The following is a 71,706-nucleotide window of genomic DNA, read 5'->3' as shown; positions in this document are numbered from 1 at the left end:
GCCCGGCTAGTTTTTTGTATTTTTTTAGTAGAGACGGGGTTTCACCGTGTTAGCCAGGATGGTCTCGATCTCCCGACCTCGTGATCCGCCCGTCTCGGCCTCCCAAAGTGCTGGGATTACAGGCTTGAGCCACCGCGCCGGGCCTAGAGTCTTTAATTTTTATATACAGTGTGTAGTAGAGACTCAAATTCATTCCTTTGCATGTAATATCCAATTAGCTCAGCACCATTTGTTGAGAAGATCATTTTTGCTCTAATGAATGGTGCTTACACCCTTGTGAGAAATTAGTTGACTACAGATGTATGGGATAACTTCTGGACTCTCAAGTTTATCCCATCATACTGATTTTTTATTTTAACTTAATATAAATCACTTTTATATTATTACACTTGGTATTTTATCTTCAAAACTTCCAAAATTATTTATCATTTATTTAATTGATAGAAAGTGAGCCAGAAGCAAATTTGCTGTCATAAAAGTTTACTAAAAATCAAGAGAAATGGCTTCATAGCACCATTACTTCAATGTTACAATTACATACATTGTTATTAGAATCATTCCTACAGTTATAAATTTATGAAGCTTTGGGAATCCATTTCAATATATCAGAAAAGGAAATCATGTTAATAAAAATATCATTAGACACAAAATAATATAAAATATAAATGAATACATGAAGTAACAATTTTTAATATTTAACTTTTTTACAAACTTATGTACAATAAGATTAAAATAAGACAGCTGTGTATACAAGTTTTCCTATGGATCTGTTCATCTTCACTGCAAGGGTTGCTAGGTAATAACTGCACACGGATATAGTTATTCTGAATATTTTTCTCACCATCAAAGACAGTTGTTAGGGACAAATAGACACCAAATTGAGATAAATAGGGAATCCCTTATTGGCTCCTTACATTTTGTTGGATAAAGCACAATTTCCTTGCAATGCTTTCCCATCCTTCTCTCCCAAATATTGTTCTCTTTCTCTCTCTCTCTCTTTTTTTTCCCCTTTCTTTCTTTTTTTTTTAATACAGAGTCTTGCTCTTAACACCCAGGCTGGAGTGCAATGGCACGATCTCGGCTCACTGTGACCTCCACCTCCTGGGTTCAAGCGATTCTCCTGCCTCAGCCTCCCAAGTAGCTGGGATTACAGGCACCTGCTACCATGCCTGGCTAATTTTTGTAGTTTTAGTAGAGACGGGGTTTTGCCATGTTGGCCAGGCTGGTCTCAAACTCCTGACCACAGGTGATCCGCCCAGCTCGGCCTCCCAAACTGCTGGGATTACAGGCATGAGCCACCACGCCCGGCCCTCTCTCTCTCTCTTTTTTTTTTTTTCTTTTTTGAAGAGACAGGGTCTTGCTATGTTGCCCAGGCTGGCCTTGAACACCTGTCTTCAAGTCATCCTCCCTCCTCAATCTCCCAAGCAGCTAGAACTATAAGCGTGTGTTTTATTGTTGGCAGCTTTATCATTCTGTTTTGTCACAACTCTCTTATATAGTTAATATACCTTTGGGAGAAGCATCACACACATACAAAAAGTAGCAGACCTTGACCTGATTGGCATTTCTGAGATTAAGAGACCCAGGAGAGCCAATAGATTTTCCTCTTCTCAACATTCAAGGGACTTCCTTCCAATTGTTTGCTAATAATGATATATGAAGTTTGTGGGTATTTCTAAATTAGGGACTTCCTTAAAAGAGTTTGTGTTTCCAGAAGATTTGCTACATCAGTCATCAACCCATTATTAGGGTGTCTTGTTCACAGTTCTCCTGCCTATTTTAAGATCCTTTATTAAAATAGCTTGAAGATGACCATGCATGGTCTATACCTCCATCCCCACCCATAACAATCTTCTTTTATACAAACATAAAAACATGCTTCTGCTGATTAAAACATACAGCACATGATTGGATATTAATGCTTTGGAGAGATGGTTTGGGATCACAATCACCCAGATACTCTCATTAGGAGGTTCTATAGATCATGGCCTGATGGAGGAGTTTGTGTTACTTGAAAGTAAACATCAAGGGAAAAGAATAGAAAAATCTATCACTAACACCATTGTTAACTCAAATGAGTCAAATAATAAAGGATGTTGATATAAAAACTTTTGATCCTCTCACCATGCTTTCTAGGATCTACCTTCTGCTCTCATCCCACCTAAAAGTCATAGAAAAGCGTTGACACTTTAGGATGCTCCCAGGTCCTGCCATTCTGTTATTCCCAGTAGGGGACAATGTTGCATTCAAAACTGCACCAATTGCAGCATGTCCCTGGTCAGGCCTGTGTTCCTTCTCTATTTTCAAGACATAGATCTTTTTAAAGAGTCGCATATAAATATTTTTTCTCTAAACTCTAAGAAAATGAGAGTTGAAGAAGAAAAACAGAGAAGACTTAAGGATTGTTTTTTATCCACTGTCTTCAGCAGAAATATTTCATCGTGTGTGACATTCCTGGAAGTTGCTATCAAAGTCCCAAGGTACGAAATGCGTCTCGTAAGTCATCAACCTCATACAGGGGCTGTAGAGAAAGAGAGGGGCAAATTGAGTGAATGGCTTCAAAACTCAGTTGGAGGCTAGTGGGGCCGGAGAGGCTTCTAAACTGAATGGATGGCTTTCTAACATTTTGGAAGAAAGTAAATTGGGAAAGAGTTTTTTGGGATTTTTTGTTTTGCTTTGTGTTTTTGTTTTTCTTTAAAAAAAAGGAGAAAAGAATTCTGACCAGGAAGGAAACACAACCCTGGGGATAGACGGAAATTTAAAAATGTGAAACAACAAAAGAAAGAAAAGGGAAGGAAAAGGAACCTTAGCAGAGGGCTCTGAATGGTGAAAGAGCAGAAGAAAAAGCTGATGTGGAGAAGCAATAAAGTTTTCATCAGATGAAAACTGAGAGTGATTAAACAATAAGAAAATATAAGAAATATACGAAGCTCCAAAAAAGACTACAGAGAAAGAAAGGAAATTTAAAAAGCAAGGAAGCCCCTTACCAAAAGGATGCGCCGAAGCTGTCTGGAGAGACGAACTGAATTTTCATGCAACCCTTCCCAGGCTTTGAAAGTTCTTTCACGATTTTCTACAAAAGTATTCCAGCAGTAAAAATAATCTTTAAAAAAAAAAGAAAGAAAGAAAGAAAAAAAGGCGGGGATGTGGTGGTAGAAGACAGTTTAGGTTCCAAATCGAGGGAAAAGAAAGCAACCTGGCCCCATTTTCTTATTTCCTCAGGGCCTTGGCTCTGAGCCATTTACTCTTTTCTCTACTTGTAACCTTTAATTTCGGCTCCAAAGGTGAACCAGAATCCCCGCCCACTTCTTCCCCTGGTGCTTCCCCACTGACTCATTCGTTCTGCATCGCAATCCCGAATGAGGGCTGCTGCACTGCGCCTGCGCGGAAGGCCCTTTCGCACCTTTGAAGGTCATGATGGCTATTTGCACCCCGGCGCGGTGCAACCGTCTCAGCCCCTCAGGCTCAGCCTTGCGGTCCTCGCAGAAGTAGAGGCGCGCGGTGAAGATCCTCAGACTGAGGTTGGGGTTCCCTCGCAGAAAGTCGGCCACATGTCGGGCACAGTCGTAGCAGGGGCTCCAGGAGGTGAACCAGGTGACGCGGTAGCACCTGCCAGGGTCTAGGTCCCAGTCCGAGATGTAGCGGAGGAAGAGCAATTCCACGTGGCAGCCGGACTGCGGAGACAGAGAAGACCCCGCTAACATTCACTGACTTTTCTTGCGGCTCTGGTAGCCTTCGTCATTGTCTCCTACAATGATCTTTGGGGATGCTAGGAGCTACCGTCCTTGTGTTACAGAGAGGCTAAGCAACTTGCTCGGAAGAGCACACCAGTAGGTAGAGCTGAACCCTTGGCTGCACTAGTCCTGCAGAGTGAAGGAAGGCTATGGGTTTTTGCGGAATGAGGAAGATGAAGTGCGCTGAGTTTGGAGGAAGCAGTGTCACACTGCCTCACCGAAGATTTAATTTGTGTTTATGAAGTTGCTTTTTGCACCTTTTGAGAAGGAAAATGGCTGCAAGTGCCTGTTGATGTAACATTGTGGAAATATACCTGGACCACTAGGTAGAGGTAGGACAGTTTATGAGGATCTGAAAAGCGGAAATAGATTTTGGTAAAGCAGACAGATGGGTGTTGTAAGAGAAGTACTAGGCACTGCCACGAAAGGTAAATGAAAGTGCTTGGTAAAACCAAAGCCTTCTGAAATAGAATGTGTCATGTCACCAGATAGGAAGGAGACTGGCATGTACCTAATACAAATGTAGGCAAAGAAAATTGCATGGTAATATAACCATCAAACAATGAACCATATGATGACCTTCCACCCCATGGATGCTTCCCTGAGATTCCGCCAAGTCCAGAGGTCACAGCATGTTAGGATAAAGGAGATACCCACGGGCAGAAGTTTATGTAAACCCGTCTGGATTTTGGTGAAGAAGTCTCTTGGAAATGTAATTCTCTCGGGTAGCTGAAAGATCAGTTTAATTCATCAATCAGCTGAGGCTTCTCTGAGTTTTCTGGGGATCACCATGTTGAATGTATTCACTGGTCTATGATCCATGTGAACAGGAGGGAAAAGAAATCATTTGGAAAACAGAATTGAGCCACTGTTAATTTTTTCCCAAATTCTTCTTCCTTAATCTTCAAAAATGCTTAAGACACAATTTGTTTTTCACATTTAAAATTTTTGCTTGAACAAGCTGATAATATTCTCCCAAATAAAAATGATTTTAGCTTAATTAATCTCAAAGGCAATTCAGAGGCTGAGGAAAGCGGGTAAAAATTTTGGGAGCAGTTGTTCTTGGCATTGAAGGAAAGTGTGGCATTAGGGTGCCCAGCATTACTGGGGAGGAATTAAATCACATATTTTGGGCCACGTCTAATATGGGTGCATGGACATGGAAAAAGAAAGAAAAAAAGGATTTGAGGAATGTAATAGAGACACGAGTGCCAAAAAAGGATGGAAGTAATACCATCAGCAGGTGGCTCTAAAAGCACTTACAGTTGACCATTAGACTGCTTGCAAAGCAGACTTTAATTGATACCTTATTGCGAAGATGACCAAAGTCCAGTGAAAAGGAAGTAGCACTGTCCCGCCTCTTCACTACATAGCACAGGTAGGTCTCATGCCGACCCTTAGCCCAGCGGACATTTTTGAAGTGATAAAGAAACTTCCTCCGGTTCATCAAGAGGCTGTGGGTGAGAGGAGGGAGAGAAAATGCAAGAGTACAGTTTATTATCTGATCACTCTAGATTTTCCTTCAGCTTTTTAAAGAAGTCGTTACTTGGGCTAAACCAAAGAAGATGCTCTGGCTTCCTCTGCTGGATGCCTGAGCCCTACTGAGCCCTGTTGAGCCTGGAATCCATCATAAACTCCTTTTCCTGCTTATATTTAAGGCCAATTGAGAGATACTCATCAAGGACCCCAAACCCTTACTCACAAGACGGTCACCTCCTGCCACTGTCTCCTAGATGCTGATGACTTGGAATTACAATTAAATTTGTTCTTCAACAAGAAAACAAAACAAAAAATAAAAAACTTGTTCCTCAGTCCCATAATTATATTTTCAGATTTCCCCTCCAGTCTTTACCTAAGTGTCCAACTTGTACCTCAAACTCAAAATGCTCAAAACGATATTCCTCAACTGCCCCCTGTCCTAAACTGCCTCTCCTTTGCCACCTCAGGTAAGCAGGTTAGCATCCTTGACTCATTTCTTCTTCCTCGGTCCTCATATTTAATTCATCATCTAAATGTGCTGATTCAAACCCCCCAATATATCTTGAATTGGTACCTTCTCTGTCTGCGGTTCTCTGCTTCGGTCCAAGCCCCCATTTTGTTCCTCCTTATCTGTTGTGCTGGCCTTTTAACTGGTCTCTCTGCCTCCAGTCCCTCCAAAATAACATTCTCACAGTGTCACCACCATGATCTCACAAAAACCCAGGTGCACCATGCCATTTCCATGCTGAAGAATCCCGATGGTTCTCTTCTGCCCGCAGAATAAACTCCAAACTCTTTAATGTGGTGTTTAGGCCACTTTTTACAGTTGGACCTCAATCTAAATTTCTTTTTTTAATTTTTTTTTTTTTTTTTTTGAGATAAGGTCTCACTTTGTTGCCCAGGCTGAAGTACACTGGCATGATGTTGGCTTATTGTAGCCTCAACCTCCCAGGCTCAGGCAAATCTCCCAGGGTCAGCAGATCCTCCCACCTCAGCCTCCTGTGTAGCTGGGATTACAGGCACCCACCCCTGTGCCCAGGTAATGTTTGTATTTTTGGTAGAGACGGTGTTTCACCATCTTGGCCAGACTGGCCTCGAACTCCTGACTTCAGGTGATCTGCTCACCTTGGCCTCCCAAAGTGCTGGGATTACAGGCATAAGCCACTCCACCGGCCTATTTTTTAATGTATAAGAGTAATACCTGGCTGGGCACCGTGGCTCACACCTGTTTTTTAATGTATAAGAGCAACACTTGGCTGGGCATGGTGGCTCACACCTGTAATCCCAGCACTTTGGGAGGCCGAGGCAGGTGGATCACCTGAAGTCAGGAGTTTGAGACCAGCCTGGCCAACATGGTGAAACCCCATTTCTACTAAAAATACAAGCATTAGCCAAGTGTGGTGGTAAGCGCCTGTAATCCCAGCTACCCAGGAGGCTGAGGCGACAGAATTGCTTGAACCCAGGAGGCGGAGGTTGCAGTTAGCTACGGTCACGCCATTCCACTCCAGCGTGGGCAACAAGACCAAAACTCCACCTCAAGAAAAAAAAAGAAAGAAAGAGTAATATTTGATCATTGTCAAACTTGAATACTATGGAAAAATAGAAGAACTCTAAATTTTAAAATATTAAAGATTTTTAAAATCTCGAATATCAGTGTCTAATAATGATAATTAGACATAGTGTCTAATGACAATGACTGTGAAGATTCTTGTGTTTATTCCTCTAGTCTTTCTACAGGCACATATTTACATAATTTGGATTATACTGATTGCATGGGTGATTTTGTACTCTGCTGCTTTTTTAACTAGGCAAAATAATCCAAATATCTTGCTATGCTATTCCCACATAATGACTGATTTCTCCTCCTCTTTGGTTTCTGGCTCCTAGCACAGTGTCTTGCATATCATAAGCACTAACTTGAATAGCATTTGTGGAAATACTCTGGTAACCCAAGTTTCTTTAAAGAAATCAAGAGTCCCCATTGCAGCTGCAAACAGCAACACAAGCTGTACAGCATGGCTGATATGAAAGCACAGTGGTGCCTGGATTTTGTCCCTAGTCTTTTCCAGAAATGCATTTATCCAATTTGTGGAGCTAGTGCTGTCACCTAATGGTACGGGGCAGAAGTGCAGAGAATTTGCGAAGTAAAGGGCTCAGGAATTTGAATAACGTTTGCTGGCAAGAGAATTGAAACTTTTCTTACTCATTATTTTTTCTTACATTGAGGTATAATTTACATACAGTAAACTTCAACCATTTAAGATGCATAATTCTACGAATATTTTTGGGTGTAAACACCCCAAACTGCTACCACAGTCAGGATACAGAAGCTGAATCACCACCCTCACCCCACCAGAGCTTCTTCCTCCCCCTTTGCAAACCTTCCCCTCCCCACAGGGCAACCACTGATTTGCTTTCTTTTTTTCCTCTTTTTATGGAGAATGGAGTTTCACTGTGTTGCCCAGGCTGGTCTTAAACTCCTGAGTTCTAGCAATCCTCCCATTTGGACTCTCAAAGTGCTGGGATTATAAGTGTGAGCCACTATGCCTGCCCTGATTTGCTTTCTGTAACTATAAGTTACTTTCATTTTCTAGAATTTCGTATAGCATACATTATCTCCTCCTTCGTGTCTGACTTCTTTCATTTAGCGTCATGACTTTGGGATTCATCCCAAAGTACCTTCTTCCTTTGTCCTGCAGGGTGGTATTCTATTGCATGGATATAGCACATGTTGTTTATTTGTTCGCTTGGTGGTGAATATTTGGATAGTCTCTACTTCAGGGTTTTGTGAATAAAGGTACTATGAACATTCATGTACCAGTCTTTGTGTGGATATACATTGAGAATTGATATTTTAGTAATGTAGTGCCAGTGATAGACCCTGACGTTAAAAGTTAAATACCAAAACATCAGCCTAACTAAGGAGATAATCTAGGACAACAGTTCTTTGTAGTTGCTTCCATTTATTTTTCATTTTTCTTATTATTTTTTTGAGGCAAGTTCTAGTCCTGTCACCCATGCTGGAGTGTAGTGGCGCAAGCATTGCTCAGTGCAGCCTTGACCTCCTGGGTTCCAGATTCTCCTGCCTCGGCCCCCTAGTAGCTGGGACCACACGCACATGCCACCATGTCCAGCTAATTTTTGTATTTTTTTATAGAAACAAGGTTTTGCCATGTTGCTCAGGCTGCCTGGGCTCAAGCGATCCACCCACCTCAGCCTCCCAAAGTGCTGGGATTATAGGGGTGAGCCACTACACCCGGCCATCTGTTTCAATTTAAATGTCTCCCCCCACATACATGAAGCTTATTGGAAAGCACTTTAAACCTTAGGCAGCAAACTGGCTTTATTACCAGTATACACATTATGTAAGGTAAAAATTAGCCATATTATTTTAAAATTAAAAATGCATATTTTGATCTAAATGGATACTAGGCCAGATGCAGTGGCTCATGACTGTATCCCAACACTTTGGGAGGCCAAGGCAGGAGGATTGCTTGAGCCCAGGAGTTCAAGACTGCAGATAAGCTATGATTGCACCACTGCACTCCAGCCTGGGTAATAGGGTGAGATTGTCTTTAAAAAAATAAAAAGCATAAGAAACATAAAATGAATACTAAAAAAGATACAATAATAATTAGCTTTATTTTAAAAGGATAATAATTATTATGGTAATTACCATAGTACCAACCACCATTACTATTACTATATTAGCATATAATAACCTTTTATATATATAAGCTCAACACATAATAGGTGCTTAATAAGTACAGAAGAAAAAGAAAAGCAATTCTCCCTTTGAGGCCCAGGGTTAATTAAGCATCATCTCTTACCAATAAATCTCTTTTCTATTTAACTTACCCTCCTGAGCTGTATAGATGAGAAAGGCAAAGGAAGCCACCTCTTTTTACATGCACCTTGGTTGGTGGGATGTGTGTGTGTGTAGAGAGATAGAGAGAGAGCCTTATCATAAGGAAGAAAAAGTGTCCTGGAAGTCTAGATAAGAAGGATGTGGCACAGATAAAGGACTTCGGGTGGATTTTTGGGTCCTACTCTACATGAAAATGCCATAGGCCTGCACTGTTTCTGTCACATGTTACCAGTCAGAGCGAAATGAATTGCATGATCCTAACCTGCTAGTTAACTTTGTTGATCCATTACTTCCCTTCTCTGGTTAGGGGCCTGTTTCCAGCTCCCTGTTCTGGTCATTTCTCTCCGGGGTAGGAAGCACTTTGCCGAAGGAGTGTTTCAAGCCTGCAGGCTGACAGCTGCCTGGACAGCTGTGCTCCCTGAAGCAGAACCCTAGCTGCATCCCCAGCCGTGCAAACCAGAAACAAGCGGGTTAAAAATAAGCCTGACCAAGTCATTTTGCCATCACCGATGAGCGCCACAGATACTCTCCTCTTTAATGATGATATTAATCGCTCTTTCGTCCTATTGAATTTCATCTTGTCTCCTTTTCTGTCTTTCTCTGAATTTCAACTGCTGAGTTTACCTTTGCTTTGCATTTTACTTCGAACAAGTATTTCCAATGGACCCTTCACAAGGACCTATACCTCAGACTTGTTTTCAAAATCTCAGTGTAAACTGAGGAGACATTTGATATTGTTTGCCCTCAAGAAAATTTTCTGAAGGATATTAAGTCCTCCATTAAAAATCTTTATTCTGTATATTGAATGTGATGGCTCATGTCTGTAATTCCAACACTTTAGGAGGCCCAGGCAGGAGGATTGCTTGAGGCCAGGACTTAGAGACCAGCCTGGGCTGGTCTAAGACCCCGTCTCTACAAAAAAATATATTTTTAAAAAATCTTAATTATGTAATGCATGTTCTTTATAAAGGAATTAAATTGAGGTAAAGTATAAGGATTAGGCATTATTCTCATACATTCATAGTAATCATAAAGGTAGGAATAGAGTAAGTTCTATGATATTAACTGCTCAAAAACTGCAAATAAAAACATTGTGAGGACCTTAACCAAATTCACACCTGAGAGGTAAGTTAAGCTATGTCTGAGCAAATGGAAAGATTAGTTAATAGTAAAAGTGCCATTAACTGCCTAACAATTAGTCCTTTAACATTAAATAACTTGCTTGAATGAATTTTTCTCCTTGTAATGGACATAATCAAAGTGACTTTCAAGCAATTAACTTAAAATGTTTGGCATTTCTAAAATTACAAATTGTCTTACTATAGCTAAATTATTTCAGTAACATCTCCCTAGGAAAGTGTGTCTTCAAGTTGTTTTATTGTTGAATATGTACAAAATTATTATGAAAATTGACACTACCATTTTTAGTACAGTACTGCTATTACCTTTTCATGATTTGAGTCTCTAAAGATTTGCTATGTTCATATTATTACCATAAATTAGTTTCAACCATGGTACAAATCTCAGGACGAATCAGTACATTGTACACACTACTTCTTCTGCCACATGAAAAAGAGAGAAATCGAGAGAAGTCTGAAACAGAAAGAATTGGCTGACAGCATATAAGATCTGAATAGAACAAAAGGAGACAGATCAAAAATATATATATGCATATTGATCAAGCTGATCTTATCAGTCAGACAGTTATATGAGAGAAAGGGATAGCTACCAGTCTCATTACTCAGATTTGCTCTGAGAGGAAGGCCAGTGCAATCACCCATGAGGAGACTGCCTCTTTACCTGTCCATAGCCGTGTCCAGAGTGTCTTTCTTGGCTCCCTGAAAGTCTCAGGCCAGAAAAATCTTGCTTCAATTAATGATGGTTCTCTGCCTCAGTCTGACAGTGCATTGGCCCTTCACATTCAAATTTGAGCTTGCCCTTTTGGGCTCCTCCCCTGACAGCATCACCCCCACCAGGTACCCCAACGGCCTTGCTCCTGATTTGGATCCAGTGAAGATGGGTGGGTGGGGCTGTCATAGGCAGAGTCACACAGGTTAAACGATTGAGGGCAGCTCTGCTTAATGTTTAGGTTCCTTTAGGGCTGCTGCTCTGAAAGTCCAGTCCATGCTCCATAGCTAGCAAAGATCAAGAGGCAGTAGCAGCAGACACTTAAATTGTAATCATGATAACACAAAATAAAAGCACAATGATAATAGTAATATTTATGTAAATACCTTAAAGAGCATTTAAATAGCTTCTTGTGTTGTCGTGTGAAAGAGCACTTAAAAAGCCTGTATTCCCCCATAGTCTCACACTATCTCTGAACTCAGTAGAGACAGCCACTAACAGTTCCTGCTTTGCAGTTAAGCAAATGAACTCAGTTATACAGAATTTAGAACACAAAAATTTTCCCTCCCAAACCATGGATTTTTTTCTTTCTGATTGCATTACAAGAATTGCTTGAAGACTAGATATTTACACCAAAGAATGATTTTTGCATGAGCCATCTTTTTTAGAAAAAAAAAAAAAATCCTTAATTTGGAGTCGGAAGCAGCAGCAGTCCCCCAAAATACAAAAATGCTTATTTCACCAGACAGAATCAGTGTCTAATTGACTACATTGAATTTGGAAAACAGGCTAAGATCTTCAAATAAAAGACTTTAATTTTGTGCTCGCATAGAACTTGGTCTATTAAAGATTTTCTTTCTCTCTCCTACTGTAGCCCATATGCATTCTATTTATTCACTGAGTAGATACTTAATGGCTACTGTGTGATGGAAACTATGCCAAGTGCTAGGGATGCAATGGTAAGCAATGCAGCTAGGATCTCTGCCTCAAGGCTTTGATACCATCTATACCTTGATGATTTTCAAATCAATAGCGCTAGCTTGGACCATGTATTTGTCTGTTCCCACACTGCTGATAAAGACATGCCTGAGACTGGGGAATGTATAAAGGAAAGAGGTTTAATTGACTCACAGTTCCACATGGCTGGGGAGGCCTCACAATCATGGCAGAAAAGCAGGGGACATCTTACATGGTGGCAAGCAAGAGAGAGCTCATGCAGGGGAACTCCCTTTATAAAACCATCAGCTCTTGTGAGCCGTGTTCACTATCACAAGAACAACATGGGAAAGACCCACCCCCGTGATTTGTCTGCCTCCTACTGGGTCCCTCCCATGACAAGTGGGAATTGTGGGAACTACAATTCAAGATGAGATTTTGGTGGTGACACAGCCAAATCTATCAGACCGCTTCCTTCAACTCAAGACAAGGGTGTCCAGCTTTCCTCTCAGAATCTCCATTTGGATGGCTGAGCACCTCCAGCCTGTCTAAAACAGAACCCCTCTTCTCTGCCTTACCTGCACTTCTTGCCATCTTTCCCATCTCAATAAACAGCAGTATTCTTCCAATTGCTTGGCAAAACCTGGGCAGAGTGTCTCTCAACTCCCCTCTTTCTTTTAAATCCCATGCACACTCCATTAGCAAATCCTGTTATCTCTGCTTCCAGAATATATTCACAAACTGATCACTTCTCACCACCACCTCCAGGTCCAAGCAAACTGGATTAGTACATTTTGCCTCCCAACTGGCCTTTCTGCCTTCCCCTTCTTCGATTATAGTCTGATCTCCACACAGCAACTAGAGTATTCATTCTGGAACATTTAAGGTCATGTCACTCCCCTGTCATAACCCTCCATGGCTTCCCATTCTCTCAATACAGGCCAGCAGCCTGAGATGGCCCACAAGCCCCGCTACCATCTGCTCTGCTTCATCCCTCTGGCTGCATGTGCCTCCACTTTCTCCCTTGCTCACACAAAGAGCACACACTCCTTCCTCTGCCCTTGAGGGTCTCTCTGCTGAAAAGTTATTTTTTTGTGTATGGTTGTGGCTTACACCGTCATGTATTTTACGTCCTTATTCAAATACTCTCTGGTATTTGAGATTTGTCCTAGTCACCATATCTAAAATATCAACCAAATCTCACCATTCTGACACTCCCTTGTCCCCATCCCCTAAATTATTTTTCTCTTTAGTACTTATCACTTAAAATACACTCCTCAGTAAACTAAAGACAAGTAAAATAATCTGTTTAAATTATTTTTTAATTAGCCATGAGATTCGAAATAATAATTAGTTATAATTATTTCTAATAATTATATAATTATAATCATTACTATTTTGAGGCAGAGTCTCTCTGTGTCACCCAGGCTGGAATACAGTGGCGTGAACATGGCTTACTGCAGGCCTTGACCTCCTGGGCTCAAGTGACACTTCTGCCTCAGCCTCCCGAGGAGCTGAGACTACAGGCATGTGCCACCACACTCAGCTCATTTTTGTATTTTTCTTTAGAGATAGGGCCTTTCCATGTTGATCGGGCTGGTCTTGAACTCCTGGGCTCAAGTGATCTGCCCACCTCAGTCTTCCAAAGTGCTGGGATTACAGGTGTAAGCCACTGCACCTGGCCTTGTCTAAATTACTATTGCTGAAAAAATTCCTCAGGGCACCAGCAAGATAGTAGACGGTAGTTGCCTTTGGCACTCTCAGTTCTATAGGACAGTTGATCAAGGAGCAGAATGGAGACTCCAAATTCATCTGCAGTGTCCACTGGAAGGTGCAGGCGTTTGAAATCTGATCCCTTTAAGTTGTATCCTCAGATGTCAGTTGGGCTTTTATCATATTTTCACCCATTTGTCAAGAGAATAACACACAGGTACACACAATTGGGTTGTTTTATTGTTTTAAATAAAAATGGCATAGATTTAAGGTGCATAACATGGTGTTTTGATATCCATAATGAAAGGATTACTACAGTCAAGCTAATTAACTTATCCCTCTCCTCACATAATAACCTTGTATGTGCAAGTGTGTGTGGTTACCGCACCTGAAATCTACTGTCTTAGAAAATTTCCAGTATACAATTTTTTCTTTTTGAGACAGAGCCTCACTCTGTTACCCAGGCTGGTGTGCAGTGGCATGATCTTGGTTCACTGCAGCCTTGACCTCCTGGGCTCAAACAGTCCTCCCACCTCAGCCTCTCGAGTAGCTGAGACCACAGGTGCACACCACCACCCTGGGCTATTTTTAAAAAAAATTTTTTTTTGTACAGAGAGGGTCTCACTATGTTGCTTATTTGGGTTTTCAACTCCTGGGCTCAAACAATCCTCCCATCTCAGCCAAAGTGCTGTGATTACAGGTGTGAACCACTGGCCTGGCCCAATATAGTATTTTTTAACTACAGTCATCATGTTGTGCAATAGATCGCTAGACTTATTAATCCTGTATAACTGCAACTTTGTACCATTTGAGCAATGTCTTCCCATTTTCCCTACCTCCCCATACCTAGTAACCACCATTTTACTTTCTTTCTTTTTTTTTTTTTTTTTGAGACAGAGTCTCTGTTGCCCAGCCTAGAGTGCAGTTGCGAGATCTTGGCTCACTGCAACCTCTGCCTCCCAGGTTCAAACGATTCTCCTGCCTCAGCCTCCCAATTAGCTGGAATTTCAAGCATGCACCACCACGCCCAGCTAAGTTTTGTATTTTTAGCAGAGACAGGGGTTTCACCATGTTGGCCAGGCTGGTCTCAAACTCCTGACCTCAAGTGATCCACCGACCTCTGCCTCCTAAAGTGCTGAGATTACAGGCGTGAGCCACTGTGGCTGGCTCACCATTTTACTTTCTGCTTCTATGTATTTAACTTTCTAGGATTACACATGTAAGCGAGATTATGCAGTATTTTTCTTTCTGTGTCTGACTTATTTCACCAAGCAGAATGTCCTCCAGATTTATCAATGTTGTTGCAAATGGCAAGATCTCCTTTTTTAAGGCGGAATAATATTCTTATTCTGATATATATATATCAGATTTTCTTGATCCATTCATCTGTCAACAGACACTTACGTTGTCTCCGTATCTTGGCTATTGTGAATAGTGCAGGAGTGGACATGGGAGATATCTCTTCAAGGCACTGATTTCATTTTCTTTGGGTGTTTACCCAGAAGCAGGATTACTCAATATGGTAGTTCTGTATTAAAAGTTTTGAGGATCGCATAGTAGTTCTATTTTTAGTTTTTTTTTTGAGAAACATCCATACTGTTCCCTGTAACGGCTGTGCCAACTTACATTCCCACCAACAGTGTACAAAGGCTCCTTTTGCTCCACATTCTCACCAACACGTGTTTTCTTTTGTCTTTCTGGTAGCAGCCATTCTAACAGGTGTGAGGTTATGAGACAGGAAAAAATAAAAATGTAAAATACGAAACCAAAAGTATATAATAGGGGCCAGGCACGGTGGCTCACCCCTGTAATCCCAGCACTTTGGGAGGCCGAGGCAGGCGGTTCACCTGAGGTCCGGAGTTTGACATCAGCCTGGACAACATAGTGAAACCCCATCTCTACTAAAAAAAAAAAAAAAAAAAAATAGCCAGGTATGATGGCAGGCGACTGTAATCCCAGCTACTCTGGAGGCTGAGGCAGGAGAATTGCTTGAACCCGGGAGGTGGAGGTTGCAGTGAGCAGAGATTGCACCACTGTACTCCAGCCTGGGTGACAGAGTGAGATTCTGTCTCAAAAAAAAAAAAAAAAGATACATATGAACAGCCAGATGAAAGTACAGAGGGTAAGAACGGGAGGGGTCTGAGCACAGAAGCTTCCTTCCCCTAGACTTGGGGTGTGCCACCCTCCCGCTACACAGATATATTTACCAGCTCAGAAGCTCTTTGAACTCCATAGTTCAGGGATTTTCATGGAGCCTTGGTCATGTAGGCACGATTAATTATGAACTCTATTCCCAGCCCCTCTCTTCTCTCAGGAGAACGGGGAGTGGGGCTGAAAATTCTAAGCTTCTAGTCATTACTTGGTCTTTCTGGGGACTGGCACCTCTTCTAGAGCTTATCGGGAGTCATCTCATTAGAACAAAATATACTCCTCTCATCCAGAAATCCAAAGCTGTTCAAAAGCTCTGTGTCAGACGCTCTTATCACTCAAGAGATTCTCAGGGCTTTAGGAACTCCGGGCCACGAACCAGGGGCAGAGACCAAATATATATTATTCTTATTCTTTCACAGAGATGATATCTCATTGTGATTTTGATTTGTATTTCCCTCATGATTACATTTTCACAGACTCGGACAATTGTATGTCTTCTTTTGACAAATGTCTATTCAGGTCCTTTGTCCATTTTTAATTGGGTTATTTATGTGAGAATAAATATGATTTAAAAGCTGTTTGTGGACCAGGCGCGGTGGCTCACGCCTGTAATCTCAGCACTTTGGGAGGCTGAGGTGGGCGGATCACTTGAGGTCAGGAGTTCGAGACCAGCCTGGCCAACATGGTGAAACGTCGTCTCTACTAAACATACAAAAATTAGCTGGGCATAGTGACGCGTACCTGTAATCCCAGCTACTCAAGAGGCTGAGGCAGAATTGCTTGAACCCAGGAGGCGGAGATTGCAGTAAGCCGAGATCACGCCATTATACTCCAGCCTGGGTGACAAGAGTGAAATCCATCTCAAAACAATTTTAAAAAGCTGTTGGACCCCCAGAAATACTGTAAGTCTTGAGAGAGATGTAACTGTGTTCTGAGTCACATATGGTTGCAACATCTGCTTCTCAAGTTATAGATTAACCCACTTCCTTATTTTTCTTGTACTGTATAGTAACTAGAGAAAATTAAATGACGTCAAGGACAAAAACCTCTTGCCTTGTTAATTAATGATGCTTATTATAGATTAACTTCTCCTTTGTCATCTTGCTTTGCTTAGATCAGATGACAGAAAACATATGACTATTACACCCTCTGCAAAAGATGCTATATGTACCCTTCCCAAAAAGAAACACTGCCTATAATCAATCAAATTGCTATAACTCTGCACCAACCTTGTATGAAAAATGTTGTAATTATGCATAAACTCCTGTGTCTCTACCTGTATAAATGATACTTTAACTTCCCTAGTTCGGAACACTGACTCCATTTCCTTGGAGCTGGTGTTCTTAATGGACTATCTTCAAACTTTGTCCTTGAATAAACTTTATTTAAATTAGATTCTGACCCTTTTGATTATTTTAGGTTGACATTTTTGTTTTGGTACTAAGTTGTATGAATTCCTTATATATTTTGTATATTAAATCTCTGTTCACCTTTTTTTTTTTCCTTTTTGAAACAGTGTCTCTCTCTGTCACCCAGGCTAGAGTCCAGTGATGCAATCACAGCTCACTGCAGCCTTGACCTCCCAGGCTCAAGCAATCCTCCTGCCTCAGCCTCCTGAGTAGCTGTGACTACAGACATAAGCCACCATGCCCAGATGATTTTTATACTTTTTTTGTAGAGATAGAGGCCTCACTTTGTTGCCCAGGCTGGCCTTAAACTCCTTAGCTCAAGTGATCCTCCTGCCTCAGCTTCCCAAAGTGCTGGAATTATATGCATTAGCCACTGCACCTGGCCAGACATTAACCCTTTCATCAAATATATGATTAGCAACCATTTTCTTCTAACCTATAGGTTGGCTTTTCATTTTGATGACTGTTTTCTTTGCTGTGCAGAAGCTTTTCAGTTTGATTTAGTCCTGCTTTTTATTTTTGCTTTTGTTGCCTGTTCTTTCGGTGTCATAGCCAGAAACATCATTGCCAAGGCCAATGTCAAGAAGCTGCCCATTCCCACCCCCATTTTCTTCCAGGAGTTTTTTGGTTTCAGGCCTTATTTAAGTCCTTAATTCATTTTAGTTGATTTTGGTGTATGGTGTAAGATAAGGGACCAATTTCATTCTTTTGCACGTGGATATCAGTTTTCTAACACAATTTATTGAAGAGACTATCCTTTCCCTACTGTGTATTCTTGGTGCCCCTGTTGAAAATTAGTTGACCTGCTGGGTGTGGTGACTTACGCCTGTATTTCCAACACTTTGGGAGGCCAAGGTGGGTGGATCACTTGAGGTCAGGAGTTCAAGACCAGCTTGGCCAACATGGTGAAACCCCATCTGTACTAAAAGCACAAAAATTAATCAGGCATGGTGGCTCACACCTGTAATCCCAGCTACTTGTGAGGCTGAGGCAGGAGAATCGCTTGAACCTGGGAGGTACTGGTTACAGTGAGCTGAGATCATGCCACTGCACTCCAGGACAGGCAACAGAGACTCTGTCTCAAACACGCACACACGCACACACACATGCACACACACAAAGAAAATTAGTTGACTTTGTATGCTGGAGTTTATTAGGGGTCTTTCTATTATCTTACATTAGTCTACGTGTCTGTTTTTATGCCAGTACCATACAGTTTGACTACCATAGTTTTGTGATATAATTTGAAATCAGAAAGTATGCTACCTGCAACTTTGTTCTTCTTTCTCAAGATTGATTTGTGTATTCAGGGTCTTTTGTTCCATACAAATTTTAGAATTGTTTATTTCTTTGAAAAATGGAATTTTGATAGGAATTGTGTTTAATCATTTAATCTCTATGTCCCTTTAGTATAAACTTTTTTTTTTTGAAGGAGTGGAGTGCAGGCTGGAGTGCAGTGGCATGATCATGGCTCACTACAGCCTCGATTTCCTGGGCTCAGGTAATCCTCCCACCTCAGCCTCCTGAGTAGCTGGGACTACAGGTATGTGCCACCATGCCTAGCTAATTTTTGTACTTTTTGTGGAGATGGGGTTTTGCCATGCTGCTCAGGCTGGTCTCGAACTCCTGGGTTCATGTGATCCGTCTGCCTCGGCCTCCCAAAGTGTTGGAATTATAGGTGTGAGCCACTGTGCCAGGCCAGTATAGACATCTTAACAATATTAACGCTTCTAATCCATGAACACAGGATATCTTTCCACTTATTTGTCGTTATCTTCAATTTCTTTCATCAATGTTTTATAAGTTTCAGTGTATGTATCTGTCACCTCCTTGGTTAAGTTTATTCCTAACTATTGTATTATTTTTGATGCTGTCATAAATGAAATTATTTTCTTGATTTCCTTTTTGGGTAGATCTTTGTTCTCGTAAATAAATGCAACTAATTTTTGTATGCTGGTTTTTTAATCCTGCAAGTTTACTGAATTTATTAGTTCTAATCTTTTTGTGTGTGTGGACTCTTTAGTTTTCTACATACAGAATTATGTCATTTACAAAGAGAAATAATTTTACTTCATCCTCTCAAATTTGGATGCCTCTTATTTTTCTTGTGTGATTGTTCTTGCTAGAACTTCCAGCATTATGTTGAAAAGAAGTGGCAACAGTGGGCATCCTTGCCTTGTCCCAGATCTTAGAGGAAAAGTTTTCAGCTTTTCCATTAATTTTGATGTTAGCTGTGTGCTTTTCATAAATGGCGTTATTGTGCTGAGGAATTTCCTTCTATACCTATTTTGATGAATTTTTTTCTACCATGAATGAGTGTTGAAGTTTGTCAAATGTTTCTACATCTCTTGACATGATCATGTGGTTTTTAATATGACATAGCACATTGATTGATTTGTATGTGTTAAATCACTCCAAAGGATAAATCCCACTTGGTCATGGTGTAGAATCTTTTTGATGTGTTGTTGAATTTGGTTTGCTACTATTTTATTGAGGATTTTTGTATCTATCACATATTTCTTCCTTCCTTCCTTCCTTCCTTCCTTCCTTCCTTCCTTCCTTCCTTCCTTCCTTCCTTCCTTCCTTCCTTCTTTCCTTCCTTTCTTCCTTTCTCTTTCTTTCCTTCTTTCCTTCTTTCTTTCTTTCTTTCTTTCTGAAACTGAGTCTTGCTCTGTCACCCAGGCTGGAGTGCAGTGGTGCAATCTCAGCTCACTGCAACCTCTGCCTCCTAGGTTCAAGTCATTCTCCTGCCTCAGTCTCCCAAGTAGCTGGGATTACATGTGTCCACCACCACACTTGGTTAATCTTTTTTTTTTTTTTTTTTGAGACGGAGCCTCAGTCTGTCGCCCAAGCTGGAGTGCGATGGTGGGATCTCAGCTCACTGCAAACTCCGCCTCCTGGGTTCAAGCGATTCTCCTGCCTCAGCCTCCTGAGTAGCTGGGATTACAGGCGCCTGCCACTATGCCGGGTTAATTTTTGTATTTTTAGTAGAGATGGGGTTTCACCATGTTAGTCAGACTGGTCTCCAACTTCTGACCTCAAGTGATCCGCCCGCCTCAGCCTCCCAAAGTGCCGGGATTACAGGCACGAGCCACCACGCCCGGCCAATTTTTTTGTATTTTCAGTAGAGATGGGGTTTCACCATGTTGGCCAGCCTGGTATCAAACTCCTGACCTCAGGTGATCTGCCCACCTCGACCTCTCAAAGTGCTGGGATGACAAGGCGTGAGCCACCGCACCCGGCCTTTCACATATTTCTTAATGGCAGCTCTTTTAAACACACACACACACACACACACACACACACACACACACTCACATCCTTACTGAAACTGAAATTGTTTTTTAAAGCCCAATAGTTTCCCTGACAAGGGCCCTCTTTCTTCCTGCTCAGCCTCTGACTAGGGAATGATCCCATTCTCTATACAAAAAATCATCTAAAAAGTTCAGCCAACAGCTAGAAAGCAGAAAAGCTGGGACTGAGATTTGAATGCGTCAGCCTTATTCCAAAGCCCATGCAATACTCTCAAGCTGGTAAAATCAACCCCACAGACCTTAATCTATCTGACCATATCAATTTAGAAATCTTCATCAGAGCTACAGAGAAAGATCCCCCCGCCACCTCCACATAACTGTATCATTTAGAATTGGTATATATCAGGCAAACTCAATAAATGGCTTATGCAAGAAAGACTTTGTCTTCCACCCAAAAATGTAGACAGTTGACCTAGCAAGTATCAAATCTAAATCTAGTTGAAACATGGACCTGTACTTCTTTGGAGCTCCCTGTTTTATCAAAAGAGGCTCTGTTGGCAGAATTATCTGTAGATATTTGTTTACTCTATTTTATAAAGTGTATTTGCTATGGTGCTGGCAAAACCTAATAAACACAACACAAAATACAGTCTACATTCCTGTATAATGTCTCTTTCTGTTTTGAAAATCTTGTCAGTATATAGACTGTAAAAAAAGATTCTCTCTAACATATATCAATCCGTTTTAGATATTCAGCATTTGAAAATGAAGTTCCTGAAGAGAAACAAATATTCTGTTTGTTTTGATGTTCTACCCCTTTGGGGTCAAGTTAAAAAAGTGATTTTATGAGAAATGTATAAAGATTACCTTTGAAAGTGAAATTCATTCATCTGATTAATATTTATTAAACGCCTATTATGAGAGAGCATAAGGGGAACATCGAAGGTGAATACTGGTGTGCATTATAGGTCTTCAAGCAGTTTATAATGTTGTTAAAAGCTTTAAAAGTAGACATGATACTTAAAGGCAGTCGCAATGGCTCACGCCTATAATTCCAGCACTTTGGGAGACTGAGGCAGGCAGATTACCTGAGGTCAGGAGTTTGAGACCAGCCTGACCAACATGGTGAAACCTTGTCTCTACTGAAAACACAAAACTTAGCCGGGCGCAGTGGTGCATGCCTGTAGTCACAACTACTCGGGAGGATGAGGCAGCAGAATTCTTTGAACCCGGGAGGCAGAGGTTGCAGAAAGCCGAGATTGTGCCACAGCACTCCACCCTGGGTGACAGAGTGAGATTCCGCCTCAAAAAAAAAAAAGAAAAGAAAAGACAAAATACTTAAATGACTGACAATATTAAAATAAATAGCTATAAAAGACAAATCTAAAAATTACTGAATCATGGCATCTCAAAGTTGAAGGAACTTTAGTGTTTCTTTAGCCGTATGCTTTTCAAAATGGGACATGCACATCTGGAGATATGCTTATTTTTTGAGGGTGCAGCAATTGATCAAGGATAAGTTGAAGCGACAGGATGGACATGCCATGCTTTCCTGGAACATAAAGGTTTCCCAAAAATTAGAGGAAAACATTATTTTTATTTAATAAATTATTTAGAGAAGAATGTAATATGCACATTAATGTCCTTATACTTATGTCTTTTCCCCACTTTTTAATTTTATTTTATTTTATTTGAGGAAAATTAGAGGAAAACATTATTTTTATTTAAAAAATTATTTAGAGACGAATGTAATATGCACATTAATTTCCTTATACTTATGTCTTTTCCCCACTTTTTTTTTTTTTTTTTTTTTTTTTTGAGACAGAATCTCACTGTGCCACCCTGGCTGGAGTGCAGTGGTACAATCTTGGCTTACTGCAACCTCCATCTCCCAGGCTCTCCCACCCCAGCCTTTCCAGTAGCTGGGACCACAGGCACCCACCACCACACCTGGCTAATTTTTGTATTTTTTATAGAGATGGGGTTATGCCACGTTGTCCAGGCTGGTCTCGAACTCCTGGACTCAAGACATCCACCTGACTGGGCCTCTCAAAGTGCTTGGATTACAAATGTGAGCTACCACACCGGGCCTTTCTTTTCCCCATTATTATCTTCTACTCTCATGAGCAAAGGAAAAGGCCTCAAGACATGGAAGACTTCAACAATTTTTATTTTCCCCTGTCTGCATAGTAAACCCACATGTAGCAGGCCTACCAGTGTGGTTGCTAATATAGCATCATGAAACTTTTAAAGATCAAACATAGATTCCAAGTAAGTTGATTGATTTGCAATTATACCCTCAGATGCTCAGCATTTCTTAGTTTGCTCTTCTTTATATAGACAGTTTAATGGGGAAAAACTGAGAAAAAATGATTCTCTAATTCTCTGTAAAAAGCATGAATTCTTGCTAAAATTTTCCAAATGTGGTCTCCTACTTTTTTTTTTTTTTTTTTTTTTTTGAGACAAGTTCTTGCTTTGTTGCTTTGTTGCCCAGGCTGGAGCACAGTGGCGCAATCTCAGCTCACTGCAGCTTCAACTTCCTGGGCTCAAATGATCCTCCCACCTCAGCCTCCTGAGTAGCTAGGACTACAAGCATGTGCCACCACTCTCAGCTAATATTTTAATTTTTTATAGTGACAGGATTTCACTGTGTTGCCCAGGCTAGTCCTGCACTGCTGGGCTCAGGCGATCCTCTCGCCTCAGCCACCCAGAGTGCTGGGATTACAGGCATGAGCCACTGCACCTGGCCTCTCTTACTCTCTTGTACAAACCCAGTATGGTTGGCCCTCTATATGCATGAGTTCCACAGCCTTGGATTGAAAATAATTGAAAAACAAACAAAATAACAATTAAAAATAATACAAATTTTAAAAACAATATGGTATAGCAACTATTTACATAGCATTTACATTGTATTAGGTATTATAAGTAGTCTAGAGATGACTGAAAGTATACAGGAGTATGTGTATAGGTTATATGTAAATACTATGCCATTTTATATAAAGGACTTGAGCATCCTCGGATTTTGGTATCTGAGGAGGGTCCTGGAACCAATCAATCCCTCGTGGTTCCCAAGGGACAGCTGTACCAGGATATGCATCATCCACTTTGTGGCATGAGTTCAGAGGAAGAAGAAAACCATGGTAGATAAAAGCTACAATAATAAAAATAATTGAAATAATCACAAGTTTAATGATATACAGGCAGTGCTTGATTGAGACTTTGATGAATAGATAGGATTTGAATGTTCATCATTTGAATAATAAAATGAATAGAAAATATTTGACTATTCATTTATCTTCATTGAGGATGGGGCAGAGAATTCTGGGAAGAGAGTATAGTGTAATGAAACCAGCATGGTCTTCGAAGACAGAGAGACTTGGGCCCAAGATCTGTCCCCTTTTATTTTTTCTTTGAGACAGGGTCTCACCCTGTCACCTAGGCTGGAGTGCACTGGTGCAATCATAGGTCACTGCAGCCTCCAACTGCTCAGCTCAAGCGATCCTCCTACCTCAACCTCCTGAGTAGCTGCGACTACCGACATGTGCCACCACACCCAGCTAATTTTTGTATTTTTTGGAGAGACAAGGTTTCCCCATGTTTGCCCAAGCTAGTCTCAAACTCCTGGGCTTAATCGATCTGCCTGCCTTGGCCTCCCAAAGTGCTGGGATTACAGGAGTGAGCCACCGTGTCCAGCAGATCTGGCGCTTTCCCTTAGGAAATGTATGGCATTGGGAAAGAATTCCTTCCTCACAAAGTCATCCTGATGGTTTTCCTAGCTGCTGTGTGTGAATCTGAAAGCATGGCATCTGGGATATGTAAAATATGCTTGATAAAATTTCTCATCTCTCCAGGTGACAGGAACAGCATGAGCTTGCTGTCCTCCCAACCTTGCTGTTCCTGTCATCTTCTCTCCAGGTGACAGGAACAGCAGGGTTGTGAGGACTTGCTTCTGATATTTTAGCAACAGTTTGAGCTCAGTCTGGTTTGAGTGAAGGCTCACAGTAAAGCTATGATGACATAAAATTAAGATGCTATTCATATTTTATATAATCTTCTTAAGAAAAACTCTAATAAAATCCAGAGTTAACTAACTTACATGTAGCTATAAAATTCTTTATGTTAAGGAAATCTGATTTGTCCAGCATAAGAAAATACTTTATTTCTTAGAAAGCAATATTCCCTGTTCACCTTGCTTCTTCTAAAGGAATAAAAGTTATATCTCTTATAATTACAGAAGCATTTTCTCTTTTGGGGGATTTGGAGTTAGTGAGACTGAAAAACAATTTTGTGGGGTTTCATTCAGCTATTAGTTATTTTCCTTACTAACTACTCTCTCCCCTCACCAACTTCTATTGAAAAACCACAGCACAACCTGGCTAGTTCATTTTTAACAAAAATAACATGACTTGGAAATTGTGCTGCTGGTGCACATCTGGACTTCACCACTTAATCCTCACCATGAGAAGCACAAGGTGAGGTTTCATTATGGCCACTATGTGAAGCCAAATTGGGGACTTCCCCTGGGAGTCTCCAGGGTGTACATTCCTGTGTCTGAGGCCAGCATGCTCCGGCAGTGACTCCCCAGGCCACTATTTTTGGACACCAGCTAGATTGTTCAATATGATACTTTGTTGTTTTTTAAAAGAGCTCAAAAAGGAGTCTGTGTGGGTGAAAGTGTGATTTTTGGAGTGCTTCTACTTCTGCATTCCCCGATTTTTGTTTTTCTCAGTTTGCTGCCAGCCATATTACAGAACTTCTCTGGGGTATGAAGAAGTTGAGTGACAGGCCTTTATGCATATACAGGAATTACTCATTCAACTTCTGCTGTGCAGCTGCCCAGGACTCTTCAAGGATGAGAGAACAGTAAACAAGAATGTATCAAAAATCTAGGACTGGGCAAAGGGCTAAAACAAAAGAATTATTTTTAATGGGAAAATGAACTAAGGAACCTTCTCTGATCATGCACATATAAGATGTAGAGTAGCAGGAAAAGTTAGGTTTTGTAATCTAGCACGTAGAGATTTGAATTCTGTCTCCACCATTTCCTAATCATCCTCCTCCTCCACATTTCTTTGAATGTGTTACCTAATGTCACATGTTTCAGTTCCTCCATGTATAAAATGTGATCAAATAATAGTGATAATAGCTAATGTTTATTGTTTACTTACTTTATGGAAGCACATTGCATATAGTATCTCCTTTAAATCCAAGAGGTAGGAAATATTATTATTCCTATGTTCAGGCATAAATATCTGAGGTGGCTCAGAGGTGAAACAGCTATTTTGCAGGATAGCCAAAGATAACATAGGCCAGGCATGGAGGCTCATGACTGTAATCCCAACACTTTAGGAGGCTGAGGCTCGTGGACCACTTGAGGTCAGGAGTTTGAGACCAGCCTGGGCTACATAGTGAGACCCTGTCTTGAAAATGATAATAACATAAACAAGTGTCTCACAGAAGTTACTCTATAAATAACAACTATTTTTATAAAATATTATCTTACAATAACTGGTATATTTAATAACTGGTATATTAGAAGATGAGATATTTCAATGCCACACCTCTACAACCATTTGATCTTTGACAAACCTGACAAAAACAAGCAATGGGGAAAGGATTCCCTATTTAATAAATGGTGCTGGGAAAACTGGCTAGTCATATGCAGAAAACAGAAAACTGGACCCCTTCCTTACATCTTATACAAAAATTAACTCAAGATGGATTAAAGACTTACATGTAAAACCCAAAACCATAAAAACCCTAGAAGAAAACCTAGGCAATACCATTCAGGACATAGGCATGGGCAAAGACTTCATGACTAAAACACCAAAAGCAATCGCAACAAAAGCCAAAATTGACAGATGGGATCCAGTTAAACTAAAGAGCTTCTGCACAGCAAAAGAAGCTGTCATCAGAGTGAACAGGTAACCTACAGAATGGGAGAAAAAATTTGCAGTCTACCCATCTGACAAAGATGTAATATCTCAGCATCTACAAGGAACTTAAGCTAATTTACAAAAAAAAAAAAAATAACCTCATCAAAAAGTGGGCAAAGGATATGAACAGACACTTCTCAAAAGAAGACATTCATGTGGCCAACAAACACATGAAAAAAGGCTCATCGTTACTGGTCATTAGAGAAATGCAAATTAAAATCACAATGAGATACCATCTCACGCCAGTTACAATGGTGATTATTAAGTCAGGAAACAACAGATACTGGTGAGGCTGTGGAGAAATAGGAATGCTTTTACACTGTTGGTGGGAGTATAAATTAGTTCAACCATTGTGGAAGACGGTGTGGCGATTCCTCAAGGATCTAAAACCAGAAATACCATTTGACCTAGCAATCTCATTACTGGGTATACACCCAAAGGATTATAAATCATTCTACTATAAAGACACATGCACATGTATGTTTATTGCAGCACTATTGACAATAGCAAAGACTTGGAACCAACCCAAATGCCCATCAATGATAGACTGGATAAAGAAAATATGGCACATATACACCAGGGAATACTATGCAGCCATAAAAAAAAAATGAGTTATTGTCCTTTGCAGGAACATGGATGAAGCTGGAAGCCATCATTCTCACCAAACTAACACAAGAACAGAAAACCAGACACTGCATGTTCTCACTCATAAGTGGGAGTTGCACAATGAGAACACATGGACACAGGGAGGGAAACATCAAACACCGGGGCCATGTTGGGGGGTGGGGGGCAAGGGGATAGAGAGCATTAGGACAAATACCTAATGCATGCAGGGCTTAAAACCTAGATGATGGGTTGATAGGTGCAGCAAACCACCATGGCACATGTATACGTATGCAACAAACCTGCAAGTTCTGCACATGTATCCCAGAACTTAAAGTAAAATTTAAAAAAAAAAAAAAAGAATAACAAAAATTTCATCCTTCTACTTCAAAGCTTCTCTTTAAAAAAAAAAAAAAAAAAAAAAGAAGATGTGATATTTCAAAAATATAAGTTGTGACCATCCACAAGTTATCTGCACCCATGGTTCAAAGTTTTCTGATTAGTTATGAAATATGAGTAGATTTATGGTTCTCACATTTTGGTGTGAGTGAGTGAGTGCATAAAATTGCAGATTCCACAAATTTTGACTTCGTGCATCCCAGGGCTCTGCGTTTTTGAAAAACATGCCAATAATTCATTCCAAAGCTGGTGGTCAGTTTGGAGGCAAACTTTGATAAATATTGGCCTAGAAGATTTCCAAAGTCTCATCCAGCTCTAAAATGACAAAATAAATTTTTTTAAGCTGTCATGGGGTTACAGGGGAAGGAGGGCAGTTTTCAACGAATTGAAATGCCAGGGAAAATTAGAGGTGTTCCAAATTACATGGAACTCTTCACAGGGTTTTTTTCTCTTTGTGGGTAGATACATTCCAAAGACCAAATTCCATATTAGTTGTTTGCTCAGAGATGCAATGTAAGGTCTGATATGATTCCAAAGATTAGTAGAGTAAATATTGACCCAGTTAGCTCTAAAATGGATGAGGGACAGTTCCTAAGGAAATTATAGCATATTAGAAACACCATGCCATCTGTAGAATTGCCATTCTCATCTCTAAAGATACTTCTTTCCAGAGATTCTTGAAGTCCTGGAACCATGTTGGCAAATTCTTCCTCCTCGGCTCTTTTTTTCTTTTCTTTTTTTTTTTTTTTTTTTTTTGAGACGGAGTCTCGCTCTGTCGTCCAGGCTGGAGTGCAGTGGTGCAATCTCAGCTCACTGCAAACTTGGCCTCCCGGGTTCACGCCATTCTCCTGCTTCGGCCTCCTGAGTAGCTGGGAATACAGGTGCCTGCCACCGCACCCGGCTAATTTTTTGTATTTTTAGTAGAGACGAGGTTTCACCATGGTAGCCAGGATGGTCTCCATCTCCCGACCTCATGATCCACCTGCCTCGGCCTCCCAAAGTGCTAGGATAGGAGTGAGCCACTGCACCGGGCTGCGTTTTTTCTTTTAGGGTCTGCACTGGTGATTGCCTTTCTTTTATGATAATCTATTCAGTCACTACTAATCAAATCACAACCCCTCTCGTTTTCATTAAAATCAGTGTCCTTAATGAGATTTGAGAAGCAAACGACATGAACAGCTCCAAATTCTTTAGTTCACACTGCAGCCAGTTTACCCCTCCCCACAACCCCTCACCCCTTTTGCCCACCGATCCACACACTCCCCACCCGCATCCACACATTGGCTAAAAGTAGCAATCAATGAGGGCCTTTTCACTTTGTTACCAGAGGAGGAAAGGAAGAGTCAACCATCTCAGCACAGTTAGAAAACAACACTAGTAACTCACTCAGTACATGCCAGCACTGTGGGTAATTTATTCAGCCTGCCCCTACCTCCATGCATTCAGGTTACTTTAGACCTCCATCCACAGGTTCCCTAAAGGAGGCATGGCTACAGCAAAAATTAAATAAAATCAAAATTCTCCATTGAGACAATTTTCCTGGATGTGCTCTGTAATTAGTTATTTATGCTCCATGCAAATAATCCTAAAATCTTAAGACAGACTAGAAAGGTCACATTGTGCATGATTTCATTTATATGGAAGTATTCAATTTCTATGAAAATATATCCAGGATAGGTAAATCCCTAGAGGCAGAAAGCAGACCGGTAGTTGCCCAGGAGCTAGAGAGGAGACTAGGGAGTGGCTGCTTAAGGAATGTGGGCTTTTCTTTTGGGGATAGGAAAAAATTTTGAAAATAGAGGTGGTAGTTACACAAGTCTGTATATGCTGAATGCCACTGAATTGTATACTTTAAAATGCTTAATACTATGTTATGTCAATTTCACCTCAATTTTTTAAAATCTTGATTAAGAGGAAAACTCCTCCGCTCGGCCGGCCCCGCTAAAAGCGCTCTCCACTGCTGTCCTCTTCAACTCAACATGGTGGCCCACTGGGCAATTGGCATCCTCAGCCACTTCTCTGCCTTCAGGATCCTCTGCTCCCAAAGTTATATATGCTGCAGTTTTATAGTCTTCCGCTTTGCTGACCAGAACCCATATGAACCACGGAGTCAAAGGGGATGTGGCAATTATTCGAATTAACTCTCCCAATTCAAAAGTAAATACACTGAATGAAGAGCTGCATTCAGAGTTCACAGAAGTTATGAATGAAATCTGGGTTACTAATCACATCAGAAGTGCCGCCCTTATCTCATCAAAGCCAGGCTGCTTTATTGCAGGTGCTGATATCAACATGTTAGCCACTTGCAAGACCCCTCAAGAAGTAACACAGATGTCACAAGAAGCATAGAGAACATTTGAGAAACTTGAGAAGGTCACAAAGCCTGTTTGATCCATCAATGGATCCTGCCTGGGAGGAGGACTTGAGCTTGCCATTTCATGCCAATACAGAATAGCAACAAAAGACGGAAAAACATATTAGGTGCCCCTGAAGTCTTGCTGGGGCTCTTACCAGGAGCAGGAGGCACACAAAGGTTGCCCAAAATGGTGGGTGTGCCTGCTGCTTTTGACATGATGCTGCCTAGTAGAAACATTCATGCAGACAGGGCAAAGAAAATGGGACTGGTTGACCGATTGGTGGAACCCCTGGGAACAGGACTAAAACCTCCAGAGTAACGGGCAATAGAATACCAAGAAGAAGTTGCCATTACTTTTGCCAAAGGTCTAGCTGATAAGATCTCTCCAAAGAGAGACAAGGGATTGGTGGAAAAATTGACAGGGTACGCCATGACCATTCCATTTGTCAGGCAACAGGTTTCCAAAAAAGTAGAAGAAAAAGTGCGAAAGGAGACTAAAGGTCTTTATCCTGCGCCTCTGAAAATAATTGATGTGGTAAAGACTGGAATTGAGCAAGGGAGTGATGCTGGTTATCTCTCTGAATCTCAGAAATTTGGAGAGCTTGCAATGACCAGTGAATCAAAGGCCTTGATGGGATTCTGCCATGGTCAGGTCTTGTGCAAGAAGAATAAATTTGGAGCTCCACAGAAGGATGTGAAGCATCTGGCTATTCTTGGTGAAGGGCTGAAGGGAGCAGACATTGCCCAAGTCTCTGTGGATAAGAGGCTAAAGACTATACTTAAAGATGCCACACTCACTAGGCTAGGCCAAGGACAGCAACAAGTGTTCAAAGGATTGAATGATAAAGTGAAGAAGAAAGCTCTAACATCATTTGAAACCTCCAGAGGAATCATTTGAAAGGGATTCCATCTTCAGCAACTTGACTGGGCAGCTTGATTAGCAATGTTTTAAAGGTCGACATGGTGATTGAAGCTGTGTTTGAAGGCCTTAGTCTTAAGCACAGAGTGCTAAAGGAAGTAGAAGCGGTGGTTCCAGATCACTGTGTCTTTGCCAGTAACACATCTGCTTTCCCAATCAGTGAAATCGCTGCTGTCAGCAAAAGACCTGAGAAGGTGATTGGCATGCACTACTTCTCTCCCATTGACAAGATGCAGCTGCTGGAGATGATTACAACCAAGAAAACTTCCAAAGACACCAGTGCTTCAGCTGTAGCAGTCGGTCTCAAGCAGGCGAAGGTCATCATTGTGGTTAAGGATGGACCTGGCTTCTATACCACCAGATGTCTTTCGCCCATGATGTCTGAAGTCATCTGAATCCTCCAGGAAGGAGTTGACCTCAAGAAGCTGGATTCCCTGACCACAAGCTTTGGCTTTCCTGTGGGTGCCGCCACACTGGTGGATGAAGTTGGGGTGGATGTAGCGAGACACGTAGCAGAAGATCTGTGCAAAGCCTTTGGGGAGCGGTGTGGAGGTGGAAACCCAGAACTGCTGACACAGATGGTGTTCAAGGGCTTCCTAGGTTGCAAGTCTGGGAAGGGCGTTTACATCTATCAGGAGGATGTGAAGAGTAAGAATTTGAATTCTGACGTGGATAGTATCTTAGTGAGTCTAAAGATGCCTCCTAAGTCTAAAGTCTCCTTGGGCGAAGACATCCAGTTCCGCCTGGCGACAAGATTTGTGGATGAGGCAGTCACGTGCCTGCGAGAGGGGATCTTGGCCACACCTGCAGAGGGAGACATCACAGCCATCTTTGGGCTCGGCTTCCCGCCTTGTCTTGGAGGGCCTTTCTGCTTTGTGGATCTGCATGGCACCCAGAAGATAGTGGGCCGGCTCAAGAAGTATGAGGCTGCCTGTGGAAAACAGTTCACTCCATGCTAGCTGCTGGCTGACCACGCTAACAGCCCTAATGAGAAGTTCTCAGTGAGCGGGTCTCATGCCTCACTCGGTCAGTGCACTAACCCCAGGTGCAGGCAGTGCTGGTTTTCCAACAGAGTGGCGTCTAGATTTATCAGAGTAACGAGAAGGAAGACAAACCCTGGCATTGGGTTTGCTCCCTGATTAAAGTGCCTTCAGCCAAAGACCATCTCTCCCTCCTGGTGAAGTCTGACTGTGAATTCGAGTTTGCACTTCCTATCGGAAGGTGGAACCCGCTGTGCTCATTGTGTAAGCCCTGAGGCCTAGAGTGGCAGCCAAGAGCCATCTGGAGCCATCTCTGCCTGTTCCTCCCAGGAGGCCAAGGTGGCCAGGGGTGGGGAGGGCAATTCTGCACCCAGCCAAACACGTAACAGTAAACTCTGTATCAGTGTCTCTGCCTGGTTTTTCCTTTTTCTTCTGTCTTCGCCCTTCTGGTTGAGATGCCTCCTTCGAAAAGCAAGCTGGAAGAAAGCCCTGTGCTTTGGGAGTAAGAATGCTTGTGCAGAATTCTAGGCAGCACCTTAGGGAGGGACTGTGATGAGAGAAAGTGGGACCTGGTGGGCTTAAAACCACACACACCTGCCTGTGTAGATGTTTTGCCTGGGCTTCTGCTCACCATGGTGTACCAGGATATTAAAGCTCTTTCCCCAGGAAAAAAAAAAAAAAAAAAAAAAAAACCTGATTAAACTCAGAGACTTCTAGGGACTGAATAGCCAGAAAAAAGAAACAAGCAATGACTGGGCTGTTCTCTCTTCAGGTATGTTATTAGTTTGTACAATCAGAGGAGAAAATCCATAAATAAGGGGTAAAAAGATGACAAGGGCTCTGGGACCGAGAAGAAAGAACAGATATGGGAATGGGAGGAAAGAGCCCAGGATATCAATGGAAAGTTCACTTGGCCAAAACTAGGCAGCAGATGTGAAGAGGGGAACTAAAGGCGGTGAGCAGATGTATGTTTTCCCTGAACAGGAGGACACGTGATACATTTATAGTATAATTTAAAGCATTACTTAATTTTTTATTATCAAAAATGATAAAAACTTGAAAAGAAAACAAGAAAATGAATGTCATTGTAGGAGGCAAAAGGTGTTATTAAAAGCAGAAAGAAACAACTTGAGCAATACTAAGAAGTGACTCTAGGCCGGGCCTGGTGGCTCACGCCTGTAATCCCAGCACTTTGGGAGGCTGAGGCAGGCGGATCACGAGATCAGGATTTAAGACCAGCCTGACCAATGGATGAAAGCCCCTCTCTACTAAAAATACGAAAATTAGCCGGGTGTGGTGGTGCGCGCCTGTACTCCCAGCTACTCAGGAGGCTGAGGCAGGAGAATTGGTTGAACCTGGGAGGCGGAGGTTGCAGTGAGTGTGATTGTGCCATTGCGCTCCAGCCTGGGTGACAGAGCGTCTCAAAAAAAAAAAAAAAAAAAAATGAAGTGACTCTAATAAATGCGGAGGCCATGTCTTAGTTAACTCTGCATCCCAGCACTGACCTGGGCACTTGGTGTTCTAAAGTTGTTTGTTGACTGAAGGATAACGACTCACACTTACATAGGGCCTATGTGCCGCGTGCTACTCTAAACCACTTAATTTATTTAATCTTGCAGTAGCCTTAAGGGTTTTGTTTGTTTGTTTGTTTGTTTTTGAGGCAGAGTCTCACTCTGTCGCCCAGGCTGGAGTGCAGTGGCGCGATCTCGGCTCACTGCAAGCTCCGCCTCCCGGGTTCACGCCGTTCTCCTGCCTCAGCCTCCTGAGTAGCTGGGACTACAGGCACCCGCCACCATGCCCGGCTAATTTGCTGTATTTTTAGTAGAGACGGGTTTTCACCATGTTAGACAGGATGATCTCGATCTCCTGACCTTGTGATCCGCCCGCCTCAGTCTCCCAAAGTGCTGCGATTACAGGCGTGAGCTACCGCGCCCAGCCGCCTTAAGGGTTTTATATCACTAATCTCTTTTACAGATGAGAAAAGTGAGGCATAGAATGGTTTGAATCATAATGGTGGCGTGGAGGCTAAAGTAACTCCATCTTGGCTACTCAAACACCATGTTGACTTCTGATTAACTCCCAGTTCCAGTAATACCTCTAATATTTCTACTTTATCTACTGTTAAGAACACATATTTACCAAAAGTCTAGCCCCTAGATTTAAAAAACCTTGATGTTATCATAAACAGGCACTTACTATGAATCCTGCCCTTAAGCAAATTATAGGTGTGGGGAAAAGAAAGAGATCAGCCTGTTACTGTGTCTATATAGAAAGAAGTAGACATAAGAGACTCACATTTTGTTCTGTATTTGAGATGCTGTTAATCTGTGACCCTACCCCCAACCTTGTCCTTGCAAGAGACATGCTGTGGTAACTCAAGGTTTAATGGATTTTGGGCGTGCAGGGTGTGTCTTTGTTCCTAGAAAAGCTAGGTATTGTCCAAGGTTTATCCCCATGTGATAGGATGAAACAATGCCGCTAAAAGGTTTATCTCAAGGCACAGGATTTTCCTTTAAACTTATTCATGTCACAGAGATCCTTGTTCTTATGTCTTACTGTTGATTTCCTCCCTAAAAACGATCCTATTGTCCTGCCACTCCCTTATCTTTAAGATGGTAAAGATAATTATCTATAAATACTAAGGGAACTCAGAGACCGGTGCCGGCGTGGGTCCTCCGTAAGCTGAGCGCCGGTCCCCTGGGCCCCCGCTTTTCTTTCTCTATACTTTGTCTCTGTGTCTTATTTCTTTTCTCAAGTCTCCCGTTCCACCTAACGAGAAACACCCACAGGTGTGGAGGGGCAGGCCACCCCTTCAATAGGCTATGATGCAGGTAGCATTCTTGCCTTTCCCTGAGGAGTCAGCTTCAATTGTCTTACACATCCCTTCTGAAGCACGGATGCCCTTTCCCTACGGTATATAAGCCCTGGGTCTGGGTTGGGGTAACAGCAAGGGGATCCACCATCTTGCAGATGCCTGGGACATGGCTTCTGCTTTTAAGTTCTTATTAAATGCTTTTTTGCTGAGAAACTGGGCATGTCTGCCTCTTTATCTGGCCTTTCAGCTCCCTCAGCTGTTGGGGGTAGGTTTGCACAGGCCTGCTCACCGTAGAACAGGTGGAGTCAGGAATTGCACCCGTATAGTCTAGCTCCGACACATAGGTTATCCTTCCTGAAGGAGTCAGTCAAAGAAATCAGGATAAAGAGAAAGACTGATGAGCCAGTAAACACACTGATTCTCTACCCTTCTGAGAAGGGGAAAAATCGGAACCTCTTTGGCCTTTTCCAGGTTCTTGTTTCTGGTCAGATTCATAGCTAACAGCCACTGGCTGAGTCTCCATAGAATTCCTGGTAGTGTGTGTGATGTGTGAAAACAACAGACACCTGTACTCTGCCTCAACTTTGTTTGTTTTTTTGTTTTGTTTGTTTGTTTGTGAGACAAGGGTCTCACACCTTTTGTTGCCCAGGGTGGCCTTGAACTCCAGGGCTCAAGGAGTCTTCCTGCTTCAGCCTGGGGAGTAGCTGGGATTATAGGCAGGAGCCACCACACTAAGTTTCTCTGCCTCAACTCTGAATGAGAGAGCACTTCACATCCAGTGGACATAAAAGCATTCTGCACCTTGAGGTAAGCAAGAAAACAAATAAGCAGGGCCATAACCTCTAATTCTAATTTCCAAAATAAATGAAACCTTCAAGTCTCCTCCATAAGTTACTGACTCATGAAAAAAACTGCATCTCTGACTTTGCCAATGGCAATCTCTGAAGGTGGGTAATAATCTTTGAGGATATGAGAACCATATGCAAAAAAAAAAAAAAAAAATCTGACAGGTTGTGGTGGCTTATGCCTATAATCCCAGCACTTTGGGAGGCCGAGGCAGGAGGATCACTTGAGGCCAGGAGTTTGAGACCAGCCTGGCCAAAATAACAAAACCCCAAAATACAAAAACAATTAGGTGGGCATGGTGGTGCATGCCTATAATCCCAGCTACTCAGGAGGCTGACGCATGAGAATCCCTTGAACCTGGCATGCGGAGGTTGCAGTGAGCCCAGATGACACCACTGCACCCCAGCCTGGGCAACAGAGTAAGACTCTGTCTCAAAGAATTAAAATTTTTTTAAAAAAAATCCCACCATGAACAGATAAACAGTAAGTCTAGTGACTTTGGGAATCTAATTTGTTTCTCTTTCAGTAGGTTGTATTTTTTATTCCAGGTTTTCTAAGGCGTAGCCTCCCAAACAAACCTTTGGCAAACAAGTAAACTAACTCCTTTGTCTTAGAGTCTTCCTTTTGTGACTGAATGAACTTTTAGACCTTTTAGACCTTTTAGAAGTTTTAGAGTTTTAGAGTTCAGGCATGGTTCTGCTGCACCAAAACCGTGTGAACTTGATTAGGTCTTATTAAACCTTTTTCTCTGTCTGAAAAATAGGAATAATAATACTTCTGCTTCTCGCCACACAAGGAATATGATGTTTGTTTTTAAAAAAGCACAGAACACTTTATGAAAAAGTTGTTGTTGTTATTGTTGTTGTTGTTGTTTTAGTCTATTTTCTGTTATTGAATCTGTCACCCACTGAGTAATTTATAAAGAAAACAAATTTATTTCTCACAGTTCTGGAGGCTGAGAAGCCCAAGAACATGGTGCCATCATCTGATGAGAGTCTTCCCATGGTGGAAGGACAGAAAGTGCAAGCAAACTGGTGAGGCAGAGAAAAGAAATCGGGCAAAACTCACTTTTATTATAAACCCAGTCTCATAATAACTAACTTACCCCTGCAATAACAGCAGCAGTAATCCATTCATGATGGATTTGCCATCACCCAATCACCTCTTTTCTTCTTTTCTTTTCTTTTCTTTGACATGGAGTCTCGCTCTGTCACCCAGGCTGGAGTGCAGTGGTGCGATCTTGGCTCACTGCAACCTCCGCCTCCCAGATTCAAGCAATTCTCATGGCTCAGCCTCCTGAGTAGCTGGGATTACAGGCACCTGCCACCACACCTAGTTAATTTTTGTATTTTCAGTAGAAATAGGGTTTCACCATATTGGCTGGAGTTGGCTGGTCTTGAACTACTTACCTCAAGTCATCTTCCTGCCTCAGTCTCCCAAAGTGCTGGGATTACAGATGTGAGCCACTGCTCCTGGCCCTAATCACTTCTTCTTCTTCTTTTTTTTTTTTTAAGATGGAGTTTTGCTCTTGTTGCCCAGTCTAGAGTGCAATGGCACAATCTTGGCTCACTGCAGCCTCCACCTCCTGGGTTCAAGCGATTCTCCTGCCTCAGCCTCCCAAGTAGCTGGAATTATAAGGTGCCCGCCCCTACACCTGGCTAATTTTTTGTATTTTTAGTAGAGACAGGGTTTCGCCATGTTGACCAGATTGGTCTCGAACTCCTGACCTCAGGTTATCCACCAGCCTCAGCCTCCCAAAGTGCTGGGATTACAGCATGCCCGACCCCTAATCACCTCTTAAAGACCCCACATCAATTAAAACTCAACATGAGTTTGGGAGGGGACAAACATTCAAACCATAACAATGGTTTGAGTTCCAAATACCAAACTTCTAAAAGTTCTAAAAGTTCATTCAGTCACAAAAGGAAGACTCCAAGACAAAGGAGTAGTTTACTTGCTTGCCAAAGGTTTGTTTGGGATGCTACACCTTAGAAAACCTGGAATAAAAAATACAATCTACTGAAAAAGAAACAAATTAGATTCCCAAAGTCACTAGACTTACTGTTTATCTGTTCATGGTGGGAGTTCCAAATACCAAATCCCAGAGTTCCAAATACCAAATTTGGATTAATTCCACTTTAAAAAAAGTTTTACTTTTAAAAAATTGTTTTACAGACAGGATCTCAATCTGTCACCCAGGCTGTTGTACAGTGGTACCATCATAGCTCACTGTAACCTCGGCCTTGTGGGCTCAAGCAATCCTCCTGCCTCAGCATCCACAGTAGCTAGGACTACAGGGGCAGCTACCATGCCTGGCTAGTATTTTAATTTTTTGTAGAGACAGTCTTGCTGTGTTTCTCAGGCTAGTCTTGAACTCCTGCCTTGGTCTCCCACAAAGCGTTGGGATTATAGATGTGAGCTACCTAATCTGGCCAAAAAATAATTTGTAATTAAATTTAAATTAGGACCAGGAACAATGGCTCATGCTTGTGATCTCAACACTTTGGGAGGCCAAGGTGGGAGAATCACTTGAGACTGGGAGTTCAAGACCAGTCTGGGCAACATAACCAGACCCCCATCTGTATGAGAAAAAAAAAAAAAGGTAAATTTAAACACACTTTAAACAGTAGAGAAACTAGTATTTGTGGTATTGCACATTTTTTGCAAGTTTCCTACTCATTGACTATCCAACAAGGTTCATGTCATTTTGTTACAAGGGAAAGAATGGAAAAGCCAACCTACTCAAGAACAGTTTAAGAGAAGCCAATCAGCTTTAAGTAGAAAAAAGGCCGGGCGCGGTGGCTCACGCCTGTAATCCCAGCAGGCGGATCACGAGGTCAGGAGATGGAGACCATCCTGGCTAACACAGTGCAACCCCATCTCTACTAAAAATACAAAACAATTAGCTGGGCGAGGTGGCGGGGCGCCTGTAGTTCCAGCTACTTGGGAGGCTGAGGCAGGAAAATGGCGTGAACCCGGGAGGCGGAGCTTGCAGTGAGCCGAGATTGCACCACTGCACTCCAGCCTGGGGGACAGAGCAAGACTCAGTCTCAAAAAAAAAAAAAAAAAAGTAGAAAAAAACCCTATAGTCTTATTATATATTTAACAGTCTTACTAAACCTTTGAACACATAATCTTGTTAATTCACAGAACCACCCCTAAGGCAGGTATATTGCCACCAGTTTACAGTTGAGAAGTTACTTGCTTAACATCACACCACTAGTGAGTACCAAGTCTGGACTGGCACTGAAACAAATACCTAGTATTTGAAATTAAAATGAACAGGATGATGTAAGTGTTGCTTTTATTGTACCTAGAACCATGTTGATTTGGGGATCTAGATGTCCCATATATCAATGATGTAATAATTGTTTTTAGTTTCTACATGACAAGAGATAAATTATTCCTACCCTATCTCATTAGAATATATTGGCATTCTTGTGAGTACTTGTACTTTAATTATGAATTATTACATTATGTCAGATCTTTCTATCTCAGTCTTTGTCAGATAGTGGCAACATAAATGACCACAATTGTTTGACTTTCTCAAGTTATAAATTAACTTCCGGCAAACCAGTTTCTCTTAATAACCAATTAAGGAGCTATCATTTATTATTTTATATAAGTATTTGAAGTCATTTTTGTTTTCAACATGTATTGATTTTGATGTTAATGTTACACATTTTCATAAGCTTATCTGTTTTTTTTTTGTTTTGTTTTGTTTTTTGAGACAGAGTCTCACTCTGTTGCCCAGACTGGAGTGCAGTGGCCTGAGATCTTGGCTTATTACATACAACCTCTGCCTCCCAGGTTCAAGTGATTCTCCTGCCTTAGCTTCCCTAGTAACTGGGACTACAGGTGCAGGCCACTACATCCAGCTAATTTTTGTGTTTTTAGTAGAGATGGGGTTTCCCCATGTTGGCCAGGCTGGTCTCCAACTTCTGACCTCAGGTGATCTTCCTGCCTCGGCCTCCCAAACAAAGTGCTGGGATTATAGGTGTGAGCCACCGTGCCTGACCTGCTTATTTGTGTTACAACCACTTCATTCTCCTTTCCCCTAAAATCTCATCCATTTTCAAGAATAGATGGATTTATAGAGGTAATTTTATACAAATGGAAGAAATGTTTTTGTGTACAATTCTCATTACCATTCATTATAACTCCTTGTGTTTGATCATTTGGGACAGAAGCACATATTAGGAAATGGTATACGATGATGCAGTTGATACCTTAACATCCATCAATCTCTTCAGTATAATACAGATTATTTTCCAGAAAATGAATTTCCTTATACTTGCTCAAAACTTAACTATTCTGGTTTGGTTCGGGGTTTCTGTTTGTTTGTTTGTTTGGTGGAGGAGGGAAGACAAGGTGAATCTCCCACAAATTTATGAGATCATCTTGAATCCCTATGGATTGTTACATAAATTTAACCAAACACTCCATAAAGCTACACAGCACAGATATACAGCCAGGTAAGCACACAGGAGAAAGGAAAAGGGAGAGGAAAGGGAAAAATACCAGAGGTAGAGAAAAGCACTGCAAGGCCCAAGGGTTAGGAATAAACTAGAACCTTACTCTAAGTGATTGGACAAGTTGAAAAATAACACAAAATCATTATCAGCTATTAAAAAAAAATGAGGGTTTGAGGTAGAGTGAAGGTCGATTTGTCAACAGGAAGCTGTGGGCTCTGCACCTCTATTTATATAAACATCTGCTTTTTCCATCTTGGGTTCTGCCCAGAATTTGTCGTCTGACTGCTGCTTCTGGGTCTGCTTGACTGGTTTTTAGAGAAAAAAAGAAAGAAAGAAAGAAAGAAAACAAAACTGTGGCCACCTGTTCCTCTCCTTACCACAGTCTTAACAAGTCACTTTCCCTGATGTCTGGTTGGTGAAAATGCTCAAAGATACAAGGGCTTCCGTTTTTATCAGAGTATTGCTTTTTTAATCAAGGCCTCCCTGCGCTGACAAAGCTACAAGGACAGCCCTGCCTGTCCTCCACTGTGCTCCTGATGTCTTCCTGTTTTACCCTAAGTTTCCAGATCCCCCAGGACCCCTTCCCCACTTCTCAAATTCGCTTTGAATTTGGAATTTTGCAATTTCCATCTTTTAGCTTCCTGCTCCCCCACCCTGGTGTCAGCCTGTTGTCACTCTCTCATCTGGCTATCCCGTGGTCTGGTGCTCTTCCATCTTTGTTCCCACTTCTTTTAGGATTCCTTTCCTTCTTCACTGTGTTGTAGCTGCTTCAGTACAAAAGGAAGAGGGATCTGAGAGGTTGCTTGTGCCTTCTCACCAGGTGGAAAGTGGTTGGTTAAACATCTAACTTTGGCCACAAGTACCCTGAAGCGGAGAAGGAAGGAGCTTGTGTCAAGCAACACATGCTGCTGTATATGTCATCAAAGTAAGACTCCGAAGTTGGGAAGCCAGCTGCGGTTCGCACTCTCTGCCATCAGTCAAAACAATACTGAGAAAAAGTGTGCATAGAACTGTATTTACTGAGTAGAAGACACACTCGAATTTCCATAATGCGTTCATTTGAGGAGAAAGGAGAATTTTCTTGAATGATAAGCACGGAATATGGAAAAAGCCTCAGAATAGAATCAACTCAATTAGAGAAGGGAAAATAAAAGTGAATCTTTATGAATGGGTAGATGAGGCTGCTATCTGTTCAGGATACCAGGAGGGCATTCAATATCTAATTATATTTTTACCAAATTCCTTAATTCTAACATTAAAGATCCATTATTTTGGTTTAAAAAATGGCTTTTCATTGAAAGCCATTGCTTAGCAAGGTTGTCGTTTGGGCTCACCACGAAAAAAACATATTAACACCTTAATGAGGAAAAACTTTCTTCTGAATCTTCTTTTATTCTTTGAGACGGAGTTTCACTGTTGTTGCCCAGGCTGGAGTGCAGTACCACGATTTTGGCTCACTGCAACCTCCAACTCCCTGGTTCAAGCGATTCTCTTGCCTCAGGCCCCCGAGTAGCTGGGATTACAGGCACCTGCCACCATGCCTGGGTAATTTTTTTGTATCTTTCTTAGAGACAGGGTTTTATCATGTTGGCCAGGCTAGTCTTGAACTCCTGACCTCAGGTGATCCACTTTTGTTACAAGGAAAAGAATGGAAAAGCCAACCTACTCAAGAACAGTTTAAGAGAAACCAATCAGCTTAAGTAGAAAAAAAAAAAAAAAACATATAGTCTTATTATATACTTAATAGTCTTACTAAACCTTTGAACACATAATCTTGTTAATTCACAGAACCACCTCTAAGGCAGGTACTCCCTAATGCCTCGGCCTCCCAAAGTGCTGGGATTACAGGCGTGAGCTACCGCACCTGACCCTGAATCTTCTTTAAAAAAAGAAAAGACAGCGAGTAAAAGGTTTCCTAATTCTTGGAAACAAGATTATCAGGGACCTGAGATGGGATAGGGGTAAACAACAACCACAACTAAGGGGGGTAATGGAATTTCCGCCAGAGGGGAGGGGAGGGAGGGAAGTAGCTGGGACTGAAAACAACCACCTGAAATTTGATCTGGGACCTTTCTCAGGGGAAAGTCAGAGGGGGAAATATGACTTTGTAAGGATGTGGAAAGAAAGCATGGAAAGCAGATTACAAATTTGTTTTACATAGTAAGAAGAGTTTAAAAGTGTAGAGAACATAAGAACAATGAGAAATGGCAACATACAGAAATTTGATCATGTAGAAGAGAAGTGAGTACAGCATGAAACTTCACTGAGCAAGATTGTCAGACTTGCAGGGGACAGAAAAGAAAAAGGGGACCACATGGGGAGGAGTATAAATACATTTGGAGTGTTGGGGAACTGATGGTAAAGTTATGGAGTGAAGGAAAGAATAGAGGATAGCAGAAAAGAGACATGTGAGCAATATTGTGCTCTCTCTCTCTCTCTCTCTCTATATATATATATATATATATATATATATTTTTTTTTTTTTTGAGACAGTCTTGCTCTGTCACCCAGGCTGGAGTACAGTGACATAATCTCAGCTCACTGCAACCTCCGCTCCCAGGTTCAAGCAATTCTCCTGCCTCAGTGTCCCAAGTAACTGGGATTACAGGCACCCGCCACCATGCCTGGCTAATTTTTGTATTTTTAGTAGAGACGGGGTTTCACCATGTTAGGCAGGCTGGTCTCGAACTCCTGACCTCAGGTGATCCACCCACCTCAGCCTCCCAAAGTGCTGGGATTACAGGCATGAGCCACCACGCCCGGCTGATACACATTTTTAAAAGTGGAATAAAAGTTCATAAATTCAGGCCTTTTTTGTAAACATAAAAGTGAAAAAGAACCAGAACAAAAGACATCTTATTTTGAGAAACAAATTGGAAACAAATATTTTAAAATGTTTAATTTGCAATATACATAATACTGGAATTGAAATGCTGTCTGATGCAAATGTTGCAATGTGGAGTAGGAGGGTCAAGTTCACGAAGATATTCTTAAAATGAATCTTGGAAACTCTGTGCCTATGAGGCTTCTCTGAAGTGGCTAAAACATGCATTTAATATGTCTGTCTAAATGAGTACATTTAATCCTAGAGACTATAAGGAATAGAGATTATATGCTTTGGGGCTTTTCGTAGCATTTCTTTTTAATCAGTTGTACAGATCCCATTAAACTAAATATTTCTTAACAGCAAGAATCTGATCATTTAACTAGTTTTCTCAGCAATATAAAAGGAATACAACCTCCACTGTCTTATGTAACTTGTCTCCTAGCTCCTATTTGAATTCCATTGGCTTTTATAGAAAGTTATTGAGTTATTCAGACAGAAGGATTCATGATATATAATTTTTCAATTGTTATAATGGGATTTTGTTCTATTCCATTAGGGACTGCTATCCTCACCAGGATAAAACAGATATGGTTGCTGTAAATTAGACTTTGTCTAAGCTTCAAGAAATATGAATAAAGCATTTAAATCCAGAGAATCACAGAATTAAAGGAAATCTTAGAACTAAGAATATATATAATATATATATATTTCTTAAGATGGACTTTTACTCTTGTCAGCCAGGCTAGAGTGCAATGGCGCCATCTTGGCTCACTGCAACCTCCACCTCCTAGGTTCAATTGATTCTCCTGCCTCAGCCTCCCGAGTAGCTGGGATTACAGGCACGTGCCACCATGCTTAGCTAATTTTTGTATTTTTAGTAGAGATGGGGTTTCACCATATTGGTCAGGCTGGTCTCAAATTCCTGACCTCAAGTGATCCACCCGCCTCAGCTTCCCAAAATGCTGGGATTACAGGCATGAGCCACTGTGCCCGGCAGAACTAAGATAAATGTAACCTTCTCATTTTAAAGATGAGGAAATTAAACCAGGACCTAATGAAGGAAAATGACTTATCCAAGGCTACACGGTTACTGCTAGAGCCAGGATAAGAATGTGGGTTGTCTGAATATTGTGTTTCTTTCACTCTTTCATATTAACTATTAGGCAAACTTTCTGTCTGCCTATTAAAATTCAAGTCTGAATGCTCTTCTTAGGCCCCAGTCAGGATATTCCAAAAGCTATGTGCACAATACTTCTACCGTGCACTGGTAAGTTGGGAGGATGAATGAAGTAGCAACTCAAGGAAATGCCAACCAATGGTATGGTTTCACATTAAGCTCTCTAATTTGCTTTGTGGTGGTGGGTTAACCCCAGTCTACCCATAAACGAATCAGTAAATGAGACTTACTTTCCAACCTTACTTCCCGACTGGACAACTGCATGAAAAATTGGATAGGGAATTATGAGTCCAAGTTCTATACCTGGCATAGTCTTCATGCTTTAGTCCCAGCCTCTGAGCTTAGCAGAAGACTTTTTGGGTCCTTATGTATTGCTAGTAGAATTGTATAATTCTTGACTGTGTTGCAGAATCTTACAGGACAACAAAAGTTACCATGATGTATCTTATAAGGAAGACTTGGCAGGCAAATTTTCGGGCAAGCCAGCAAAATAGTTAAAGAGTAAAGAGGAACATGTGAATGATGGGGAGTTGGTCTAGGAAACTCTTGTGAGGAAAATAAATGAAGTTCTATGGTTAGCCCAAATAGACAAGGGTAGCTTCTTCAACAACCCTAAGATCTATATCAGACAGATTCAATAGTAAAGATTACTAGCCTAAAGTTTAGTCTCCCTTGAAATTGTACATAGAATGTTTGTATATAAGCCATATAGTCATCATCTATTCACTGTGTCTATGATATTGAGAAGCAGCAAAATTATGCAATCATATAGACTTTGTATTTTAAGTGCTAAAAAATGAGATAAATGTTATCAGTTTGGGTGAAAAATTAGACAGTGGGGGTAAAAGCTGGACATTGCAAAAGGATTGGTTTAAGAAATACTGTCTAAGGGTTAGCTGTCAATGGTTGGAGAAGAAGGAGATCCTCCTTCCTCTCACCCACATATTTTTTCTTCTTTCCTCTTTTTCGATGATCACAGACCATTAGGTCTCTGCAAATCCACATTTTCACAGGGAGGAAGTCGGAAGTAATTGGAGCGACGGAGTCTCCTAGGGGGCAGACCAGCCATCTGACGGCAAAGTTCATCTGGAAGAGAAGCAGAACATCATGAGAAGAGAATGCAGGAAGATAACAAAGACTCTCGTTTTAACGGATAGAGAAGACTTTGCAGTGTGGTGTAGCGAAAAGGTTGGAGAGAAAAAGATCTGGGTTTTAACTAGCTCTGCCACTTACTCTAGTTATTTGCCACTTCCTAGAAAGTTTCTTAAATTTTATAAACCTCACTATCCCTTTCTGTAAAATGAGTATTAAAATACCTACCTCAACAGTATATTTCTGAGTATTAAAATGAAATCATGTATGCAAAGTACCTAGCACAGGTGACCAGTAAATGTTAGTTTCCTTTATATATCCAGCTGCCAATTCTTCTAATCATGGATCTATTAAATAGAAAAATGAGGTCTAATCATTCAGTATACATTTATGTGCTTACTATGGGCAAACAGCTAACTTTAGTAAGTCCCCTGAGATACTTGAAAGTGCCTAGAGTCCCAAATACTCATCCTCAATCTCAAGGTGCTTCCCTTGCAGGTGGCCTGCACAGAGCCAATGGGGGCACAGAGCAAGTTTCCTTCTGCGAAGTTAACTACAGCTCTTACTCAGGAACTCAGCACAAAGCGCGCTGCTGAGTCAGAAATGGCTTTGTCTGTGGTGTTGTCACCAACCACAGCCATCACTCGGGGCTGGCCATGGGGAAGGTGAGAGTATCTTTGTTCCCACCATGTATGGTCTATAACCACACATTTTGGGCCCTTGTAATTGGTCCTATAACTTCTTTCTACCTCCTTCTACCTGAAGTGTTACAGTAGGAAATTTACATTGTTCCTGGAATTGGTGAACTATTTATAACGTAGCTGATTTCTAAATGTCCCATCTATTTTTTAATGTATAGGTCCTATCCAAACCTTACTGTCTCCAAATTAGTGCATGTGTGTGTGTATGTTTTATTTTTAGTTATGATCATGGCTGCAGACTAGCAGAGTATATTATCTGTAATGGCTGACTTGAAATTTTCCCTAGAACCCCAGTGAATAATCTTTAAAATAGCCAGAGTGTCAGAAAGCTCTCCAAATAGGAGACACTGTGGGGTCACAATCTAGTAGAAAAGGGATCTAGGGGTACTTTTCTTAGGGTTGTGTTTGTATATCAAGCATACTGCTTTACATAGATTGTTTATTTGAGATCACTTCCAGCAGGAACTGATGGAATCTAAGGGGGTAGCCTAAAGCCCTCCCCCAATACCAGACTTTGGATATAGTAATATCATGTCCCTATTTATCCCTCTCATAACTGCTTCTCTCCATTAAACATCCAGACATCATCTTACCTTTCATAGCTTCGTGTTCCTTACAGACAAGACGAGAGCAGATCTCCTTGTTGACGATGTACATACGTCGTAAACTGCAGATGTCCCAATGTCATAGGCAAGGAAGGAGATGGAAGAAAGCCTTGAGAGGAGAACTAACCTGGGTCTGGGACGCCTCTTCGACTCTCGTATTCCCCACTTTCCCTATCTGCTCTTCCCCAACTGGATTTCCTTAAGTATTTCAGACTTTTGCCCCCCACTGGAAAATAGGGGAGGGAATGGTATTAATTACTCTTCTATTTTTTAAATTTTATTTCAATAGTTTTTGGTGTACAGGTGGTTTTTGGTTACATGGATAAGTTCTTTAGTGGTGATTTCTGAGATTTTGGTGCACCCATCACCCAAGCAGTGTACACTCTGCCCAATATGTAGCCTTTATCCCTCATTCCTCTCCCATGCTTTCCCCTGAGTCCCCAAAGTCCATTATATCATTCTTATGCTTTTGCCTCCTCATAGCTTAGCTCCCACTTATAAGTGAGAACATACAACATTTGGTTTTTCATTGTTTAGTTACTTCATTTAGAATAATGGCCTCCAGTTCCATCCAAGTTGTTGCAAAGGCCATTGTTTTAATTATTCTTCTTCGTGATACTTTGCACAGTCTACCTAGGGTCAGGCTTAATATTCCTCCCCACTACTTTCTACCTTAGAGCTGGGCCATTTTCTTCAGCCTCCTTCTATCAGGTAATAAATTGAGTATGCCAGTGTTTCCCTCATGACCCTCCTTCCTCCAGCCCTCACCTTCATTTCCCTTCTAAGTTCTATTACTCTGCCTGTTCTTTGTATACCTCAGCCCAGACTTCAGGTTCTAGTTGGTACATTCAGAAATAGCTAGGAGGGTTGTGCTAAAAACGTGGACCCCCATCAAAGGTTGCAGTTCCATAGTGGGTACTCATTAGTTACCAACACAAAAACACTACCATAGAAGATGCTTTTTGGGCATTCTGGGATCCCTTACCTGGTGAAGCATAACTGATGAATGCATTGTTTAACCGGCCGATGCACAGAGTAGAGCCTTGTGCAAGTAAATTTCTCATCCCAGCACTCTGAAGAAGCCCAACACAAAAAATAAAGAGGTCCAAATAAAAGTAGCATAAACAAAGTATTAAAGGAATTGGGAAGAATAGATAAAGTAGGAAAAAAATACAGAGTAATCTCTGCAGAGAATCATTATAAATTGGGCTACATCCTTCCTGCTCACCAAAAACACAGCAAGAGGGAATTGACTAAATGAAGTTTTGGTGCTTCCCTACTTGGAACTAGAAGTGGATAAAATAGGCCAGGCGCGTTGGCTCACGCCTGTAATCCCAGCACTTTGGGAGGTCAAGGCGGGTGGATCACGAGGTCAGGAGATCGAGACCATCCTGGCTAACACAGTGAAACCCCATCTCTACTAAAAATACAAAAAATTAGCCAGGCGTGGTGGCGGGTGCCTGTAGTCCCAGCTACTCGGGAGGCTGAGGCAGGAGAATGGCGTGAACCCAGGAGGCAGAGCTTGCAGTGAGCCAAGATCGTGCCACTGCACTCCAGCCTGGGTGACAGAGCAAGACTCCGTTAAAAAAAAAAAAAAAAAAAAAAAAAGATAAAATAATCTCTGAAAGTACTTCTAGGAAAAAAAAGTCTTTCTAGGATTATCCATTATAAAATATAAAATAGGCTGGGCGTGGTGGCTCATGCCTGTAATTCCAGCACTTTGGGGGGACTAGACGAGGCAGGCAGATCACCTGAGGTCAGGAGTTCGAGACCAGCCTGGCCAACATGGTAAAACCCCGTCTCTACTAAAAATACAAAAATTAGCCAGGAGTCGTGGCGGGCGCCTGTAATCTCAGCTACTTGGGAGGCTGAGGTGGGAGAGTCGCTTGAACCTGGGAGGCGGAGGTTGCAGTGAACCAAGATCATGCCACTGCACTCCAGCCTGGAGTGACAGAGTAAGACTCCATCTCAGAAGAAATAGAATAAAACAAAACAAAACAAAATAAAGTAAAATAAAATAAAATAAAATAGAAATGCTGATAATCCCATTCTGAAAAAAATAAGATTACTTAGGCAGGTTGCTATTTCTCTGTTCCAGTAGTTTTCAACCCTAGCTATATATCAGAATTATCAGTACATTAGGAAACACAATTTTAACCATGACCTCTATGGTAATATGGAGTCCTCGAAGTTAAATTGATGTCACTTCCTAATCCACTAACCACCATGTAAAGTACAAGGTACTTTAGGGAGAGGGCCATTTGGGGACCATGTAATATTTGTTCCATTCTTTCCCCATGACTTTTATGACGGGCGCTCATTTTTTTAAAAAAAGGAGTAAGGGAGTGAAGAACACTAATACTCTGAGAAATAATTGGAAGTAAACTAGAAGATGTGCCAAGTAACCTCCAAAGAACAAGGAGGTAAAGAATCCACAGGAAGAAAGAAGACATGCAAGCAACAATCATACCTGCAGTGGTATTTTTTTCACCAAGGGAGGCTGAAAGGCAGAAATTTTATTCCATTATTACCAATTCTAGAAGTTACTACCTCTGTAACTGCCACGCTGCCTCACTTAGGACCTGCTTGGAATGCCCATAAATAGGTAGCAAATGAATTAATAACTCTTAGCAACTTCTAAAAGAAAACTTTCATTGAGCTGATTTGCTCCACGAAATTGAAGAGATTAGGAGGTAGGATGGGGTTTTTTTTCCTTTCTCCTTTCCTTCCTGAAGAGTTGAGAAATTCATTGTGTTGTGAATATCTCTGTATTGTTGACAAGAAGCAAATTTAGTAGGAACACAAGGCAAAGAGTTATATGCTTAGAGGAGCTTCTTCCTAGAGCTAAGTAGAGAAAAGATTATTATCCTGTATAAGCTCTTCCTTAAAGGGAAAATTTATTTTCTGTAGATTAGACACATCATCATAAATTATTTTGATAAAAGTTGTTGCCAAAGAATAATGAGGGTCAGCTGGGCACAATGGCTCATACCTGTAATCCCAGCACTTTGGGAGGCTGAGGCAGATAGATCATTTGAGGTCAGGAGTTCGAGACCAGCCTGGCCAACATGGTGAAACCCCTTCTCTACTAAAAATACAAAAATTAGTTGGGTGTGGTGATGTGCACCTATAATCCCAGCTACTCAGGAGGCTGAGGCAGGAGAATCGCTTGAACCTGGGAGGCAGAGGCTGCAGTGAGCCAAGTTTGTACCATTGCACTCCAGCCTAGGTGGCAGAGGGAGACTACATTTCAAAAAAACAATAATATAATAAAAATTAAAAAAGAATAATGAGGGTCATCCTAAACTAGGGGCAAATTTAATGTGGGCCTTATTCACAGAATAAAGAATAAGTCAAGGGGTTAGATGAATAGACTAGTCAGGGGAGTTACCAGGGAAAATGTCACTGGAAGTGTTGCAAATAGAATACTAGGACCTGTGTTATGAGATCTCATCTATCCCATGGTTTCAATGCAGGTCTATATGCTGATAATTTCCAAGCCTATATTTCCAATCTCATCTCTGCCCTAAGCTCCAGACCTATAAATCCAACTGCCTTTTTATGGAAGAGTTCTTGAATATTTCAAAGATCTTTCACATTCAGTGTATCTCAAACTGACTTAATTATCTTTCCCTTCACTAATTCTAGTTGTTCTTCAGTGACTGAGACCACTATCCACCCAACAGCCACATCTAGAAAACAGGATGTCATGGCTGAGCGTGGTGGCTCATGCCTGTAATCCCAGCACTTTGGGAGGCGAAGGTGGGTGGACCATCTGAGGTCAGGAGTTCAAGACCAGCCTGGCCAACATGGTGAAACCCCGTCTCCACTAAAAATACAAAAAAATTAGCCAGGCGTGATTGTGGGCGCCTGTAATCCCAGCTACTAGGGAGGCTGAGGCAGGAGAATCGCTTGAACCCGGGAGGTGGAGGTTGTAATAAACCGAGATCGCACTACCACGCTCTAGCCTGGGTGACAGAGCGAGAAAAAAAGAAAAAGAAAACTGGATGTCATCTCAACAATCCCCTCTCCCTTATAGCTCACATCATTTAATTCTCACTATCTCTACCTTGATTCAGGCCAGCATCTTTTATTGGGAACACTGCAACAGTGGCCCCACTGGTTTTCCCAGTTCCAGGCGATAGATCACGGTCAAATCAGTTTTCCACACTGCCCTGGGAATACAGTAGGGGGTTTGGAGGTGGGGTGTGATCCTTCCAATGCACAAATCTAATTATAATCTTCCCTTAAATGAACGTCTCTCTGGTTGGTTTTCCTGTCCACCCTACACCTTTTGATTTGTATTATTTTCCTTATCTAAAAGCTCTTCCCTCTTCTATTAACTTAGTTCATTTCTACTTGTCTTTCAGGAAGCAGCTTAGTCAAATGTGCCCTCCAGAAAAAGCCTTTTCTCACCCCCAGCACTGAACCTAGTCAAGAACTCCTGTGTCTTGTTAAAAAATAATCTAGCCGTCTGTAATCCCAGCACTTTGGGAGGCTGAGGCAGGAGGATCACCTGAGGTCAGAAATTCAAGACCTGCTGGCCAACATGGCGAAACCCCATCTCTACTAAAACTACAAAAAATTAGCCAGGCATGGTGGTGGGTGCCTATAATTCCAGCTACTAGGGTGTGAGGCAGGAGAATCACTTGAACCCAGGAGGCGGAGGTTGCAGTGAGCCGAGATCATGCCGTTGCACTGCAGCCTGGGCGACAAGTGCAAGACTGCGTCTCAAAAAAAAAAAAAATTCAGTCGAAGCATTGCTTCTTCTACCCTTTATCCTCCAAAACGTGTTTATACTTTTGTCTTGCCTTTACCCATCAAGTCTTGAAATTTTGAGAGAAAGATTAGCACAGTTCCTGTTCACTGGGTGTTCAACAATGTTATTAATTTGAATTGAACTACTGGAAATATGTGCTCCATAAACTGTCATCCTGTCTATTTAGGATCCTTCAGCAATTGCACACCATCCAGAATGGGCTCTGGGGAAAACCTAGAATGGCTCTGATGGCCCAGGGATCCCAGATCTGAACTCACCCAAGTCATCTGTGGAAGGTGCAATATCAGCCAAAACTGAAAAGGCACAAAACAGCAGGTATGAGGAGGGCTTCAAATTGCAAACGCAAGGCAGAGTAAGAAAAGGGAGAATGGAGATACTGTGGCAAGAGGAAGACTATGTCTGGCTTTGTGTTTTATGTATAAGGGAATAGAATTAATGGAAATAATTATAGTTTGTTTAAAGAATATTAGTCCTGGGTGGCTTGCAGTGGCTCACACCTGTAATCTCAGAATTTTGGGAGGCTGAGGCAGGTGGATGACTTGAGGTCAGGAGTTCAAGACGAGCCTGGTGAATATAGCGAAACCCCTTCTCTACTAAAAATACAAAAATCAGCGTGATGGCAGGCGCCTGTAATCCCAGCTATTCAGGAGGCTGAGGCAGGAGAATCACTTGAACACAGGAGATAGAGCTTGCTGTGAGCTGAGGTTGTGCTGCTGCATTCCAGCCTGGGCTACAGAGCTAGACTCTGTCTCAAAAAAAAAAAAAATCAGCACTGTCACTGAACAACACTCTCACAACCTCAGTATCCAAAGATAAAAGCAGGCCGGACGCGGCAGCTCCCGCCTGTAATCCCAGCGCTTTGGGAGGCCGAGGCCAGGAGTTCAAGACCAGCTGGGCCAACATGGTGAAATCCCTTCTCTACTAAAAATACAAAAATTAGTCAGGCGTGATGGCAGGTGCCTGGAATCCCAGCTACTCAGGAGGCCACGGCAGGAGAATCACTTGAACCCTTGAACCCAGGAAGTGGTGGTGGCCATGAGCCGAAATTGTGCCACTACATTCCAACCTGGGCAACAGAGTGAGACTCCCTCTCAAAAACAAACAACAAAAAACAAAAGCAAAGACAAAAGCACAGAATGAATTCAAGGCTGGAATAAATATTAATATTATTTTATTAATATTATTAATAATTAATTTTATATTTTATATATTATATAAAAATATATAATATATTTTTATATTATTATATATAATAATTCTTATTAATAAAATTAATATTAATAAGAACTATGCCGTTTTTTTAACTACAGTAAAACTTACCTGTTTCATCTGTAGCAGGATCATTGACCAGATCTGCAAAGACACATAACAAGGAATGAAAAAATGCAGTCAGGAAAAGTAGCTAAGGAAAGCAGGATAAAGGGATGATGATCTCAAAGGAGGAAAGAAAGGCCGAAGAGAAAGTATGTGGACTCGGGCAGTTGAGGGACTATCACAGAAAGAAATGGAAGAGAGAATAAGATTGGGCGTGTGTAAAGAGATGCTGGCATCTAAGGTGGCAACAGAGCTCTGCATGAGCTCAGAGCACCCACCAACCCTTTTGAAGTCTTTCTTTTTCTATATATAGACATGGCCTTCAATCTATCTATCCCTAATAAAACAGCACATAAACAAACAAAAAAGGCATAGCTTACTAGGATCTTCTGTGAATGTTTCTGGAGTCGTTTGAGTCACATCGTCTGAAAAGAAAATTAGAAAACAATTTCTGAGATTGTCTCCCTGCCACCCTTCCACTTCCAATAACTTAAATTGTGAAGCATAGTGCCCAGCGGAGTTGAGTATCCCACAAATGTTTTTCCTTGATTGCTTACAATGACAAACGATTGATGACCTCTTTTCAATACTTATTTAAAATGAAATCGGCTATACCAAAGGCATTGTGATTTTGACATTCATGATTCTGATATAATTGGGTATAAATTTGCTGATATGCTTATGAGTGTTTATAAAAGGTAGTACTGATTTTTTTATTTTTTTTAAGAATCTCGGCCGGGCGCGGTGGCTCAAGCCTGTAATCCCAGCACTTTGGGAGGCCGAGGCGGGTGGATCACGAGGTCAGGAGATCGAGACTATCCTGGCTAACATGGTGAAACCCCGTCTCTACTAAAAATACAAAAAACTAGCCGGGCGTGGTGGCGGGCGCCTGTAGTCTCAGCTACTTGGGAGGCTGAGGTGGGAGAATGGCGCGTGAACCCGGGAGGCGGAGCTTGCAGTGAGCCGAGATCATGCCACTGCACTCCAGCCTGGGAGACACAGCGAGAATCCGTCTCAAAAAAAAAAAAAAAAAGAATCTCGCTCTGTCACCCAGGCTGAAGTGCAGTGGCCAGTCTCGGCTCACTGCAACCTCCGCCTCCCAGGTTCAAGCAATTTTCGTACCTCAACTTCCCAAGTAGCTGGGATTACAGGCACACACCACCATGCCTGGCTAATATATACATATATATATATATATATATATATATATATATTTTTTTTTTTTTTTTTTTTTTTTTTTTTTTTTTGAGACAGAGTCTCACTCTGTCGCCCAGGCTGGAGTGCAGTGGCGCGTGATCTCGGCTCACTGCAACCTCCGCCTCCCAGGTTCAAGCAATTCTCTGCCTCAGTCTCCTGAGTAGCTGGGATTACAGGCGCCTGCCACCACGCCCAGCTAATTTTTGTATTTTTAGTAGAGACGGGGTTTCACCATGTTGGCCAGGCTGGTCTCAAACTCCTGACCTTGCGATCCACCTGCCTTGGCCTCCCAAAGTGCTGGAATTACAGGCGTGAGCCACCAGGCCCGGCCATGTTGATGGTTTTCTGATGCTCATTGAGAAGTGAGGTGAAAATGGGGAGGGAAAATGTCAATATAAGTACAGAATGGTTTGCATTTGATTATCGGAAAGTAAAGTCAGAGGAAAAGAAATAAAAATGGTCCAGGTCTGAAGGTGGAATCTATTATATTAGGATAAACTGAGAAAACTGTTTCTGAAACTGTAAATAATAGCACTTCCTAAAACCAGTGTTCTCTACTTTATAAAGCAAAATAACAAAGCAGCATTAACATTTACTTTTATTTTTAAATTTACATATAAATTTTATTGTATGTGTTTATAGTATCCACCGTGACATTTTGATAGACATGTATAAAGTGAAATGGTTACTACAGTCAAGCAAATTAACATATCCATATCCTCATTAGTTTCCTTTTTTGTATGTGTATAATAAGAGCACCTGAAATTTACTCTCTTAGCAAACAACATTTAAATATTTAGCAAACAGGCCTGGTGCAGCGGCTCACACCTGTAATCCTAGCATACTGGGAGGCCCAGGCAGGCAGATCACCTGAGGTCAGGAATTCAAAACTAACCTGGCCAACATGGTGATCTACTAAAAATACAAAAATTAGCCTGGCGTGGTGGTGCACGCCTGTAATCCTAGCTACTCTGGAGGCTGAGGCAGGAGAATCGCTTGAACCCTGGAGGCAGAGGTTGCAGTGAGCCGAGATCGTGCCATTGCACTCCAGCCTGGGCGATAAGAGAGAAACCCCATCTCAAAAAAATAATTAAAAAATAAATAAATATTAAGCAAACATTGCATCAGCAATTACCCTTCAATGTAAATAGTTTATATTCATAATCCATTCTACCCACTAGGGGTCAGCAAATTCACATAGTTTACTTTGACTTTTTTTTTTTTTTTTTTTTTTTTTTTGAGACACAGTCTCTCGCCCTATCACCCAGGCTGGAGGGCAGTGGTGGCATGAGGCATGATCTCGGCTCGCGGCAACCTCCGCCTCCCAGATTCAAGTGATTCTCCTGCCTCAGCCTCCTGAGTTAGTAGAGACGGGGTTTCAACATGTTGGCCAGGCTGGTCTTGAGTTCCTGACCGCAGGTGATCCAACCACCTTGGCCTCCCAAAGTGCTGAGATTACAGGCATGAGCCACCATGCCCGGCCTGACTTTTTTTTTTAACTTCGGATTCTATTAATAAACATCAGATGGGCCGGGCGCGGTGGCTCAAGCCTGTAATCCCAGCACTTTGGGAGGCCGAGACGGGCGGATCACGAGGTCAGGAGATCGAAACCATCCCAACATGGGCTAACATGGTGAAACCCCGTCTCCACTAAAAAACACAAAAAACTAGCCGGGCGAGGTGGCGGGCGCCTGTAGTCCCAGCTACTCGGGAGGCTGAGGCAGGAGAATGGCGTGAACCCGGGAGGCGGAGCTTGCAGTGAGCTGAGATCCGGCCACTGCACTCCAGCCTGGGCGACAGAGCGAGACTCCGTCTCAAAAAAAAATAAATAAATAAAAATAAAATAAAAATAAAAATAAACGTCAGATGTAAATCTGATGGGAACAAATATTTTTATAAAGCATGTCAGAGTTATGGATGATTGTTTAAAAGGTGAAATACAAATAAAGCATTTCATAGGAGTTCCCCTTGCCCACCCCATCCTTTTTTCTAAATTACAGATAGAAATTCATCAGGTTTGGCTAGGCTTCATGGCTTATGCCTGTAATCCCAGCATTTTGGGAGACCAAGGCATGTGAATCACTTGAGGTCAGGAGTTCGAGACCAGCCTGGCCAACATGGAGAAACCCCATCTCCACTAAAAATACAAAAATTAACCGGGCATGAGTGGTGCATGCCTGTAGTCCAAATTACTAAGGAGGCTGAGGCAGGAGAATGAATTGAACCCAGGAGGCGGAGGTTGCAGTGAGCTAAGATCTTGCCACTGCACTCCAGCTTGGAACAGAGGGAGACTCTCTTTCAAAAAAAAGAAAAAAAAAAAAAGTCATCGGCCTTGACAAAAAAGCCTCTTAACCTTTCACACTCATTATAGTATTTCTTCTTTCAGAACACTCTTTTTTTTAGCTGGACGTCATTGATTGGAAGAACAATCTTTAATAAAAGGAATCCAAGTCTCTTCCAGTCCCACAGAATATCTGAAAAACCGCTAACCTGAATCATTCCAGAGACTGCAAGAGGAGTCTCTCCTGGGTGTAGCCCAATCCTTCCTGGTTCCCTTTCTCCAGAGGCCTAGCTACATTCCAGTCCAGCCACTCACAGAAACAGCCGCAAAGCAATGGGAGAACAGAGGGCTTGAGAATGTATCCTAGCTGTCTCTGGGATTTCAGGACAGAGTACAGTTTTTCTGCGTATACCTCAGTTTAACCAACTGTTTCAAGAGCTATCACCATATAAATGCTTTATCTAGTATTCATGAAGTTCTCTCTGAAAAAAAAAAATTAACATATTTTCTTTTCCTTTTCTTTTTTTGAGAGAAACTCTCACTCTGTTGCCAGTACGGTGGTGCCATAATAGCTCATTTGCAGCCTCAAACTGCCAGGCTCAAGTGATCCTTCCACCTCAGCCTCCTGAGTAGCTAGGACAACTGGCAAACCACCACACCTGGCTTTTTTTTTTTTTTTTTTTTTTAAGAGACAGGGTCTCAGGCTGTAAGCAGTGGCTCAAATCTGTAATCCCAGCACTTTGGGGGGCCGAGGAGGGCAGATCACCTGAGGTCAGGAGTTTGTGACCAGCCTGACCAACATGGTGAAACCCTGTCTCTACTAAATGCAAAAAATTAGCTAGGCGTGGTGGCGCATGCCTGTAATCCCAGCTACTTGGGAGGCTGAGACAGGAGAATCACTTGTACGTGGGAGGTGGAGGTTGCAGTGAGCCGAGATTGCGCAATTGCACTACAGCCTGGGCAACAAGAGTGAAACTTCGTTTCAAAAAAACAAAAAGGGAGGGTCTCACTCTGTTGCCCAGGCTGATCTCAAACTCATGGCCTCAAGTGATCCTCCCACCTCAGCCTCCCAAAGTGCTTGGTATTACAGGCAAGACAATTCATTGTACCTTATGATATGTCTGCAAGAAAAGCATCTAAAGTCATAACACAGGACTGGTTCCTAATCAGCCCAGAAAAATGGATTCCGATTTTCAGTTTTGCTGGTGCTGAAATCTCCAGAGGCCTTTCCCCTAGTCTGAAGTCTAGTCACATTCCTGCCCTTTTTTCCTAGATTCAGATCTAGATTCAGAAACTCTGGGATTCAGATATTTTTACCAATAACAGAAAAAATTTTTGTATTTTTGTCTTCTGCACCAGGACCCACTGCAAGAAAAATATATTATACGGTACCCTGGTGTATACATATGGAAAACTAAGAGAAGTTTTATTAAATGTGTATGAAATAATACTTTACTCTTGTAAAACACATGCAATGCATCCTGGTATATTTGTTTTGGTCTATCTTAATTCATTTAAAAAACTAATACCAGTTGTGACCCACTAAGTTGATTTCATGATCCCTTTAATAGGTTACATACTGGAGCGCTCTGTCCTCTAACTCTCCTGGGATGGGAGAAATGAAGAGATAAATTATAATTATGTTGAATGCCTTGAGGCAGAATGGAGTTTTCTTCATGAAGTTGAAGAAAGTAGTCCTTTAGGAGTCACAACTTTTGGGATTTTTGCTACGGAGAATGGTGTGAGCAAAAAATACCTAAAAAGCAGAAAAACCAGAAAAACCAAAAAATACCTTTTGGGTTTTGCCCGGTTATGCCACAATCTCACTTAGTACTGACATACTGACATGACTTCTTTTTTCTATTTTTTTTTTTTTTTTTTTTGAGTCAGTCCCACTCTGTTTCCCAGGCTGGAGTGCAATGGTATGATCATGGCTCACTGCAACCTCAGCCTCCTGGGTTCAAGCAATTCTCATGCCTCAGCCTCCTAAGTAGCTAGAACCACAGGCATGCGCCACCATGCCAGGCTAATTTTTTTTTTCTTTTTCCTAGAGATGAGGTCTCCCTATGTTGCCCTGGTTGGTCTCAAACTCCTGGGCTCAAGCGATCCTCCTGCCTCAGCCTCCCAAAGTGGTGGGATTATGGGTATAAGATGACTTCTTACCCGGTCTTTCATTTTTCCACAGTTACATGGATTAAGGAATGCTTTTTGTAAGGACTAGTGAGCATTTTCTGAGTAAGATAGGAGATGTGTAGAGAAGAGTGAAAACAGAAATGGGCATAGAGGAGGTCTTGGGAAGGTGTTTCAGTAGTTTAAACACACACACACAAGAAACTTTTATGAATGGGATAATAGGATTGTGGAAACTGGTGAAGTTGATCCTATTTCTCACACTTTGGCAACGCATCTCTCTGTTGTAGGAATTTTTTTTTTTTTTTTTTTTTTTTTGGCAGCGGTAGATAAGCAGGAAGGATTTTTTTAACTCTGTTTACCTAAATTTTCCTGATAAGAACCCCAACAGAGCCCCTATCCAAGGGTTCACCTACCTCCTCGTTGACTATTGACCCCCAGGGGTATCCAGTCTATAGCAAAGGAAGAGAAAAGAGATGTGAGTGACTGCAACTCTATACCTCATAACCCTTTTATGAGACAAATCAGAAAATCATGGAGAAATGGTTATACTTTACCTCTGTGACTTATCCTATATAGCTCAATATAAAATTACTGAGACCATTAGTGCCATGAACAAAACCAGTAGGAATAGAAACATTTCAGAAAGACAAGTTCCTTCACTGCTGTGCATTTGTTTGGTAAAATAAAATTTAAAAAGTTCCTGAGAACAAAGCCCTGCTGCCCTCTTGCCCTCATTCCTGGCCAGGAATGAAGTCCAGCTCCACTGATAGACCTGGCAGCCCTTCTAGTGTTTCCTGCTCTTCTAGCCCCACGGCTTCCCCTCTAGCTATGCTAGTGAACAAGACAGAAGAATGATTTTTCTCAATCTGTATCGGAAGAGGGAGAAAAAAAAAATAGAGTAGGACATCTTTACAGCCTAAAATTCACTTTCTGTGGCCAATCTTCTAGCCAGATTCTGGGAAATCTGGGAAGATCACTTTTTTCTTGTGTCAGTGTGGCACATATTTTTCACATGCCTGTGAATATACCCGCGTGTATGATGGTAATAGTGTATGTATTCTCACTGTTCTTCTTCAAGATTTAAATTTGGTCCAGTTTCTTTCTTTCTTTTTTTTTTTTTAAATGGAGACAAGGTTAACTCGTCTCACTATGTTGCCCAGGTTGGTCTCAGTGATCCTCCCCACTCAGTCTCCCAGAGTGCTAGGAGTACAGGTGTGAGCCCACCATGCCCAGTCCAGGTCCAGTTTCTTTCTAGGTAGTCCCTCTGTGTTTGTGTATGCATTTGTATATCAGCTTCTTGTTTGCTTTGCAGTTTGTTTATTCAACCCTCTTTGGGTGGTTAATGTGCATTTTTGTGTATCTTCGTTGCACTTTAGTTTCATAATTCTCGGGAGGCTTTCCCCTAGTCTGAAGTCTAGTCACATTCCTGACCTTTTTCCTTAACACAAAATCTGTTCTTTTCTTCTACTAGGAATTCCAGAGCTCAATATCAAGCATCTCTACTGCTATTCCTCTTCAACCTCATTCCATCCCATCTCCTGCCACGCACATGTATAGCTGAGGAGCTGAGGGTTCAGGGAGCAAAGAATAAAGGACTCACCAGAGGGGATGATGAATGCAGCAAGAAACAGCAGCACCTTGGGTCCCAAGAGCGACATATCTATAGGGGTGGCGGGCATAGCAGAGAATGTGATGCTCAGAGGCACATCAGCATTTCAGCGCCAGGGAAAGGTGCCTCCGAGGTCCCTGTCTCTTTGTCTTCCCAGAACTGTCTCCATTTTCCCTTATGACTCAAACCCTCTCTCTCTTTTCTTACCTTTCACCCAACATTCATTTCTCCCTCAAATCTATTCTTTGGTCACGTACCATTATTCTTGCTTGTATTATTCTCTTCTACCAAGTCAGAGGAAATTTTACATTTTGCATGGTCCATACTTGGCCCTACCCCTTGGCCTCTTTCATCCCTGATGTGGAATCTTCCTTTCTCATCTGCATGTCTTTTTCATATCATCTGCTCATCTTGGCATCTCCTTCATTGGAATTCCATGGTTATTTGGGAGGTCTGCTCAAGTCTAAGTTCAGTGACGCTCCCCGTTGCCCCTCTCCAGCCCTTTCACACACACACAGACATACCCACATTCCCTCTGCCTCTTTAGGGTTTTAGGTAATCAAACAACTCACTGTCTATGGTGTTCTGCTCTTTCCACCGAGTCCTTTGGCTGCTGAATGTGTCTCTCTCCTCTTACGCTGTTCCTACTTTGGCTGGAGAATAAGACGAACAGAGCCACTCCCTGGAAAGGACTTCAGATTTGGCCTCCTCTGAAACAATGAGATGAGGGAGAGCAAGAAAGCCAGGCTAGGCGTAGAATGAGTGTTACAATGAGGCTGGAATGAGAAGGGAGATGGGAATTGGCAGTTGCTCACGCCCTCATTCCGAATGTTATGACCACACTGGTGAGAGCTCTTGCTGCTCCCTGGAAGAGCTGGAACCAGCTCATGTATTGCCTTTCTTCCATCTGCCTACTTTCTGGTCCCAGCGCTCCTTTTTTCCTTGGGTTCCTTCTTACCGAAAAGTTCCATCTCCTCCTCGGTGTGTTTTAATGCACATTATAGATGCTATTTCTCTCTCTCCCTGGCTTCTTTTTTTTTTTTCAGACAGAGTTTTGCTCCTGTCACCCAGGCTGGAGTGCAATGATTCAATCTTGGCTCACTGCAACCTTTGCCTCCTGAGTTCAAGCGATTCTCCTCCCTCAGCCTTCCTATCTTTCATATTTGAATCATTCCTGCATCCCACTTTCTCACTTTGTTTTGCCTCTTTCTTGACCTACACGTTTAGACTCTTCGTGGTTTTTTCCCTTGGGGATATCCTATGTATTCTCACCACCAAGCAAGCACAGATGCCATATGAGTTTTGTCCAAGAGGAACGCTGGCTATCTTGGGGTTATAAAAAGTTGAGGAAATTTTCAGAACTCTCTAAATCATTTTCAAATGTAGAGAAGCTCCGTGAAAGGGGTGCCAGCCTTACTTTGTCTTTTGGCTTTGTTTGAGCTTAACTAAGAATCTGGGTTTCTGGGATCTTAAGGATAAAATGCACTCAGATACCCAAAGAAAATTGAAAGACAAGGTTATTATGCTTGCCTTATTTTCTACCAATATTTTTCCTTAGATCATGTAATGTGTAGATAACACTTTCTCTGATCCAGGAATCTTTTTTTTTTTTTTTTTTTTTTTAAGATAGGGTCTTGCTCTGTCACCCAGGCTGGAGTATAGTGGCATGATCACAGTTCCCTGCAGGCTTGACCCGGGCTCAAGGGATCCTCCTGCCTCAGCCTCCTAAGTCTCTGGGACTACAGGTGCATGCCACCATGCCAGGTGAATTTATGTTTATTTTTTTGTAGAGACAGGATTTTGCTATGTTGCTCAGGCTTGATCCAGGAATTTTAAAGACTTTGTATTTGCTCTTATTCATAGAGACTCTGGTGGTTCAACCACTAAAACATTCCCGCTTTGAATTCAAGAGCAAACGTGAATTACAGAAACTCAAGTCAGAGGAATGGTGGACCTTGTATGCCATAGAAATATGTAAGTTTCAGGTTATCTGTTAGTTCCTTTAGTCCACATTATATATCTCCCTGATGAAATAAATTAGAGAAAAGTGCAGGGAGAGAGAGAGCAGATAGTAATAATAAATTACAGACTAGAAGAAAAAAAAAGGGGGGTATGATGGAAGGCAGGAAGGAAGGAAAGAAGGAGTCTAGTTGAGAGGAAGAAAGAGCAGTGGACACAGAAATAAGCAAATCGCACTTTGTAAGCACCTCTGGGACCTCTGAGGGAGCTGTAAATGCTACATCTCTAAGATACATGGAATCTGGTCAGTCCGCAGAACAATCCGAGTGCTACGCCCAGCTCTTCCTGATCTTCCTGCCCCAGAACTTGTTCTTCTTCCATCTGCTCCACAGTGAGGGGGCTGAGGCTAGAAAACAGATGTGATTCTAGTCTGAGGAGAGTCAGGGAAAGAAAAGGGTGTGGGGAGAAGAAACAAAAAGGCAGATGCAAAGCAGGACATAGCTAAGGCAGGACATAGAATGAAGAGCCTAGAGCAACAGTCAAGTTTTCCATGAAGCTCAGACAGATGGAGACACTGAACTCAGGCCAGTCATTTGGCAGGGAGAGCAATGACCTCAATGTGCTGGCCTGGCTAGAGGCTATAGTTTGGGAGAGCCTCCCCAGGCAGTGGGAGGGGGTGTTCTCCTGGGGTTGTGGGAGGTAGTCTGGAGTTGGGGCAGTGAAAACAGGAACAGAATGTTCAGAGCAGGGCTGAAGAAGAGAACAGGAAGGAAGTAGCATCCTAGAAGGAAAGGAGAGGTAGTGAGGCAGGAACTGGTAGAAGAGCAGGACAACAATATGTTGTTGAGTTTTAGAGACTTTTGAGAACGCAGTTTGTTTCAAGGTTGGTTAGTTTCTTTTCTTTTCTTTTTTTTTTTTTTTTTTGGGAGACGGAGTCTCGCTCTGTTGCCCAAGCTGGAGTGTAGTGGCGTGAACTTGGCTCACTGCAACCTTCGCCTCCTGGGTTCAAGTGATTTTCCTGCCTCAGCCTCCTTAGTAACTGGGATGACAGGCACCCGCCACCACGCCCAGCTAATTTTTGTATTGTTAGTAGAGAGGGGGTTTCGTCATGTTGGCCAGGCTGGTCTCAAACTCCTGACCTCAAGTTATCTGCTCCCCTCAGCCTCCCAAAGTACTGGGATTACAGGTGTGAGCCACCGCGCCTGGCCAAGGTTGGTTAATTTTTTTATGGCAACTATGGTGGGCCCTTTTTTCTACTATAGTTCCCTGTTTGTTTTCAGAGCCCAAGTTTGGATCCCCAGGCGTAGAGATCCCCAGATTTGCTTTTCTCGGGGTGATTTGATCAGCCTCGGTTGCATCGTACATCAATTAATCATTTAATTACATCAAGTCAAAATCAGCACCAATGGTCAGAAACCAGCAAATGCCATCCAGCGTTACAAGCCCATAATTTTCTGGGGTTCTTTTTGACTCATTGAGTAGTAGCCCATACTTCCACCCCACATAGGCTGGATTTCCTGAGGGCCGACAACACATTCTCCAGCAAAAAGAAAGCCCCTCATGGGATTGACTGGCAGGTATAGAAGTGACTTAATGAAGGCAATCTGTATTTGAGTTACCCAGGAAAATTTTAGTTTTTATAAAACGTCTGGGAAAGATGGCAACGTGCAAAGAAAGAGGAGAGAGACAGAGATGTGAGATGTCAGGCTGGCTTTATTCATCTGTTTATTGGCCTGTAAAGAATACACCCATTAGCTGAAGGCCTCTGGGCAAATGTACAGAAACGTTATTGCTACAGTCCCATCCAACTAAATTAAACCCAGGAGCTAAACACACACAAAAAAAATTTCCCATAAAAGGAAGGAAAAGAAAGGGGGAAGGTTATATGAGGCAGGGAGGGCAGGAAGAGGGAGTGGTGTGTGTAGAGGAATGAAGCAATGAAGTAGTAACAGCCAAACACAAAAGATGGACTTAGATGCCAAAAGACATATGTCCTTAGAAAACTTAGGCTAGGGAACACTTGTTTGTCCATCAAAATCCAGCCTAGATGTCACCTCCTGCCAGAAACCTTTCCTGGCCCCCTCTGCTTCTGAAGAGTTAATCATTCCCTCTATTAAATCAACTCTTTGTTTATTTGTATAATTATATAATCCACTTTATTAAACTCTTTTACGTATCTTTAATCCCTATTAAGCTGAGTGTTTCTTTTTCTTATTTTTTTATTTTTTATAGGAATGGGGTCTCCCTATGTTGCCCAGGCTGGTATCGAACTCCTGGGCTCAAGTCATCCCCCTGCCTCGGCCTCTCAAAGTGCTGGAATTATAAGCGTGAGCCACTGCCCCTAGCCTAGGCTGAGTGTTTCTTGATGGCAGAGGCTGTCTTACTCCTCTTTAGCTGACATAATGGTTAGCACATTAAAACTCAAAATTTGCAGCCTGGGCAACATGGCAAGACATCGTCTCTACAAAAAAAAAAAAAAAAAAAGAAAAAAAATTTTTTTTTCTTTTTTTCTTTGATACAGAGTTTCACTCTGTCATCCAGGCCAGAGTACAATGGCACAATCTTGGCTCACTGCAACCTCTGCCTCCCGAGTTCAAGTGATTCTCCTGCCTCAGCCTCCCAAGTAGCTGAGATTACAGGCACCCGCCACCACACCCAGCTAATTTTTGTATTTTTTAGTAGAGACACGGTTTCACCATGTTGGCCAGGCTGATCTTGAACTCCTGACCTCAGGTGATTCACTCGCCTCCGCCTCCTAAAGTTTTGGGATTATAAGCATGAGCCACCACACCTGACCAAAAGATTGTTTTTAATTAGTCAGGCATGGTGGCATATGCCTGTGGTCCCAGCGACTTAGGAGGCTGAAGCGGGAGGATCACTTGAACCCAGGAGGTCTAGGCTGCAGTGAGCTATGACAATACCACTACACTCCAGCCTGGGCAACACAGTGAGACCCTGTCTCAAAAAAAAAAAAAATCTAAATTTGGTCAACTGGATTGAATTGAGATGAAGACTTGAAATAGTAACTTCCTATTTCTGAAATATTAACATTCAAAAACTTAGTCAAATGCAAGGGGGTAGAGGATAATGTTTTAGGGAAGTAAGCGGTTTGAGAGTAGTATACCTGGAGTTCAGCAAGCGGAACAAGCAATCAATGTATTGAAGTGATATGGGGGCAATAGAATAAAAAGGAATAGGCTCCCTCGGAGCAGAAAAATTGGACAACAGCTAGTCTTAAAATAAAGGAATTTTGGCAGTAAGACTGTAAAAGTTATCTCATGTAAAACGTATAGAATTTATATCTACAATAATTAGTGCTTCTGTCTCATCATTTTGCTTTGTGTAAATTTTCTGATGGCACTGGTAGTCAGTCTTACACTGTTACAGTCATACTTTCTTGACCACACAAATGTAAAATGTTTGATCCAAGTTTAAGATTCTGCTCAAGTTCCTGAACCCACAACAAAAAAGATATAAATAACTCTGATAAAACTGGCTGTAGACAAACAAAACAGGACAAGTTCTAAAAATTCATTCATTCATCTATCTTCTCATTCTATCTGCCAAAATAAAAAGAAAGAGAGAGAGAGAGAGAGAAAGAAACTCTGGAATTTGCAAATACGGTTTAAAAGAGGAAAGTTCAATGTATATAGTTATTAATAATAATAACTCATATAATTAGTAATTTAAGCACATCTATATAATAAATATATAGTATTAGAAATTATATGTATTAATACTAGGCAGCCTGTTAGAGAATCCCAATGATCCCCATCGCCTGTTTTGTTTTGTTTTGCTTTGTTTTTGAGATGGAGTCCCTTTCTGTTGCCAGGCTAGAGTGCAGTGGTGCGATCTTGGCTCATTCCCAACCTCCACTTCCCAGGTTCAAGCAATTTTCGTGCCTCAGCCTCCCGAGTAGCTGGGATTACAGATGCCAGCCACCCCACCATGCTAGTTTTTGTATTTTCAGTAGAGACGGGGTTTCACCACATTGGCCAGGCTGGTCTTGAACTCCTGAGCTCAAGTGATCCACCCGCGTCAGCCCCAAAGGGCTGGGATTACGGGCGTGAGCCACTGTGCCTGGCCTCCCATCTCCTGTTCTGCATCCTCTGTGTGATCCTCCCCCTTTGAATGTGGGCTGGTCTTAGGTACTACTAGCAAATGGAACATAGCAGAGGTGATGGGGTGTGACTTCCCGGATTGTGTAACAAGAAGACTCTGGCTTCTATTTTTGGTGCTTCCTCTTGCTCTCCTGCTTTCTTCTTTGCTCTGAACAAAGCCAGCTGCCATGTTGTGAGCTGCTTTATTGAGATGCCCATGTGGAAAGGCACTGATGTCTGTAGCCAAAAGCCAGCAACCCAAGGCCCGCCAAAAGCCACGTGCATGAACTTGGAAGTGAATCTTCTCTCAGTTGGGCCCTGAGATGATGACAGCACCAGCTAACACCTGGATGACAGCCTTGTGAGATACCCTGAGCCAGAGGTACCTAGCTAAGTCATGTTTGGATTACTAATCAACAGAAATGTTGGGAAAATAAGTGTTTTTTGTTTTAAGCTGTTAAATTTTGGGCTAGATAGATAACTAATATGTTGTATGACTACAGTACAGGATTATTTCTATTATATAAATTTAATATATATATATATGTAACTATATATAGTATATGCCTTGGTCCATTTGTATTGCTGTAAAGGAATACCCAAGGCTGGGTAATTTATAAAGAAAAGAGGTTTATTTGGCTCATAGTTCTGCAGGCTGTGCAAGAAGCATGGTGCCAGCATCTGTTTCTGGTGAGGGACACAGGTTTCATCCACTCATGGATGAAGGGGAAGGGGAGCTGGTGTGTGCACCTATTACATGGCAAGAGAGGAAGGAAGCAAGAGAGAGGGGAGGGAGGAGCCAGGCTCTTTTTAACAACCAGCTCTCACAAGAATTAATACAGTGAGAACTCACTAATTACTATTGGGAGAACACCAAGCCATTTATGAGGAATCTGACCCCATGATCCAAGCACCTCCCACTAGACCTACCTCCAACATTGGGGGTCAAATTTCAACATGAGATTTGGAGGGGCCAAACCATATCCAAACCATAGCAGTATATAATAATTATATGCTATAGTATCAATACAGTTATATTAAGATGAAATACTATAAATTACCTCATATATTAAATATTAATGTAAATTAGTAATAATAGCTAATATTTATAGAGCATTTATCATGTGTTAGGCTATGCTAACTAAAAAGTAAGTACAGTATGATTATGCTACATAAATTGTATACCTCCTTTGGAAAATAATACATTCACAGGAAAGCAGAGAGAAAAGAAAGGAAAGAGATGAAAAGAAAAAATAAAGAAGAGATAAGGGAGAAGAGAGACGAGAGAAGGAAGAGACATGGAGAGTAAGAAGGAATCAAGACCCCCCTGATTCAGTTACTTCCCCCGGGTCCCTCCCACAACACGTGGGAATTCGCCCAAGTTGAGATTTAGGTGGCGACACAGCCAAACCGTATCATTCTGTCCCTGGTCTCTACAAATCTCATGTCCTCACATTTCAAAACCAATCATGCCTTCCCAACAGTCCCCCAAAATCTTAACTCATATCAGCATTAACCCCAAAGTCCACAGTCCAAAGTCTCGTCCAAGACAAGGCAAGTCCCTTCCACCTATGAGCCTGTAAAATCAAAAGCAAGCTAGTTACTTCCTAGATACAATGTGGGTACACGTATTGGGTAAATACAGCTGTTCCAGGTGGGAGAAATTGGCCAAAACAAAGGAGTTACAAGGCCCATACAAGCCCAAAATCCACTGGAGCAGTCAAATTTTAAAGCTCCAAAACGATGTCTTCGACTCCAGGTCTCACATCCAGGTCACACTGATATAAAAGGTGGGTTCTCCTAGTCCTGGGCAGCTCTGCCCCTGTGGCTTTGCAGAGTACAGCCTCCCTCCCAGCTGCTTTCACAGGCTGGCATTGAGTGTCGGCAGCTTTTCCAGGCACACGGTGCAAGCTGCTGGTGGATCTACCATTCTGGGGTCTGGAGGGCAGTGGCCCTCTTCTCACAGCTCCACTAGGCAGTGCCTCAGTAAGGACTCTGTGGGGGGGCTCCAATCCCACACTTCCCTTCTGCACTGCCCTAGCAGAGGTTCTGCATGAGATGAGAGCCCCACCCCTGCAGCAAACTTTTGCTTGGCCATCCAGGCATTTCCATACATCTTCTGAAATCTAGACAGAAGTTCCCAAACCTCAATCCTTGACTTCTGTCCACCCACAGGCCCAACATCACATGGAAGCTGCCAAGGCCTGGGGCTTCCACCCTCTGAAGCCACAGCCCAAGCTGTATGTTGGCCCCTTTCAGCCACGGCTGGAGCGGCTGAGGCACAGGTCACAAAGTCCCTAGGCTGCACACAGCACAGAGACCCTGGACCCAGCTCATGAGGCCACTTTTCCTCCTGGGCCTCTGGGTCTGTGGTGGGAGGGGCTGCCATGCCGTTCTCTGACACGGCCTGGAGACATTTTCCCCATGGTCTTAGGGATCATAGGCTCCTTGCTACTTATGCAAATCTCTGCAGCTGGCTTGAATTTCTCGCCAGAAAAATGGATTTTTCTTTTCTTTCTTTTTTTTTTTCTTTTCTTTATATGGAATTTTGCTCTTGTTGCCCAGGCTGGAGTGCAATAGCACGATCTCAGTTCACCGCAACCTCCGCCTCCCAGGTTCAAACGATTCTCCTGCCTCAGCCTCCCAAGTAGCTGGGATTACAGGCATGCATCACCACCCCAGCTAATTTTGTATTTTTTAGTAGAGACGGGGTTTCTCCATGTCGGTCAGGCTGTTCTTGAACTCCCAACCTCAGGTGATCCGCCCGCCTCGGCCTCCCAAAGTGCTGGGATTACAGGCGTGAGCCACCACACCTGGCCAGGTTTTTCTTTTCTATCGCATAGTCAGGCTGCAAATTTTCCAAACTTTTATGCACTGCTTCCCTTATAAAAATGAATGCTGGCTGGGCGTGGTGGCTCACATCTGTAATCCCAGCACTTTGGGAGGCCCAGGTGGGTGGATCACAAGGTCAGGAGTTCAAGACCAGCCTGGCCAAGATGGTGAAACTCCATCTCTACTAAAAAATATACAAAAATTAGCTGGGTGTGGTGGTGGGTGCCTGTAATCCCAGCTACTCAGGAGGCTAAGACGGAGAATTGCTTGAACCCAGGAGGCAGAGGTTGCAGTGAGCCGAGATCGAGTCATTTGCACTCCAGCCTGGGTGACAGAGTGAGATTCCATCTCAAAACAAAACAAAACAAAACAAAACCTGAATGCTTTTAATAGCACCCAAGTGACTTCTTGAATGCTTTGCTGTTTAGCAATTTCTTCCACTAAATACCCTAAATCATCTCTCTCAAGTTTAAATTTCCACAAATCTCTAGAGCAAGAGCAAAATGCCACCAGTCTCTTTGCTAAAACATAACAAGAGCTACCTTTGCTCCAGTTCCCAACAAGTTGCTCATCTCCATCTGAGATCACCAAGCCTGGATTTTATTGTCCATATTGCTGTCAGCATTTTGGGCAAAGTCATTCAGCAACTTGTGTTTTGGAACTCTAGGAAGTTCCAAACGTTCCCACATTATCGGGAGAACCCGCTCCCGATGTTTACATGAGTTCTTTTCTATTTCCTAAGTGTCTCGGCTGGTTAGAGAAATAAAGGGAAAGAGCACAAGAGAGAGAAATGTAAAGCTGGGTGTCCAGGGGAGACATCACACGTCAGCAGGATCCATGATGTTCCCTGAGCCATAAAACCAGCAAGTTTTTATTAGGGATTTTCAAAAGGGGAGGGAGTGGAGGGAGTGCACGAATAGGGTGTGGGTCACAGAGATCACATACTTCACAAGGTAATAAAATATCACAAGGCAAATGGAGGCAGGGCAAGATCACAGGACCACCGGATGAGGCGAAATTAAAATTGCTCATGAAGTTTCAGGCACGCATTGTCGTTGATAACATCTTATCAGGAAACAGAGTTTGAGGGCAGACGACCTGTCTGACCAAAATTTATTAGGCGGGAATTTTCCTCATCCTAATAAGCCTGGGAGTGCTACAGGAGACTGGGGCTTATTTCATCCCTTCGGCTTCCACTGTAAAAGGCGGCAAGCCTTAAAGGGGCCGTCTATAAACTTACCTTCAGGGCGCATTCTCTTTCTCAGGGATGTTCCTTGCTGAGAAAAAGAATTCAGCGATATTTCTCCTATTTGCTTTTGAAAGAGGAGAAATATAGCTCTGTTCCGTCTGGCTCACCAGCGGCCAGTTCAAAGTTACTTCCCTTGTTCCCTGAACATCGCTGTTATCCTATTCTTTTTTCAAGATGCCCAGATTTCATATTGTTCAAACACACATGCTCTACAAACAATTTGTGCAGCTGACACAATCACAGGGTCCTGAGGCGACATTCATCCTCCTCAGCTTAGGAAGAAGATGATGGGATTAAGAGATTAAAGACAGGCATAGGAAATCACAAGGGTATTGATTGGGGAAGTGGTAAGTGTCCATAAAATCTTCACAATTTATGTTCAGAGATTGCAGAAAATACAGGCATAAGAAATTATAAAAGTATTAATTTGGGGAACTAATAAATGTTCATGAAATCTTCACAATTTATGTTCTTCTGCCGCGGCTTCAGCTGGTCCCTCCATTCGGGGTCCCTGACTTCCCGCAACACCACATTTTTCTGTCTTCAAACTGTTCTAATATCTGCCTGTTACCAGTTCCAAAGTCGCTTTCACATTTTCGGGTATCTTTTCAGCAACACCCCACTCTATTGGTACCAATTTACTGTATTAGTCCATTTTCATGCTGTTGATAAAGACGTATCCAAGACTGGGAAGAAAAAGAGGTTTAATTGAACTTACAGTTTCACATGGCTGGGGAGGCCTCAGAATCGTGGTGGGAGGAGAAAGGCACTTCTTACATGGCAGCAGCAAGAGAAAATGAGGAAGAAGCAAAAGCAGAAACCCCTGATAAACAACCCATCAGATCTCATGAGACTTATTCACTACCACGAGAATAGCATGGGAAAGATGACCCCCCACCCTGATATAATTACGTCCCCCTGAGTACCTCCTATGACACATGGGAATCCTAGAAGATGCAGTTGAAGGTGAGATTTGGGTGGGGACATAGCCAAATCATATCAGTTCTCATGAGATCTGGTCATTTAGAGGTGTGTGCTACCTCCCTGCCTCCCCGTGCTCCTGCTTTCACCATGTGAATGGCCTGCTCCTGCTTTGCCTTCCATCATGAGTAAAAGCTTCCTGAGGTCTCCCCAGAAGCAGATGCCACTTTGCTTCCTATACAGCCTGTGGAATCATAAGCCAATTAAACCTCTCTTGTTTATAAATTACCTAGTCTTGGAGTACAGTGGTGCCATCTTGGCTAACTGCAACCTCCACCTCCCAGGTTCAAGCAATTTTCGTGCCTCAGCCTCCTGAGTATCTGGGATTACAGGCCGCCCACCACTATACCCAGCTAACTAATTTTTGTATTTTTAGTAGGGACAGGGTTTCACCATGTTAGCCAGGCTAGTCTCGAACTCCTGACTTCAGGTGATCCACCTGCCTTGGCCTCCCAAAGTGCCGGGATTACAGGCCTGAGCCACCATACCTGGCCTCTGACCAGGTATTTCTTCAGAGTAATGCAACAACAGCCTAATACAGTGACAGTCAGAGCTGTACTGAGAGCAGTGACAGCTGGCCTTTCAAATACTCCTTACTGACAAGTTTTCGTGAATCACTGATACCTTTCCATTTGAAGAGCATTCTCCTCAACTCCCTGAATGATGCTATTTAACAAACTACACCAAAATTTAGTGACTAAAAACAACAATAATGATTATTTTCTTGATTCTGTCTGTTGATCAGGTAGTAATTCTGCTTTACATAGTGTTAGCTGGGCTGCAGGGATGGCTGAATGGCTAGTTGCTGCTGGCTGCCAGTGGGAATCCCAAATAGGGTTGTTGGCAGAAGTCTCAGTTATCTTCCATGTAGTATCCCCACCAACTCACTTGAGCTTCTTTGTTTTTTTTTTTTTTTTTTTTCGAGATGGAGTTTTGCTCTGTCACTCAGGCTGGAGTGTAGTGGTACGATCTTGGCTCACAGAAACCTCTGCTTCCCAGGTTCAAGCAATTCTTCTACCTCAGCATCCCGAGTAGCTGGGACTACAGGTGCGTGCCACCATGCCTGACTAATGTTTGTATTTTTCAGTAGACGGGGTTTCACCATGATGGCCAGGCTAGTCTCGAACTTCTGACCTCAGGTGATC

General features: G+C 42.2%; 2 protein-coding genes and 1 pseudogene across 6 annotated transcripts; 1 reads left to right on the top strand and 2 right to left on the bottom strand.

Moving 5' to 3' along the window:
- Positions 1-463: 463 nt before the first annotated feature.
- Positions 464-10,982, bottom strand: AICDA (activation induced cytidine deaminase). Its single transcript, XM_005570042.5, has 5 exons — positions 10,882-10,982; positions 5,041-5,188; positions 3,404-3,674; positions 2,988-3,103; positions 464-2,521 (listed from the first exon to the last, which is right to left on the bottom strand). The coding sequence occupies exons 1-5, from the start codon at positions 10,887-10,889 to the stop codon at positions 2,468-2,470; spliced, it is 597 nt and encodes a 198-aa protein (XP_005570099.1). The 5' UTR covers positions 10,890-10,982; the 3' UTR covers positions 464-2,467.
- An 18,857-nt stretch (positions 10,983-29,839) lies between these two features.
- LOC102123374 (trifunctional enzyme subunit alpha, mitochondrial pseudogene) lies at positions 29,840-31,747 on the top strand (annotated as a pseudogene).
- A 10,814-nt stretch (positions 31,748-42,561) lies between these two features.
- MFAP5 (microfibril associated protein 5) lies at positions 42,562-60,077 on the bottom strand. 5 transcript variants are annotated; one of them, XM_005570044.5, is made up of 10 exons: positions 60,013-60,077; positions 59,432-59,491; positions 58,245-58,280; positions 52,601-52,645; positions 52,227-52,259; positions 51,164-51,199; positions 48,597-48,626; positions 47,112-47,199; positions 46,115-46,188; positions 42,562-44,814 (listed from the first exon to the last, which is right to left on the bottom strand). In XM_005570044.5, the coding sequence occupies exons 2-10, from the start codon at positions 59,487-59,489 to the stop codon at positions 44,702-44,704; spliced, it is 513 nt and encodes a 170-aa protein (XP_005570101.2). In that variant the 5' UTR covers positions 59,490-59,491; positions 60,013-60,077; the 3' UTR covers positions 42,562-44,701. The 5 variants fall into 5 exon arrangements, with proteins under 5 accessions (XP_005570101.2, XP_073862383.1, XP_045220676.1 ...); XM_074006282.1 differs by lacking the exon at positions 46,115-46,188; XM_045364741.3 differs by lacking the exon at positions 51,164-51,199.
- Between the last annotated feature and the right edge of the window lie 11,629 nt (positions 60,078-71,706).

This window comes from Macaca fascicularis, chromosome 11 (assembly GCF_037993035.2).
Source record: "Macaca fascicularis isolate 582-1 chromosome 11, T2T-MFA8v1.1".
Lineage (NCBI taxonomy): Eukaryota > Metazoa > Chordata > Mammalia > Primates > Cercopithecidae > Macaca > Macaca fascicularis.
This window is presented reverse-complemented; position numbering and strand designations above follow the sequence as displayed.

Coding starts and splice junctions, on each gene's coding strand:
- MFAP5 (XM_005570044.5), bottom strand. CDS start 59,489: ATGTCGCTCTTGGGACCCAAGGTGCTGCTGTTTCTTGCTGCATTCATC. Junction 52,260..52,600: donor AACATTCACAGAAGATCCTA/GTAAGCTATGCC, acceptor GTGTCTTTGCAG/ATCTGGTCAATGATCCTGCT. Junction 44,815..46,114: donor GGAACACGAAGCTATGAAAG/GTAAGATGATGT, acceptor CTTCTCTTCCAG/ATGAACTTTGCCGTCAGATG.
- AICDA (XM_005570042.5), bottom strand. Junction 3,675..5,040: donor TTGGTCATCTTCGCAATAAG/GTATCAATTAAA, acceptor CTGTCTCCGCAG/TCCGGCTGCCACGTGGAATT. Junction 2,522..2,987: donor AGCTTCGGCGCATCCTTTTG/GTAAGGGGCTTC, acceptor CTTTCTCTACAG/CCCCTGTATGAGGTTGATGA.